The sequence below is a fragment of the Lolium rigidum genome, chromosome 7 (genome assembly GCF_022539505.1).
Source record: "Lolium rigidum isolate FL_2022 chromosome 7, APGP_CSIRO_Lrig_0.1, whole genome shotgun sequence".
NCBI lineage: Eukaryota > Viridiplantae > Streptophyta > Magnoliopsida > Poales > Poaceae > Lolium > Lolium rigidum.
In genome coordinates this window covers 305,769,358-305,840,656 of record NC_061514.1, presented here as the reverse complement: position 1 = coordinate 305,840,656, position 71,299 = coordinate 305,769,358, and the positions used below count along the sequence as shown (strand labels likewise).

The 71,299-nt window shown below is 45.3% G+C and overlaps 4 protein-coding genes across 4 annotated transcripts in view; 2 read left to right on the top strand and 2 right to left on the bottom strand.

Moving 5' to 3' along the window:
- Positions 1-2,849: 2,849 nt before the first annotated feature.
- LOC124678729 (putative cis-zeatin O-glucosyltransferase) lies at positions 2,850-4,256 on the bottom strand. The gene has a single exon (XM_047214593.1). It carries the CDS (start codon positions 4,254-4,256, stop codon positions 2,850-2,852), a length of 1,407 nt encoding a protein of 468 aa, XP_047070549.1.
- Positions 4,257-42,911: 38,655 nt separating this feature from the next.
- LOC124675475 (probable L-ascorbate peroxidase 3, peroxisomal) lies at positions 42,912-44,706 on the top strand. Its single transcript, XM_047211552.1, has 8 exons — positions 42,912-43,033; positions 43,106-43,230; positions 43,320-43,435; positions 43,537-43,585; positions 43,779-43,861; positions 43,959-44,038; positions 44,125-44,227; positions 44,320-44,706. Exons 1-8 carry the CDS (start codon positions 42,912-42,914, stop codon positions 44,524-44,526), a joined length of 885 nt encoding a protein of 294 aa, XP_047067508.1. The 3' UTR covers positions 44,527-44,706.
- A 4,094-nt stretch (positions 44,707-48,800) lies between these two features.
- On the top strand, positions 48,801-65,456 carry LOC124677962 (vacuolar protein-sorting-associated protein 33 homolog). Its single transcript, XM_047213895.1, has 23 exons — positions 48,801-48,843; positions 48,941-49,009; positions 49,091-49,130; positions 49,216-49,296; positions 49,406-49,600; positions 51,305-51,415; positions 51,488-51,553; positions 51,832-51,939; positions 52,020-52,064; positions 52,241-52,297; positions 53,566-53,660; positions 54,204-54,255; positions 54,406-54,465; positions 58,185-58,247; positions 58,317-58,423; positions 61,494-61,616; positions 61,931-62,012; positions 62,162-62,232; positions 62,939-63,019; positions 63,626-63,683; positions 63,772-63,839; positions 64,466-64,553; positions 65,100-65,456. The coding sequence occupies exons 2-23, from the start codon at positions 48,957-48,959 to the stop codon at positions 65,199-65,201; spliced, it is 1,806 nt and encodes a 601-aa protein (XP_047069851.1). The 5' UTR covers positions 48,801-48,843; positions 48,941-48,956; the 3' UTR covers positions 65,202-65,456.
- A 4,099-nt stretch (positions 65,457-69,555) lies between these two features.
- Positions 69,556-71,299, bottom strand: part of LOC124673113 — a 1,881-nt gene continuing 137 nt past the window's right edge. Inside the window, exons 1-2 of the mRNA XM_047209239.1 lie at positions 71,092-71,299; positions 69,556-70,971 (exon numbers count right to left, since the gene is read on the bottom strand). The exon at positions 71,092-71,299 is cut by the window's right edge and continues 137 nt beyond it. Coding sequence (XP_047065195.1) covers positions 69,556-70,971; positions 71,092-71,299 — 1,624 coding nt within the window. The remainder of the gene's footprint in view (positions 70,972-71,091) is intronic.

Below are 71,299 nucleotides of genomic sequence, written 5' to 3'. Positions count from 1 at the left end.
AATATGTGGGAGCCATTATGGATCTCCAGATCCCGCTATTGGTTATTGGTCGGAGAGAGTTCTCAACCATGTCCACATAGTTCGCGAACCGTAGGGTGACACACTTAAGGTTTGATGTTGAAATGGTAGAACTTGAATATGGAATGGAGTTCGAAGTATTGTTTGAAGTCTCGGATGGGATCCCGGACATCACGAGGAGTCCCGGAATGGTCCGGAGAATAAGATTCATATATAGGAAGTCATTTTATGAGTTTGAAAATGATCCGGTGCATTTATGGAAGGTGCTAGAAGGTTCTAGAATATTCCGGAAGAAAGTCACTTTGGAAGGCGGAGTCTCGAAGGGACTCCACCACCATGGCCGGCCAACCCTAGGGGGTGGAGTCCCAGGTGGACACCACCTATGGTGGCCGGCCACCCCCTCCCAAGGGAAGGTGGAAATCCCACCTCTAGTGGGAGTCCTAGCTTGGGTAGGTTTCATGTGATATGGAAGGTTTTGGTTTGGGGTCTTATTCGAAGACTTGTAGACCAACTCTTGGGTGTTCCACCTATATAATGAGGGCCAAGGGGAGGGGGCCGGCCACCCAAAACACCACAAGGTGGCCGCACCCCATAGTGGCCGGCGCCCCCCTCTCCCCAAACCCTAGCCGCCCCACTCCTCCTTCTTCCCCGCACGCTTAGCGAAGCTCCGCCGGGATTCTCCACCACCACCAACACCACGCCGTCGTGCTGCCGGATTCAAGAGGAGCTACTACTTCCGCTGCCCGCTGGAACGGGGAGGTGGACGTCGTCTTCATCAACAACCGAATGTGTGACCGAGTACGGAGGTGCTGCCCGTTCGTGGCGCCGTGATCAAGATCTTCTGCGCGCTTTTGCAAGCGGCAAGTGAACATCTACCGCAGCAACAAGAGCCTCATCTTGTAGGCTTTGGAACTCTTCAAGGGTGAGACTCGATCATCCCCTCGTTGCTCCCATCTTCTAGATTGCATCTTGGCTTGGATTGCGTTCTCGCGGTAGGAAAATTTTTGTTTTCTATGCTACGAATCCCTACAGATCTTGATCATGATAGACAGCTCACAAGATCTAAACATGATAGTACAAGAGGAGAAGACAACCATCTAGCTACTGCTATGGACCCATAGTCCAAGGATGAACTACTCACGCATCAGTACGGAGGCGGGCATGGTGATGTAGAGCCCTCCGGGTGATGATTCCCCTCTCCGGCAGGGTGCCGGAGGCGATCTCCTGAATCCCCCGAGATGGGATTGGCGGCGACGATGTCACAGTATGTTTTCTCGTATCGTGGCTCTCAGTAATAGGGTTTTCGCGACAGAGAGAATATATAGGCGAAGGGGCAGAGTCGGGGGAGTCCCAAGGGGCCCACCCCCTAGGGCGGCGCGCCCCCCTCCTTGGTCGCGCCGCCAGGTGGTGTGGGGCCCCCTCAGCTCCTCTTCATTTCCTCTTCGAACTTCTGGAAGGCTCCGTGGAAAATAAGACCCTGGGCTTTTGTTTCGTCCAATTCCGAGAATATTTCCTGTGTAGGATTTGTGAAACCAAAAACAGCAGAAAACATGAACTGACACTTCGGCATCTTGTTAATAGGTTAGTGCCGGAAAATGCATAATAATGATACATAGTGTATATAAAATATGTGAGTATTGTTATAAAACTAGCATGGAACATAAGAAATTATAGATACGTTTGAGACGTATCAGATACCCGACAGTTCTTCACCGTGGGTGTTCTGGAGTTGGTGGATGCGCTTCATCAGCGCCTCAGTAGCTGCTTTTTCTTCGGCAGAAGCTTCAGCATCCCAAGATCGGCGTCTGATGATTTTTGCGGCACCATCAAAAGGAGCAATGCCATACTACTGGTTGCCGACAGATTCATCTTTGATGTACAACCACCTCTTGCGCCATCCTTGGACGGAATCGGGGAACTTGACATCAAAGTTATCTACGTTGGGTTGGACGCAAATGCACATGCCTCCTACATTGTACACGAGGCTGCGAGAGTTGTTGCGCCGGAGATAGAAAATACGCTTCCACAGGCCCCAATGGGGATGGGTCCCGAGGAAGCATTCGCAGAGGGTGATAAAAATGGAGATATGGAGGATGGAATTTGGGGTCAGCTGGTGCAGCTGAATTCCATAAACAAACAGAAGTCCACGCAAAAATTCATGGATGGGGGTGGAAAGACCGCGGATAAGATGGTCAATGAATGTTACCCGATATCCGATTCGAGGCTTTGGAGGGCTCTCATCACCGGGGAAGATGAGGGAGTCCTCCTTCTTCAATAGGCCAAGCTTCTTGAGGCCCCTCTTGCCCTGGTTGGAGAGTTTGGATCTCTCCCATCCGGAGATCTCCACCTCCTCCATGGCAGCATCCTTCACCCGTTGGCACATCGCCATTTCATTCTCTCAAAGCATCGCTTTCTCGATCACCTCTTGGATGGCCTCCGCCAGCACGACCTAATCGTGCTTCTCCCATGGCCTCACGAGAATGGCTCTATATCACTTTTGGATAAGTTTAAAACTACATCAACAAAGGTATCCACACAATTAAAACTACATATTTGAGTATCAATATATAATTTACTTTTATTTCCCGTAGCATATAATTTACTTATATTACCCGTAGCAACGCACGAGTATTTTAGTAAAAGTAAAATACAAAAACAAAGAGCAAGAGAAAGAAAAGCCATCGGGTCCCTCTACACTGTCACCAGTGATGGGCTCAACATCATTGCCATCGGCAGACATGGTTTGTATCCAATTCAAATTCAACATCTGTTTGATTCACTTTTTATATGGGAGCGGTCCGGTATGTTTCCGGTAACTAAAACCTCCGCAATCACCTTGTGATGTAAGCAACGAATTCGTCCATATGTGTGCTGGATGAGCCGCCTTCCGCCATAGAGGCACGAACAGCCTCACCCAGCTCCTTCGCCCGCTGGCGCATCGCCATTCCATTCTCTGAAAGCATCGCTTTCTCGATCACCTCTTGGATGGCCTCCGCCGGCACGACCTGATCGTGCTTCTCCCATGGCCTCACGAGGAGGCCGGCCTTGAGGAACTTGCAGAGAAGCTCAGCGTCCCACAGCTGGTCGGAGTGCATTGGCCACGCGAGGATAGGCTTGCCGTGGCTCAGGCTCTCCAAGGTAGAGTTCCAGCCGCAGTGGCTCATGAACGCCGCAGTGGAGCCGTGCGCCAAGATCTCCAGTTGCGGCGCCCAACCGGTGATCACCAGCCCTGTCCCCTTGATATCTTTAGTAAACTCGGACATCAGCTTGGCCTGCTGCATCACGCCAGACTCGGTGAATATGTCGGCACGGTCGGCGTCGCGCAGCACCCAGATGAACCTCTGCTTGCTGCCCTTGAGCGCCGCTGCCATCTCCGCGATCTGCTCTCCCCGGAAGGAGGACGTCGTCCCGAAGGACACGTACAACACCGACGCCGGAGGCTGCGCGTCAAGCCAGTCCATGCACTTGTGCCGCGTCTTCCCCGGCGTGCGCGCGCTCGCGTCCAGCAGCGGGTTTAGTGGCCCGACCGCGAAGAGCTTCTTGTCCTTGTATATCGGGTGTTCAGCGGTGGCGTCGATGAACTCGCCCTCCAGCTCGCGGCACGTGTTCATGACCAGCCCTACTGCCGAGGCCGCGCCTGGGCCTCCGGCGACCTGCAATTCCGCCGTTCTCCGAAACATGTACTCCATGAACTCCTTGGAAGAGGACACTTCCATTGGGACGTACTGGCCGCCGTTCTTCCGCAGGAGCTGGTGCCCGGCGTCCAGCCACCCCAGGTGGCACGAGATGGCCACGCACATCAGCCCGTACGCCTCGCCGTTGCCCAGCCGCGCCGCCTCCACCGCTGCAAATGTGTTCATGATGTCGTACACGACCACCACGCGCCGGTGGGTGGCCGAGAGGCTGTCGAGAAGCGCGGCCAGAGGGGCGCGCGCGGCGGCATCGAAGGTCTCCCACATGGGCAGCAGGTGGTTGGGGAAGGGAGCGGTCGGATCGGGCGCCGGGGACTCGTAGGTGGAGACGTCGAGGTCGTGGAAGTGGATGGAGCTGAGGTCGTCGGGGTCCCAGCCGTGCAGGCGCGACCGTGCCTGCCGGACGTGCGCGGCGGGCGCCACGTAGTGCACCGACAGCCCCCGCGACGCCACCAGCAGCGACAGGTGCAGCAGCTGGTTCAGATGGCCCTGCGCAGGGAACGGCACCGCGACGAAGGCCACCGGTTCCGTCGAGTCAGCCACCATTGTTTCCCCACTGTGTTTGAAGAACAGAGAGATAGACCCTCTCCGCCGAGAGCTATATTATGTAATCTACGTGAGATCTCTCCACCAAGAGATGAGTAGTTGTACTCTACAAAAAGTCAATGGAGCTTTGTGCAACTAATTCAAGCCCCCATTCTACGGAAAGTACCATGAGCACAAGTGCTCCTTGGACTTTTGGATTTTTAAAAAATTTCAAAACCTTGGTCTTTTATGTTTTCAAAAAATATGGCATTAAATATGTAGATAGATTTAGACACGAGGAGTGTAGTCAAAAAAGTCCCATTAAAAAATACTTTGTATTTTGGAAAATACAAAAAAGACAATTTTCTGACTAAATTTGTCTTTTTGCATCTCCAAAAATATAACGTATTTTTTGACGAGACTTTTTTGATTCCAATCCGCGTATACACATCCATCTACATATTTAATGTCATAATTCTTGAAAGCAGAGAAATATGAGAATCTGAAATTTTCAAAAATCCAAAAGTGAAGGGAGCACTAGCTCCCATGTTCACAAAATCCTTGTCCCCCCATTGTATTGTATTGCTAACGTCGCAGCGCAGTACTAGCAAGATATCAGGATCCGGGATAGGGTAGAATAGAAATGTCAATCAATAATCAAGCCCACATGCTAGCCCATTCGAAAAAAATAAAAAGATCCGAATTTCCATTGGTGCAAGACGTCCCAGTGGTAGACTAGATCAGTTTATTTAGGGCATGTGCAATGGTTGATAATGGTACGTAATCTAGATATAATAATAAAATATAATGTACAATGTGTTATTTTTTAGTCTTATTTTTAGGAATGAGACATTCTAAATTTGTGGTGAAAGAGATTGTGCTAAGAGATTATTAAGAGATCATCTCTTAGCTTAGAGAAGACTAAGTTTTTTTCATCTTTCTCTTTCCTCCACATCAGTGTTTATCCTACCTGTCGTCGTGGCGAACGAGCAGATGCCATGGGATGGCTTAAGTTGGGGCCGAATGGATGCTAGAGGATTCGGGGAGGGTTTTTTGATTAGATTGGATAAACTTCCGGGTGCTTTCCTCAAGAACCAAGCCAAAGCGAAAGGTAGAAGAAGAAAGACACAAGGAAGAACTCTGCTCTAGATCTTTGTATTCATTGATCTTATGAGGATACAAGTTTCTGCATACAACGTAGGTCGTAACATAACATGCTCGCGATGGGGTGTACCCCCTCTCCTTATATAGGGGAGAGGGTGGCTTACAGGGGAAGAAACCCTAGGAAACCCTAATGGCATCTTTGACTAGACAAACTACTTTACAAAGTAACTTTAATCATAGGTGACGCCGGTATCTTCTTTAATCAGGGAGGCTGACGTCCTCCGATTGCTTTTGGCGTCACCTTCCTCTTTGGCGTCAGGGCTTCGTTTAAAGCTACTTTGCTTAGCTCATCTTTGTCCTCTAGCTCTGGAGAGAATCTTTGACCAGTCTTGCTGACGTGCTACAGTGCACTTCTTACCGGTCTTCCGGTGTCTTCTTAGCTTATACCGGTATGCCACTCTTTGGGGATACCGGTATGAGCTTACTTAGCCCAATGCTTAACTTCGAGCTCCGGAATAAACATTAAACCGGTATCTTGATGGCTCAAACCATCCGGTTTGGCATGCCTTTGGCATACCGGGGGTCATCCCCCCAACATTAGTCCCCGAAGCTGGTATAGTCCGGTAGATTTTATCCGACGGACCATGCCAGGTTCCTATATCTTAAGGTACCGGTTTAATCCTTTCCGGTGGTCAGTTTAGATCTTCCGGCGTCTTTGCCGGACTAACATTTTCTTTTCTTTTTGCAAAGTATTTCCGGTATCTGCCCTTCCGGTATCTATGTCATTAAACTCCTCCTCGATGAAGTCGAGAATTTCTCGGGTACAGTGCCTGTCAGAGACATGCGCACTGTATCTGACGCGCCAGTGCCAGGGATCACTTCCCTTCGGCTTCTGCGCCCGCATTTACAGCGCCACACTGGATCCTAGCGGCCGTTCCGGATCCGTGCGGCCTCCCTGTGGCATTTCACTTTTCGCGCGTGTATCATCGCGCCACGTGGCGGCCCACGAACCGAACCGCCGTGGCCCAACGGTTGCCAGCCCACTACTTCCTTCTTCTATATAAGGGGAGTGCGGTTCCACTTCATCTCTTTCCCCGCACTTGCCCACTCTCCAGCGCTTCGAGCTCTTCGCCCCCTACAACCTCGCTGCCGCCGGTCACCGCCAGAGCTCCGCTCCGACGAACCTGCGCCGCTCTTCTAGCTGCGCTGAAGATCTTCGCCGCGGAGAGATCCATTGGCGTTCCTTTGCCGCCGCTGCTTCGGGATTTCTTCAGCGAGTTTCGCCCTTCTCCGTCGCCAGCCTCCGTCGGCGCTCACGAGCTCGCCGCTGCTCCGGCGACCTTCTCCCTAAGCGCCTCCGCCGCCTCAGGTTAGGCCCGAAACACATTTGCTTCTTTCTTCGTTGCTCTTTAGATCTTGGGCCGCTAGGGTATTTATTTTTTCTTTTTTGTTGCTTTTCCTCTTACTCGTAGATTTTCGCGCAAGGGTAGATCTTGGGAAATCCGTTTTTCGGTAGAATCCGGTATCGTTCAGCCCTTATGTCTAGCAAAGGATATTCTTCCGAATCCTCCTCGAGTAGCCGCCAGAGCGAAGCCTCCGACAGTCTCTCCGCCGAACTCTCCCGGATGGAGTCTGACACCGGAAGAGGTCAAGAGACCGGCAGCTCCGGCCAGGGTTCCGGGGTGGATCTTTCCGGTATCACCCGCGGAGCCTGGAAAGGTTCTGACGTGACGCAGCACGAGATCGACTGGCTGTACCGCTCCCGGAGGATACCGGCAGGGGTTTCCTGCCGGCTTCCGCGCGACGAGATCGAACCGGTACTCGAACCCGATGAGTCCATCGTTTTCCTTGCTCACTTTGAGCGCGGCTTCGGCCTTCCTGCTTCTGATTTCTTTCGGGAGTTCTTGGATTTCTACCAATTCCAGCCTCACCACCTTCCCGGCAATGCCGTCTTCTACCTTTCTTGCTACGTTTCCTTTATGGAGGGCTACATTGGCCTCCGTCCTACTAAGGAAACTTTTGCTCGCTTCTTTAGCCTTCGGATCAATTCGGTCCAAGGCAAAGATATTCCTAAGCCCAAACCCCCCGTTCAATGTGGGTCTTGTATCATCGGCTCCCGCCAAGGGAGCCCCTTTTTTAAGTTCTCCGGTCTCGAGTCATGCCGGGCATGGCAAGAGACCTTTTTCTATGTGAAGAACACCGGCGACGCGGATCTCATCAATTTGCCGCCTTTCAACCCGGCGGTGCCCACGAAGGCCAACTGGAGCTTTAATCCGAAGACTAATCACATCGAGACCAACCGGATTATCCGCTTCATGGACAATCTGAAGAGGGAGACGAACATTAGTTCTGACGACATCATCCGCACCTTCATCTCACGCCGGGTGCTTCCCCTCCAGCGCCGGGCCTATAAGATAAGTGAAATGTATGGCCCTCGTGATCCCACCAAGATCACCGGCCTCCCTCTGAGCAAGGAGGACATAGTGCTTAAGGCCAGGCAGATCTGCCAGACAGATATGCTGATGGACTGGGAGTGGGGCTTCGTGCCTCTTAGCTCCACCAACCCTCCAACTAATGAAGTAAGAGATTATGCAATCCGGGTTGTTGTACCGGTAGCTTTTATGTCGTGGCTAACTGTGTTTCCATTCTTTTTCAGGCCAAGGAGCGCTTTCCTCGCATTGCTGCGGAGAAGCGAGACCCTAAACAGAAGCGGGATCTTGACGAGGTTGACCCCGATCCTTATATTCATTGGACCGACCTCAAGATGGGCCGCACCCACACCTCGCACCCCGGTAACTTTTCATCCGAGGCTTCCGGTTTCGATGATGAGGTCGTTATCCTTGAGGTAGTTTTCTCTTCTGGTTTCTCATGCTCTTTGTTATTTCCCTTCTGTAGATGCTCTCTCAGCTAGCACCCAACCACAGGTTCATGAGCACGTGGCTCCTCTGCAGGCCGAAGTTGGCCGCGAGTACATGGAGAAGCTCACCTCCGAGGGCAAGAAGAACAAGGCTCCAGCAACTGAAGCCGGTTCAAGCCAAGGCCCTCCCGCCAAACACTCCCGGACCGAAGTTGTCGGAGGGAAAGCAGTAGGCAAGAAGCGCTACCAAGGCAAACAGATGCCGGTCGCTTCCGGGTAAGTCTTCGTTTCTCTTCGTGCTTTGTTTTACAAACTTTTTCTTCCGGTTGCTTTTTTCCAACCCTTTCTCTTTTTCTTGCTCAGCCCTGCGCTCAAGCTCTCCAAGAGCGCCAGCGGCCCGAGGCCTGAGAGCTCTGAGGGAACCGCAAGGACCTCATCTCCTCTTCACTCAAGCCCGGCACCATCTGGTGCCGGCAACGCTTCTGCCTCCCCTCTGGGAGGCACTCCAAGTGCGGGGCGCGCGGCCCCTACACCTCCAGATCACCGCGCGGAGGAGGAGCACGTCTCCCCTCCTGAAACACAAGACATCGGCGCCAGCAACAACGGCGCCGACTCTGAAGCTGCCGGGAGGGCGGAACCTCTGGTTCCTCCCGTCCCAAAAAAGAAAGAAGAAGAAGACCACGGACTCTTCCCCCTCCAAGCCGGTGCCGGACTCTTCCGTGCCGGCAAGTTCCTCTCTAGGCCAGGACGCACCCGACGCCCGCTCGTCGCCTCCGCCAGAAGCTCCCACCATCGAGCCAACCGGGGCTACACCGACGCCGCCGCCAAGCCAAGGACCTACCGCGGACGAGCCTGCGCCAACATCAAGCCAAGGGCCCGCTGCGGCCAAGCCGCCGCCGCCAGAAGGCACTAAGCCCCTCAAGCCAGAAACTTCCAAGGCGAAGGTCATGGCCTCCAGCACTCCCTCATCTGGTTCGCAGCAGCTGGCGCGGCACGCCGGTCGCGCCGCTGTTGCAGCCGGAGAAACTGCCACTGGCCTGCTGGGCCAGATTACAGAGCTGAAGCGCGGAGGCCACGAGCTGGGCCATCTGCTCGAGTACGCTGAAAAGTGGAATCGAGCGGATGTGTCCGCGGCTACGCGCGGCTTGGGGAAGGACCGGCTCCCAGCGATAGACCCCGCTGGCCCCCGGTGCACTGAGCAGCACTTCATCCAGCTGCGGCGCGCGGTGAGGGAGCTCGACAATGCGTGGCACGATGCCACCAACAACGTGGTGGTAAATTTCATCAACTCCTTGCAATCTTTTCAGCTCAAGCCGGTTTCCCTTTTTCCGGATTAAGTATATCTCCTCAGTCCCCGAGTTTCGTGTTGAGAGCGTAGCTCTTAGCGTGAAACTTAGCCAAGAACATAAAGAAACCCGCTTCTTCTCATAATCATTTTCACTTGGACAGAGCACGGCGGACGCCCGGAAGCGCCTCTTTGAGGAGCTTCTGTGGGAGCACCGGGACCTTTCCGAGGCCCACAGCCACTGCCAAGGTAAGCTCTTTTATCTCCGGCTTCTTTTTACCGGTTGGTTTTCTCTTTTCGTTACTTACAAACTTTTGCATAACAGCTATCCCGAAAGCCTCCATTGAGGCCCTCAAGGCCCAGCTCAGGACCCTTCAAGGTATCGCTCCTTTTCCGGTTGATTTGCCTTCCTGCGTTTTACCGATTATACTTTTGTTAACACTTCCTTCCCGGATTCTAGGTGAAAAGGAGTAGCTTATCGAGGAGCATCGCAAGGCTCTGGACACCCAGAAGGGCATCTCCAGAGGGCTGAAGGATGAGCTCATCCAGTTCGGGCTCCGGCATGATCAGGAGCTGAAGGACGCCAAAGCTGCGGCTGAGGCGCAGCTAAAGGAGGCCCTGGAGGATTCTATCAACTCCACCGCGGTGCTGCGGGCGGAGCTTGAGGAGGGAGGCAAGGCGCAGAAAGCGGCCGAAGACCGGACCGCCCTCCTAGAGGCAGAGCAGAAGGAGTATGACCTATTGGTCATGCAAACCGACGCGCTCGCTCTCAGTAAGTTTTTCCTCTTTCTTTTCCGGCCTCTGCTTACAAGCTTACATCTTCCGGTAGCATGTCCTTATCTTTTTTCCTTTGTCTTGCAGGGCTCTTTCCGGATTCACAGGCGTACGCGCAGAAGAAGGTAGCAGAGCGCCGGATCCAGCAAGAGTTCAAGAATCTGGGTGCGCCCTGGGACCCTTATGACCATCTGGTCGCGCTTTCTGCCCGGGTCTCGCACATGCGTGCGGTGGACCGGAACCTTGCCGACATCCCCGAGGTGGTGATCCAGCTCTTCAAGGTGCTCTGGCCTGAGGAGGAGGTGCCGGCTAACTTGACGCTCACCTCCGACAGCCTGAAAGGTGCCGGCCGGAGGATCCGCGAGTGGCAATGGTCAGCGGCTCGTGCCGGAGCAGACGAGGCGCTACGCACCGCCTGTTCTTGGTATGAGGACTTGGACCTGGACGCCTTCGTCACTGTGCGCCAAGGTGCCCCCACCGACATGGATCCAGCCCTCACCGCCAAGCGGAAGGATCGCGCCTACCGGATAGCTGAGTATGCGGCAGTCCGCACCTTCATTCCTCCTCCTCCTGGCGTCACTGATTATCTTAGTGACTACGAAGAAGAGGGAGATGAGGATGAGGATGCCGAAGAAGATGCTCCTCCGGAAGGTCCTGATGCCGGTGACGCTCCTCCTGAAGCTCCCCTTGTCTGAATATGCTTATCCTGCTTTGTTGTGTCCTGTTTGACTTAAAACAATGTTTATTAAATTCCACCTCGGTATGCCGGGGGTTATGATGTAACATAAAACTTAGCCGTTCTTTTGGTTGTGCTACAATATTGCCTGCCGGTATGTTTTACCGGTAGGTTATTAAGTTATGTTTGTCTATTGACTTAGCATTTTGCTTATTATTTGCTTTGATCCTGTACTGCGAAGATTCCGGAATCGTTTTTGCATCCAATCCGATGCACACTTGGCTCTTTTACTTTGGCTCTGCCTACCTCTTTTGGGTGTTTTGGCGTATGAGGCACAAAGTTCTTTTGCCAAGCAAGAACTTTCTTGAACTTAGAAACAACTCGAAATTTTCACAAAAAACCGGTCTAACCGGTGTTAGTTGAATTTTTCCGGATTGTTCGTTCCCACTCTCTTTTCGTAGTTCACGTGCTTAATTCCTACCGGTTTATCTTGCTTGCCATGAAGCCGGGTTGCGGACAGCAGCAGAGTCGAAGACTCCGGCAGGTTTTAGCACGTTACTAAACCGAAAAGAAAAAATGTTCGACAAGCAACCGGTGAACTGAAAAAAAACATATTGCATGCAATTTCAGTAGGGGTAGTCCCCGAGATTCATTCGAGGTTCCGACATCTTTTATTCATAGTAAATAAGGTACAAAAAGGAACTTCTTACACCACAACTTCATGAGTAGAAAGGACGCAACAGAGCTACGTTCCACGGACGCTTGGTCTCATCTCCGGATCTGTCCGCCTTTCCTTCTTTCCATTCATGTGCGTCAATCGGGTAATAGGCATCATTGTGGAGAGCTTTGCTCACAATGAAAGGTCCTTCCCATGGGGGTGAGAGCTTATGCCGGCCTTCCGTGCGTTGCACTAGGCGCAACACCAGATCTCCTTCCCGGAATACCCTCGGGTTAACCTTCCGGCTATGATAGCGTCTGAGGTTTTGCTGGTAAATGGTTGTTCTTGCCAATGCCAATTCTCTTGCTTCTTCTAGCAAGTCCACATCGTTTTCTCGGGCCTCTTTTACCTCTTGTTCGGTATAGAGTTGCACCCTTGGTGAGTGATACGTCTCCGACGTATCGATAATTTCTTATGTTCCATGCCACATTATTGATGTTATCTACATGTTTTATGCACACTTTATGTCATATTCGTGCATTTTCTGGAACTAACCTATTAACAAGATGCCGAAGTGCCAGTTCTCGTTTTCTCGCTGTTTTTGGTTTCAGAAATCCTAGTAACGAAATATTCTCGGAATCGGACGAAATCAACGCCCAAGTTCCTATTTTCACCGGAAGCATCCAGAACACCGGGAAGGACCGGAGGGGGGCACTGGGCCCCCGGACCATAGGCCGGCGCGGCCCAGGCCCCGGCCGCGCCGCCCTATGGTGTCGTCGCCCTTCGACCCTCCTGCGCCGCCTCTTCGCCTATATAAAGCCTCCGTCGCGAAAACCCCGATACATTTTACGAAAACCACGAAACCTTCCGGAGCCGCCGCCATCGCGAGGCCAAGATCCGGGGACGGAGTCTCCGTTCCGGCACGCTGCCGGAGCGGGGAAGTGCCCCGGAAGGCTTCTCCATCGACACCGCTGCCATCTCCACCGCCATCTTCATCACCGCTGCTTGCTCCCATGAGGAGGGAGTAGTTCTCCATCGAGGCTCGGGGCTGTACCGGTAGCTATGTGGTTCACCTCTCTCCCATGTACCTCAATACAATAATCTCATGAGCTGCTTTACATGATTGAGATTCATATGAGTTTGTATCACAATTTATCTATGTGCTACTCTAGCAATGTTATTAAAGTAGTTCTATTCCTCCTGCACGTGTGTAAAGGTGACGAGTGTGTGCACCGTGTTAGTACTTGGTTTATGCTATGATCATGATCTCTTGTAGATTGCGAAGTTAACTATTGCTATGATAATATTGATGTGATCTATTCCTCCTACATATGCATGAAGGTGACAGTGTGCATGCTATGCTAGTACTTGGTTTAGTCTTTTGATCTATCTTACACTATAAGGTTACTTAAATATGAACAAATTGTGGAGCTTGTTAACTCCGGCATTGAGGGTTCGTGTAATCCTACGCAATGCGTTCATCATCCAACGAGAGTGTAGAGTATGCATTTATCCGTTACTGTTATGTGATCAATGTTGAGAGTGTCCACTAGTGAAAGTGTAATCCCTAGGCCTTGTTCCTAAATACTGCTGCGTTACTACTGCTTGTTTCTTGTTTCACCGTGTTACTACTGCTGCAATACCACCACCATCAACTACACACCCGCAAGCTATTTTATGGCACCGTTGCTACTGCTCATATATATTCATACCACCTGTATTTCACTATCTCTTCGCCGAACTAGTGCACCTATTTGGTGTGTTGGGGACACAAGAGACTTCTTGCTTTGTGGTTGCAGGGTTGCATGAGAGGGATATCTTTGACCTCTTCCTCCCCGAGTTCGATAAACCTTGGGTGATCCACTTAAGGGAAAACTTGCTGCTGTTCTACAAACCTCTGCTCTTGGAGGCCCAACACTGTCTATAGGAAAAGGAGGGGGAAGTAGACATCAAGCTATTTTCTGGCGCCGTTGCCGGGGACCAGAAAGCTACACCACAGGGATTTCCTCCCTCGTCAACCCCGCGCCAGTCCTGGACAGCATCAAGTATTTTCTGGCGCCGTTGCCGGGGAGGAAAGGTAAAAGGCACTCATACTCCGGTTCCAGGTAAAGTACTTTTCTGGCGCCATTGTGTTTGTGCTCGAAGCTATTTCCTTTAGATCCTGCAATTGCATCTTTTTGTTTCTTGTTTACACTAGTAAGGCATAATGGACAACATCTGTGAGCTTTTTATTCTATTTCCTGAGTCAAGACATGAATGGTTTAATGCGAAAATTAAAAAACCCATGGAATCTTATTTGCATGCTAGTAGCAATGATATTAGTATGAACGCTTTGAACACCATTGTTGCTAATGATATGGAAAATTCTAAGCTTGGGGAAGCTGGCTTTGATGAGCATGATATTTTTAGTCCCCCAAGCATTGAGGAGAAAATTTTCTTTGATGATACTTTGCCTCCTATTTATGATGATTATAATGATAGTGGTCTTTTGGTGCCACCTACTATGGAGAGTAAATTTTGTTGTGATTATACTATGCCTCCTACACTTGATGAGAATAATAATGATAGCTACTTTGTTGAATTTGCTCCCACTACAACTAATAAAATTGATTATGCCTATGTGGAGAGTAATAATTTTATGCATGAGACTCATGATAAGAATGCTTTATGTGATAGTTATATTGTTGAGTTTTCTAATGTTGCTACTGAAAGTTATTATGAGAGAGGAAAATATGGTTGTAGAAATTTTCATGTTACTAAAACACCTCTCTATGTGCTGAAATTTTTGAAGCTATACTTGTTTTATCTTCCTATGCTTGTTACTTTGCTCTTCATGAACTTGTTTATTTACAAGATTCCTTTGCATAGGAAGCATGTTAGACTTAAATGTGTTTTGAATTTGCCTCTTGATGCTCTCTTTTGCTTCAAATACTATTTCTTATGAGTGCATCATTAAAACTGCTGAGCCCATCTTAATGGCTATAAAGAAAGAACTTCTTGGGAGATAACCCATGTGTTATTTTGCTACAGTACTTTGTTTTATATTTGTGTCTTGGAAGTTGTTTACTACTGTAGCAACCTCTCCTTATCTTAGTTTTGTGTTTTGTTGTGCCAAGTAAAGTCTTTGATAGTAAAGTAAGTACTAGATTTGGATTACTGCGCAGTTCCAGATTTCTTTGCTGTCACGAATCTGGGTCTACCTCCCTGTAGGTAGCTCAGAAAATTAAGCCAATTTACGTGCATGATCCTCAGATATGTACGCAACTTTCATTCAATTTTAGCATTTTCATTTGAGCAAGTCTGGTGCCATTTTAAAATTCGTCAATACGAACTGTTCCGTTTTGACAGATTCTGCCTTTTATTTCGCATTGCCTCTTTTGCTATGTTGGATGAATTTCTTTGATCCACTAATGTCCAGTAGCATTATGCAATGTCCAGAAGTGTTAAGAATGATTGTGTCACCTCTGAATATGTTAATTTTTATTGTGCACTAACCCTCTAATAAGTTGTTTCGAGTTTGGTGTGAAGGAAGTTTTCAAGGGTCAAGAGAGGAGGATGATATACTATGATCAAGAAGAGTGAAAAGTCTAAGCTTGGGGATGCCCCGGTGGTTCACCCCTGCATATATCAAGAAGACTCAAGCGTCTAAGCTTGGGGATGCCCAAGGCATCCCCTTCTTCATCGAAAACATTATCAGGTTCCTCCCCTGAAACTATATTTTTATTCCGTCACATCTTATGTACTTTACTTGGAGCGTCTGTTTGTTTTTGTTTTTGTTTGTGTTTGAATAAATTGGATTACATCATGCTTGTGTGGGAGAGAGACACGCTCCGCTGTAGCATATGGACAAGTATGTCCTTGGTTTCTACTCATAGTATTCATGGCGAAGTTTCTCCTTCGTTAAATTGTTATATGGTTGGAATTGGAAAATGATACATGTAGTAATTGCTATAAATGTTTTGGGTAATGTGATACTTGGCAATTGTTGTGCTCATGATTAAGCTCTTGCATCATATGCTTTGCACCCATTAATGAAGAAATACATAGAGCATGCTAAAATTTGGTTTGCATATTTGGTTTCTCTAAGGTCTAGATAATTTCTAGTATTGAGTTTGAACAACAAGGAAGACAGTGTAGAGTCTTATAATGTTTTCAATATGTCTTTTATGTGAGTTTTGCTGCACCGGTTCATCCTTGTGTTTGTTTCAAATAAACCTTGCTAGCCTAAACCTTGTATCGAGAGGGAATACTTCTCATGCATCCAAAATACTTGAGCCAACCACTATGCCATTTGTGTCCACCATACCTACCTACTACATGGTATTTTCCGCCATTCCAAAGTATATTGCTTGAGTGCTACCTTTAAAATTCCATCATTCACCTTTGCAATATATAGCTCATGGGACAAATAGCTTAAAAACTATTGTGGTATTGAATATGTAATTATGCACTTTATCTCTTATTAAGTTGCTTGTTGTGCGATAACCATGTTCACTGGGGACGCCATCAACTATTCATTGTTGAATTTCATGTGAGTTGCTATGCATGTCCGTCTTGTCTGAAGTAAGAGAGATCTACCACCCTATGGTTAAGCATGCATATTGTTAGAGAAGAACATTGGGCCACTAACTAAAGCCATGATCCATGGTGGAAGTTTCAGTTTTGGACATATATCCTCAATCTCATATGAGAAAATTATTAATTGTTGTTACATGCTTATGCATGAAAGAGGAGTCCATTATCTGTTGTCTATGTTGTCCCGGTATGGATGTCTAAGTTGAGAATAATCAATAGCGAGAAATCCAATGCGAGCTTTCTCCTTAGACCTTTGTACGAGCGGCATAGAGGTACCCCTTTGTGACACTTGGTTAAAACATGTGCATTGTGATGATCCGGTAGTCCAAGCTAATTAGGACAAGGTGCGGGCACTATTAGTACACTATGCATGAGGCTTGCAACTTGTAAGATATAATTTACATGATACATATGCTTTATTACTACCGTTGACAAAATTGTTTCATGTTTTCAAAATCAAAGCTCTAGCACAAATATAGCAATCGATGCTTTTCCTCTATGGAGGACCATTCTTTTACTTTCATTGTTGAGTCAGTTCACCTATTTCTCTCCACCCCAAGAAGCAAACACTTGTGTGAACTGTGCATTGATTCCTACATACTTGCTTATTGCACTTATTATGTTACTCTATGTTGACAATATCCATGAGATATACATGTTACAAGTTGAAAGCAACCGCTGAAACTTAATCTTCTTTTGTGTTGCTTCAATGCCTTTACTTTGAATTTATTGCTTTATGAGTAACTCTTATGCAAGACTTATTGATGCTTGTCTTGAAATACTATTCATGAAAAGTCTTTGCTTTATGATTCAGTTGTTTACTCATGTCATAACCATTGTTTTGATCATTGCATTCATTACATGTGTTTACAATAGTATGATCAAGTTTATGATGGCATGTCACTCCAGAAATTATCTTTGTTTATCGTTTACCTGCTCGGGACGAGCGAAAACTAAGCTTGGGGATGCTGATACGTCTCCGACATATCGATAATTTCTTATGTTCCATGCCACATTATTGATGTTATCTACATGTTTTATGCACACTTTATGTCATATTCGTGCATTTTCACGGAACTAACCTATTAACAAGATGCCGAAGTGCCGGTTCCGTTTTACTGCTGTTTTTGGTTTCAGAAATCCTAGTAACGAAATATTCTCGGAATCGGACAAAATCAACGCCCAAGTTCCTATTTTCACCGGAAGCATCCGGAACACCCGGGAAGGACCAGAGGGGGGCACTGGGCCCCCAGACCATAGGCCGGCGCGGCCCAGGCCCTGGCCGCGCCGCCCTATGGTGTCGTCGCCCCTTCGACCCTCCTGCGCCGCCTCTTCGCCTATATAAAGCCTCCGTCGCGAAAACCCTGATACATTTTACGAAAACCACAGAAACCTTCCAGAGCCGCCGCCATCGCGAGGCCAAGATCTGGGGGACAGGAGTCTCTGTTCCGGCACGCTGCCGGAGCGGGGAAGTGCCCCCGGAAGGCTTCTCCATCGACACCGCTGCCATCTCCACCGCCATCTTCATCACCGCTGCTGCTCCCATGAGGAGGGAGTAGTTCTCCATCGAGGCTCGGGGCTGTACCGGTAGCTATGTGGTTCACCTCTCTCCCATGTACCTCAATACAATAATCTCATGAGCTGCTTTACATGATTGAGATTCATATGAGTTTGTATCACAATTTATCTATGTGCTACTCTAGCAATGTTATTAAAGTAGTTCTATTCCTCCCGCACGTGTGTAAAGGTGACGAGTGTGTGCACCGTGTTAGTACTTGGTTTATGCTATGATCATGATCTCTTGTAGATTGCGAAGTTAACTATTGCTATGATAATATTGATGTGATCTATTCCTCCTACATATGCATGAAGGTGACGAGTGTGCATGCTATGCTAGTACTTGGTTTAGTCTTTTGATCTATCTTACACTATAAGGTTACTTAAATATGAACAAATTGTGGAGCTTGTTAACTCCGGCATTGAGGGTTCGTGTAATCCTACGCAATGCGTTCATCATCCAACGAGAGTGTAGAGTATGCATTTATCTGTTCTGTTGTGTGATCAATGTTGAGAGTGTCCACTAGTGAAAGTGTAATCCCTAGGCCTTGTTCCTAAATACTGCTGCGTTACTACTGCTTGTTTACTGTTTCACTGTGTTACTACTGCTGCAATACCACCACCATCAACTACACGCCCGCAAGCTATTTTCTGGCACCGTTGCTACTGCTCATATATATTCATACCACCTGTATTTCACTATCTCTTCGCCGAACTAGTGCACCTATTTGGTGTGTTGGGGACACAAGAGACTTCTTGCTTTGTGGTTGCGGGGTTGCATGAGAGGGATATCTTTGACCTCTTCCTCCCTGAGTTCGATAAACCTTGGGTGATCCACTTAAGGGAAAACTTGCTGCTGTTCTACAAACCTCTGCTCTTGGAGGCCCAACACTGTCTATAGGAAAAGGAGGGGGAAGTAGACATCAAGCTATTTTCTGGCGCCGTTGCCGGGGACCAGAAAGCTACACCACAGGGATTTCCTCCCTCGTCAACCCCGCGCCAGTCCTGGACAGCATCAGTGAGTCATGGAGAATGTCGGTTGGTATGACCGCTTCTGCTCCGTAAACCATAAAGAATGGAGTGTATCCGGTAGACTGGTTTGGAGTCGTTCTTATGCTCCACAGCACTGATGGCAGCTCATCAAGCCAACACCCCGGTATCTTTTCGATTGACTCGATGAGCCTTGGTTTTATACCGGAAAGCACCATCGCATTTGTTCTTTCCACTTGGCCATTCCCTTGCGGGTGTGCTACTGAGCACAAATCCAACTGGATGTTGTTATCCTCACAGGATCGCTTGAACTCACCTTGGGCAAAGTTTGAGCCATTGTCAGTTATGATACTATGTGGGTACCCGTACCGCAGAATGACATCCTTTAAGAACTTCACCGCTGTGTGCCCATCGCATTTTGCAATAGGTTTTACTTCTAGCCATTTGGTGAATTTATCCACCATGACCAAGATGTGGGTCATGCTTCCCCTTGCGATTTTGAATGGGCCAACCATGTCAAGGCACCAAACAACAAATGGCCAAGTTAGCGGTATGGTTTTTAAACCGGATGCCGGGGTATGATTTTGCTTGGCGTACCTCTGGCATCCATTGCATTTTCGTACCAGATCCTCAGCATTTTCCAAAGCAGTGGGCCAATAGAACCCATGCCAGAATACTTTTGCTACCAACGCCCTTGACGAAGCGTGGTGCCCACATTCCCCTTGGTGAATCTCCACAAGCATTTCTTTTCCCTCTTCCGGTTCCACACATCTTTGGAGGACACCGGTTACACTTCTCTTGTACACCTCGCCATTGATGATGGTGTATGCTTTGGACCTTCTCTGTATTCTTCTGGATTCATTTTCGTCAACAGGCAATGTGCCGTTGATCAGGATTTCCTTAATAGGTTTAACCCGAAATGGTGCCTCTCGAACCAAAAACACCGGTACGTCTATCTCCATATTATCCACCAGCATTGCTTCTTCCGGTATGGACGCAGCAGTCCCGAGTTTACCGGACCAGTCCCCGAGTTTGCCGGAACAGTCCCCGGGTTTCCTTCATCAATATCCATTGGTACAACATGTGATTCCGGTACAAAAATTGATTCCGATTCCGGGCTAGGTTTGATCGATGGTACTCTTAAGTGTGCCAAGGCTATTCCGGGAGGAATTTCTTGCCTAGACGAGCCCAGTTTGGACAAAGCATCCGCGGCCTCATTTTCCGCTCGTGGCACATGGTGAAACTCACAACCCTCAAAGAAGCCGGCAATCTTTTGCACGTGAAACCGGTATGAAGCCATGTTGGCATCTTTTGCGTCCCAATCTCCGGAAAATTGTTGCACCACTAGATCTGAATCTCCGTAGCAAATGATCCGGTGTGCACCGATTTCTTTTGCGACCTTAAGTCCGTGAATCAAAGCCTCGTACTCAGCGACATTGTTGGATGCCCTGAAATGCACTTGCAAAACATACCGGAGGTGATCTCCTTTAGGTGAAGTGAGTACCACACCGGCACCTAGACCCTCTTTGAGTTTGGATCCGTCAAAGTGCATATTCCAGTATTCTATTTTTTGATCTGGCGGCTTGTATTGCATTTCCGCCCAATCAACTAGGAAATCAGCAAAAGCTTGCGATTTTATGGCATCCCTTCTTTCATATACCGGTACGTATGGCGATATCTGGATTGCTGATACGTCCAATTTGCATCACTATTTTATATCATAATTTGCTGTTATTCATTGATATATTTCATATTTGGAGATGATACTTATGTTATTTCATCTATTTTGCATGATTCGTGATTATTGGAGGATCGCGCACCGGAGTCGGGATTCTCGCTGGAAAAAGCGCCGTCGAATGCAATATTTCGGAAGATCAACAGTTGACGGAAATTATATGAAAAATCCTATTTTTCCAGATGACGAAGGGAGCCAGAAGGGGGAGCCGAGGGGACCCGAGGTGGGCCCACCCCATAGGCCGGCACGGCCCAAGGCCTGGCCGCGCCGCCCTGTGAGGAGGGGGCCCATAGCCCCCTCTCGCCTCCTTTTCTTCGCGAACATCTTCATCCCGAAAAACAAAGCTCCAGGGGATAGGTCGCGAAGAGTCACAGCCGCCTCTGCGGGGCGGAGAACACCAGAGAGAAAAGAGCTCTCCGGCAGGCTGAGATCCGCCGGGGAAATTCCCTCCCGGAGGGGGAAAACGACGCCATCGTCACCGCCATCGAGTTGGACATCATCTCCATCACCATCATCATCATCTCCATCATCATCACCGCCGTCTCCACCGCTGCACATTGTCACCGCTGTAACAATTTGGGTTTGATCTTGATTGTTTGATAGGGGAAACTCTCCCGGTGTTGATTTCTACTAGTTATTGATGCTATTGAGTGAAACCATTGAACCAAGGTTTATGTTCAGATTGTTATTCATCATCATATCACCTCTGATCATGTTCCATATGATGTCTCGTGAGTAGTTCGTTTAGTTCTTGAGGACATGGGTGAAGTCTAAATGTTAGTAGTGAAGTATGGTTGAGTAATATTCAATGTTATGATATTTAAGTTGTGGTGTTATTCTTCTAGTGGTGTCGTGTGAACGTCGACTACACGACACTTCACCTTTATGGTCCTAGGGGAATGCATCTTGTACTCGTTTGCCAATTGCGGGGTTGCCGGAATGACAGAAACCTAAACCCCCGTTGGTATATCGATGCAGGAGGGATAGCAGGATCTCAGAGTTTAAGGCTGTGGTTAGATTTATCTTAATTACTTTCTTGTAGTTGCGGATGCTTGCAAGGGGTATAATCACAAGTATGTATTAGTCCTAGGAAGGGCGGTACATTAGCATAGGTTCACCCACACAACACTTATCAAAACAATGAAGATTAATTAGCCGTATGTAGCGAAAGCACTAGACTAAAATCCCGTGTGTCCTCGAGAATGTTTGGTCATTATAAGTAAACAAACCGGCTTGTCCTTTGTGCTAAAAAGGATTGGGCCACTTGCTGCAATTGTTACTCTCGCACTTTACTTACTCGTACTTTATTCATCTGCTACATCAAAACCCCCGAATACTTGTCTCGTGAGCATTTACAGTGAATCCTTCATCGAAACCGCTTGTCAACACCTTCTCGCTCCTCGTTGGGATCGACATTCTTACTTATCGAAGATACTACGATACACCCCCTATACTTGTGGGTCATCAAGACTATTTTCTGGCGCCGTTGCCGGGGAGTGAAGCGCTATTGGTATTGCTATGGATGAAGTGAGGAAGAAACTATTCTCTATATCGCTGTCTGGTAAAGCGGCTCATTGGTATAAATTACTGGATAATGGGGATTCTCTTGAATGGAATGATATTGTGCCCCAGTTTTATTCTAAGTTCTATCCTCCAAGTGAAATTCATAAGGATCAGAACCGCATATATAATTTTTGGCCTCATGATGGAGAGAGTATTGCCCAAGCGTGGGGGAGATTGAAGTCTTTAATGCTCAAATGCCCCATTCATGAGCTTCCTGGTAATGTTATTATTGATAATTTCTATGCGAGACTTTCTTTTGAAGACAAGACCTTGCTGGATACTTCTTGTTCTGGATCATTTACGTGCAACAAAGAAGAGTTTAAAAGGGACCTTCTTAATCGGATCCAGGAAAATACTGAAGGATGGAAGAACGACAAAGATAGAGAATCGGGTATAAATTATGATTATAAATGCATTGAAGCTTTTATGGATACTGATAAATTTCGTAATATGAGTGCTACTTATGGTCTTGATTCTCAAGTTGCTGCAAATCTTTATAAAGCTTTTGCCTCTCATTATGAATTGCCTAAGAAGAACTTTGATAAGTATCATGAACCGTATAAAGATAAAATTGATTCATCTATAAATAAATGTGTTGTAGTTGAAACTGTTGATCATGTTATTCCCGAAGCTTATATTGAAAAAACTCCTTTCCCTGCTAAAATGAAGGAGTACTCTGTTATAAATAGTGCGGTTCATAAAAGTGAAAAGAAACCTATAGAACCCGAAGAACAAATAAAAGTTGAACTCCGTTGTTGCAATAGTTAAAGATCTTGTGATCGAAAATGTGGAGGATGGTCATATTATTTTCTCGTGAAGATGCTTCTAATATTGTTTCACATCCTAATAAGTCTAAGAAAGCTAGTGTTCCTATGTTATCTCGTTAGAATTGGAGATCATTGTTATTATGGTTTATGTGATATTGGTGCAAGTATTAGTGCTATTCCTTATGAGCTTTACACGGAGATTATGCACGAAATTGGTTCTTGTGAACTTGAAGATATTGATGTGGTTATTCGGCTGGCTAATAGAGAAACTATCTCTCCAATTGGTATTGTTCGAGATGTGGAAGTTCTATGCGGTAAGATTAAATATCCTGCCGACTTTTTGGTACTTGGTTCTGCTGCTAGTAAATATTGTCCTATCATTTTGGTAGACCTTTTCTAAATACTTGTGGAGCTATTATAGATTGCAAGAAAGAGAAAATTTTGACTAAATTTGCTGGTGAATCTTATGAGTTTAACTTCTCTAAATTTTCCAAAACTCCTTATAAAGCCGATTTGCCTAATAATGATTTTAGAGTTGAACAGTGTGCATCTATTGCTCTTGCTCCTAATAATCCTTTGCAGCAACATTTGGAGAATAGTGAGAGTGAAGTTTTTAGGGAAGAAAGAGATGAGCTTGATGAAATTTTCCTTCGTCAACCTATTCTTAAGCATGATTTACCTGGTAGAAGATCTGGGTACAACACCGCCACCAAAGGAAGATCCTGTCTTTGATTTAAAACCATTGCCTGATAATCTTAAATATGCTCATATTGATGATAACAAAATATATCCTGTTATTATTAGTTCTAAGCTTTCAGAGTTCGAAGAAGAAAGGTTATTGGAAATATTGAAGAAACACCGAGGTGCTATTGGCTACACTCTTGATGACTTGAAGGGGATTTCTCCCTCTATTTGCCAACATGCCATTAATATGGAAGATGATGCAAAACCTGTTGTTGAACCTCAGCATCGTCTAATTCCTAAGATGAAGGATGTGGTAAGAAATGAGGTATTAAGACTTCTTGAAGCTGGTATTATATATCCTATTGCTGATAGTAGATGGGTTAGTCATGTGCATTGTGTTCCTAAGAAAGGAGGAATGACTGTTGTGCCTAATGATAATGATGAGCTCATACCTCAAAGAGTAGTTGTAGGGTATAGAATGTGCATTGATTATCGTAAAGTTAATAAGGTTACTAAAAAAGATCATTACCCTTTGCCTTTTATTGATCAAATGTTAGAAAGGTTATCTAAAAATACTCATTTTTGCTTTCTTGATGGTTATTCGGGTTTTCACAAATTGCTTGTTAAAACTAAGGATCAAGAGAAAACCACTTTCACTTGTCCCTATGGAACTTATGCTTATAGACGTATGCCTTTTGGTTTATGTAATGCTCCTGCTACTTTTCAAAGATGCATGTCTGCTATTTTTCATGGCTTTTGCGAGAGTATTGTAGAGGTATTCATGGATGATTTTTCTCGTCTATGGGAATTCTTTTGATAATTGCTTGTGGAACCTTGATAAAGTTTTGCGAGAGATGTGAAGAAACTAACCTTGTTCTTAATTGGGAGAAATGCCACTTTATGGTTAATGAAGGAATTGTATTGGGACATAAAATTTCCGAGAGAGGTATTGAAGTTGATAGAGCTAAAGTTGAAGTAATTGAGAAGATGCCCTATCCTAGGGATGTTAAAGGTATTCGTAGTGTTCTTGGTCATGTCTGGGTTTTATAGGAGGTTTATTAAAGACTTCTCCAAGATTTCAAAGCCTCTTACTAATCTTCTTCAAAAAGATGTACCTTTTGTTTTTGATGATGATTGTAAGGAAGCTTTTGAAACTCTAAAGAAAGCCTTAACGATCGCTCCTATAGTTGAACCTCCCGATTGGAACTTACCATTTGAAATTATGTGTGATGCTAGTGATTTTGTCTGTAGGCGCTGTTCTTGGACAGCGAGTAAATAAAAAATTGAATGTTATTCATTATGCTAGTAAAACCCTTGATGCTGCTCAAAGAAATTATGCTACTACTGAAAAAGAATTGTTAGCTGTAGTCTTTGCTTGTGATAAGTTTAGGTCTTATATTGTTAATTCAAAAGTTACTATTCATACTGATCATGCTGCAATCAGATACCTTATGCAAAAGAAAGATGCTAAGCCAAGGCTTATTAGATGGGTACTTCTGTTGCAAGAATTTGATTTACATATTGTAGATAGGAAAGGTGCTGATAATCCTGTTGCTGATAACTTGTCTAGATTGGAAAATATTGCTTATGATCCTGTTCCTGTTAATGATAGTTTTCCAAATGAACAATTGGCTGTAATAAAGGTGAGCTCGTGAGACGGTCCTTGGTATGCTGATTATGCTAACTTTATTGTTTCCAAGTACTTGCCTCCAACCTTTTCAGCCCAGCAAAGGAGGAAATTCTTTTATGACTTGAGGCATTATTTCTGGGATGACCCACACTTATATAAAGAAGGAGTGGATGGTATTCTGCGAAGATGTGTTCCCGAATATGAACAACAAGAGATATTGAGTAAATGTCATGGTAGTGCTTATGGAGGACATCACGTCGGAGATAGAACCGCGCAAAAGGTTCTACAATCAGGTTTTTATTGGCCAACTCTCTTCAAAGATGCAAGGAAGTTTATTTTATCTTGTGATGAATGTCAGAGGGTTGGTAATATCTCCAGACACAATGAAATGCCTATGAATTATACTCTTGTTATTGAACCGTTTGATTGTTGGGGATTTGACTTCATGGGACTTTTCCCTCTTCAGAAGGTAACACTCATATACTTGTTGCTGTTGATTATGTTACTAAATGGGTGGAAGCCATACCCACAAAAAGTGCTGATGGTGAGACCTCTTTAAAGATGCTTTTAGATATTATTTTTCCTCGATTTGGAGTTCCTAGATACATTATGACAGATAGAGGTTCTCATTTTATTCATGGTGGTTTTAGAAAAACTCTTGCTAAATATGGTATTAATCATAGAATTGCTTCCGCTTATCATCCCCAAACTAGTGGGCAAGTAGAACTATCAAATAGAGAAATTAAATCTATCTTGCAAAAGACTGTTAATAAAACTAGAAAGAATTGGGCTAGTAAATTGAAGGAAGCACTATGGGCTTATAGAACTGCTTACAAAAATCCCATGGGAATGTCACCTTATAAAATGGTTTATGGAAAAGCTTGTCATTTACCTTTAGAACTAGAGCACAAAGCTTATTGGGCTGTTAGAGAATTAAATAAAGATCCTAAACTAGCCGGTAATAAGAGGTTGCTGCAATTGAGTTCTCTAGATGAATGGAGAAGTGAAGCTTATGAAAATGCTAAACTCTTTAAAGAGAAAGTTAAAAAATGGCATGATAGAAGGATTATTAAAAGAGAATTTAATATTGGGGATAAAGTCCTATTGTATCGGTCTCATCTCAGATTCTTTGCAGGGAAATTACTCTCAAAATGGGAAGGACCATATGTTGTTGAGGAGGTGTATCATTCATGAGCAATTAAAATTAGCTCTCTCCAAGGCAATGCAACACAAGTGGTGAATGGACAAAGACTCAAGCATTATATCTCAGGTGATTCTTATAATGTAGATGTTGATGTTATTCGAGTGGAAACACCGGAGGCTTTCATCAAAGGACAAATTGACAGTACGCCAGAACTCGACTTTGAATAGGTAACAGTACTGGTAATAAAAAGTTCGCAATTTACTTTCCGAACAATATTTTTGCTGTTTTTGGAAAATATGAAAAATTACGAGATCGAAACGGAGTGGAGGAGATGCACGAGGGCGTGCCCCCATAGGCCGGCGCGGGCCCCAGCTAGGCCGCGCCGCCCTATGAGCTAGCCGCCTCGTCGCCTCTTTCCGACTCTGGTTCGATCTGGTACTTTCCTTTTGTCGTGAAAATTCTTGCTATATAATCCCCCGGACCCCTGGAGGTCCGTATATCGTTTTCTCGACGTGTTTTGTTTCTAGCTGTTTCTGCCAGGATTTGCTTCGGATCTAGAGTCATCATGTCTTCGTCGGAAACTCCGATGGACAGCCCCTGCAAGGACGTTGACAACTTGTACATGGAGGAGCTGAGGATGCACCCCAAGGAGTTGCTGCTCGTTGATGGAGAGCTGCAGATCAAGGATGTCCAGGGTCCTAAAGGAGAAGGAAGCTTGGAAGACAGGATGGAGAAACTAGAACAAGAGGTTTTCAAATACAAGAAGATGGCTGAGCGTGAGGTGGACATCTTCCACAAGATTGTGTCTGAACTTATTGATGCACATGAGAAGGAGACTGCAAAGCTATGGGGCGACATCCTCTCACTTCACGACACCACCAACAAACTCCAAGCTCAACTCTATGACGTTCAGAATCAGAACTGTGAGTATGAAAACAGGTTTAAACACATGAGCTATGCTGCTAGTTTCAGGATTCCCGAGACCAAGATGTCGTTTGTTGATGGAGAGCCTCTTCCTTGGAAGTCTGATGATGGGAATTCATCACCACCATCGCCGAAGGAGTAATTCATCATCGGTATTGGCATCCCCTTGGTTTGTTCCAAGCTTGGGGAGTGCCGCGGTATCACATCATCACTACCTTTTACTTTTTACTGTCAAGTAGTGTCATATCATGAGTAGGGAAGTTATCATATAAGATGGGTTGCAGTGTGGAAGTATCTCTCCTTTAGTTGATTGTCTATGTATCCCTTGGTGTGAGTTATCGTTATGGAATATTAATGAGAAGTCTTATCATTTACATATTGCACATCTTATTTTAGTTTGCAATCCTTATTATATGATTGATCTTGTTATTAGTGTTGGTATCACCTTGGGAGCATTGAATAAATCTATTTGGTTTTGGCAAACTTAGCATTGGTCAATAGCAACAACACTTTGAGGTTTAAATAGAAAAGAGAAATACATGTAGTTGTTTCATTATCTTTCTTTCTTGTTAGCTCATAGCTTATTATTCGAAGTTAAAACTGTTTGTGCTTGCAAGGAAGATGCATGATTGTTTCTATCACATGTATATTTGCTTGTTTCCCTCGACTCTTATGCTTGCTAATTAACCTTGCTAGCCAAAGACCTGTACTGAGAGGGAATACTTCTCGTGCATCCAAACCTTAACCCAAACCTATGTCATCTGTGTCCACCATAACTACCTACTACATGGTATTTCCGGCCATTCCAAGTAAATACTTCGTGTGCTACCTTTAAACAATTCAAAATATATTATCTCTTATTTGTGTCAATGTTTTATAGCTCATGAGGAAGTATGTGGTGTTTTATCTTTCAATCTTGTTGGGCAACTTTCACCAGTGGACTAGTGGCTTCATCCACTTATCCAATAACTTTGCAAAAAGAGCTGGCAATGGGATTCCCAATCCCAAATTAATTAACCTAAATAGACACTCCTCCATGGTATGTGATTGATGGACGGCACCCGAAGGATTCGGTTAGCCATGGCTTGTGTAAGCAAAGGTTGGGGGGAGTGTCATCATAATAAAACTAAAATAAAAAGGTACTCCTTCATGGTATGAGATTGTTGGGAGGCACCCGAGGATTCGGTTAGCCATGGTTTGTGAAAGAAAGGTTGGAAGGAGTGCCACACGAAAATAAAAATAAAATGGGAGCCGCTCTTTGAAGGTTTGTCTGGCAAGGGGGTTAGAGTACCCGCTACCAGTCGTTGACAACAACAAACACCTCTCAAAATGTTACTTTCATTCTCCTTATATGATTTCAAAACTGAAAAAGCTCTAGCACGTGATTTAATCCCTCCTTCCCTCTGCGAAGGGCCTGTCTTTTACTTTATGTTGAGTCAGTAAACCTATTTCCCTCCATCTTAAGCAAGCATTTGAGTTGTTGTGATCAAACCATTATATTGTGATTTACCTCATCATGTCTTTTACTTTTCCTTGTTTAGTACAAGTTTTATCTGAATGAATATAGCTTTGAAAGTTATCAATGATCATGGGAGACTATTATGATTGAGTATGCAAGTTGTGCCATATAAACTTTAACATGAGAGCGCTGCTCAATAAGATAAGTATAACCTGTTAATTGTTCTCTGACCAAGAACGAAGTTTGCCATCACCAACTAAGATTTCTTATGCACCTCTATTTGTGATTACCTTATACTTGTTTCAAGTTGAATTATATGAGGAAGTTCTTTACTAGAATGTCTTGTGTGAATGAATATGATGCTTCTTGTCCGTATTTTATTTATCGACTCTTCACTCCATAAACATGTGGTCCTGTTTACCGAGTTCAGTTTCGCTTGGGGACAAGCGAAGTCTAAGCTTGGGGGGAGTTCATACGTCCAATTTGCATCGCTATTTTATATTATAATTTGCTGTTATTCATTGATATATTTCATATTTGGAGATGATACTTATGTTATTTCATCTATTTTGCATGATTCATGATTATTGGAGGATCGCGCACCGGAGTCGGGATTCCGCTGGAAAAAGCGCCGTCGGAATGCAATATTTCGGAAGATCAACGGTTGACGGAAATTATATGAAAAATCCTATTTTTCCGGATGACGAAGGGAGCCGGAAGGGGGAGCCGAGGGGACCCGAGGTGGGCCCACCCCATAGGCCGGCGCGGCCCAAGGCCTGGCCGCGCCGCCCGTGAGGAGGGGGCCCACAGCCCCCTCTCGCCTCCTTTTCTTCGCGAATGTCTTCGTCCCGAAAACCTAAGCTCCAGGGGATAGGTCGCGAAGAGTCACAGCCGCCTCTGCGGGGCGGAGAACACCAGAGAGAAAAGAGCTCTCCGGCAGGCTGAGATCCACCGGGGAAATTCCCTCCCGGAGGGGGAAAACGACGCCATCGTCACCGCCATCGAGTTGGACATCATCTCCATCACCATCATCATCATCTCCATCATCATCACCGCCGTCTCCACCGCTGCACATTGTCACCGCTGTAACAATTTGGGTTTGATCTTGATTGTTTGATAGGGGAAACTCTCCCGGTGTTGATTTCTACTAGTTATTGATGCTATTGAGTGAAACCATTGAACCAAGGTTTATGTTCAGATTGTTATTCATCATCATATCACCTCTGATCATGTTCCATATGATGTCTCGTGAGTAGTTCGTTTAGTTCTTGAGGACATGGGTGAAGTCTAAATGTTAGTAGTGAAGTATGGTTGAGTAATATTCAATGTTATGATATTTAAGTTGTGGTGTTATTCTTCTAGTGGTGTCGTGTGAACGTCGACTACACGACACTTCACCTTTATGGGCCTAGGGGAATGCATCTTGTACTCGTTTGCCAATTGCGGGGTTGCCGGAGTGACAGAAACCTAAACCCCCGTTGGTATATCGATGCAGGAGGGATAGCGAGGATCTCGAGTTTAAGGTCGTGGTTAAATTTATCTTAATTACTTTCTTGTAGTTGCGGATGCTTGCAAGGGGTATAATCACAAGTATGTATTAGTCCTAGGAGGGGCGGTACATTAGCATAGGTTCACCCACACAACACTTATCAAAACAATGAAGATTAATTAGCCGTATGTAGCGAAAGCACTAGACTAAAATCCCGTGTGTCCTCGAGAACGTTTGGTCATTATAAGTAAACAAACCGGCTTGTCCTTTGTGCTAAAAAGGATTGGGCCACTTGCTGCAATTGTTACTCTCGCACTTTACTTACTCGTACTTTATTCATACTGCTACATCAAAACCCCCTGAATACTTGTACGTGAGCATTTACAGTGAATCCTTCATCGAAACTGCTTGTCAACACCTTCTGCTCCTCGTTGGGATCGACATTCTTACTTATCGAAGATACTACGATACACCCCCTATACTTGTGGGTCATCAATTGCCCACTTTGCAATCCTACCGCTAGCATCTTTGTTGCACATGATATCGGAAATAGGTGCCTCACTCACCACTTTCATGGGGTGCTCCTCAAAGTAATGCTTAAGCTTTGTGGCGGCCATGAACACGCCATAAGTCATTTTCTGGAAATGCGGGTAGTTTTGCTTTGAGAGGGAGAGCACCTCGCTCAGGTAGTATACCGGCCTCTGCACGGTTTTTCCTTCCTCTTCTCTTTCAACTACAACCACCACACTCACAACCCGGTTTGTTGCTGCTATATACAACAGCATGGGCTCTCTTTCTAGAGGTGAAGCCAATATAGGCGCAGTAGCTAGCATTGTTTTTAGCTCTTTGAACGCTGCGTCTGCCTGTGGGGTCCAGACGAACGTATCGGATTTTTTCATCAGAGCGTAGAGCGGCAGAGCCTTTTCTCCCAACCTGCTTATGAACCGGCTTAGCGATGCCAAGCTTCCGGTAAACTTTTGCACGTCCTTGAGATCTCGCGGTATAGTCATTCTTTCGATTGCCCGGATTTTTACCGGATTAACCTCAATGCCCCGGCTTGATACGAGAAAACCAAGCAGTTTGCTGGTGGGAACACCGAAGGTGCATTTTGCCGGATTGAGTTTCATCCGGAATCTTCTCAAATTATCAAATGTTTGCCGGAGATCATCGATTAAGGTTTCTTTTATCTTAGTTTTTACTACGACATCGTCCACATAGACTTGCACATTTTTTCCAATTTGATCAAACAAGCATTTTTGCATACAATGCTGGTACGTTGCACCAGCGTTGCGCAAACCGAAAGGCATAGTGACATAGCAATAAGCCCGTGCGGGGTAATGAACGCAATTTTTATTTGATCTTCCTTTTTCAAGGGGATTTGGTGGAAACCGGAATAGGCATCCAGGAATGACAACAGTTCACACCCAGCAGTGGAATCAATCACTTGATCGATCCGGGGTAAAGGGAAAGGATCTTTCGGACACGCCTTGTTCAGGTTGGTGTAGTCGATGCACATGCGCCACACCTTTGGAGCTTTTGCTTCAAGGTTCTCTTCTTTCTTCTTTTCGACCAGCTCCGGATTGGCTAGCCACTTAGTATGCAGCACTTCCACGATGAAACCGGCAACCAACAACTTTGTCACCTCCTCTCCAATGATCTTTCTCCTGTCTTCAGCAAACCGGCGCAGCGGCTGCCTTACCGGCTTAGCATCCTTCCGGACATTTAAAGAGTGCTCAGCCAGCTCCCTCGGAACACCTACCAAGTCATCAGTAGACCAGGCAAAGATATTCCGATTCTCACGGAGGAAGCTGACGAGCGCGCTTTCCTATGCCTCATTCATGCCGGCACCGATACGAACGGTGCGCTCAGGGTAAGCCGGGTCCAGCACGATCTCCTTTGTTTCTTTTGTCGGCTTGAATGCCGGTGTGCCCATGTTTGCGCTCATTGCTGCTAAGCTCAGCTGTGAGGACTGAGCCAGCGCAACCGCAGTTTGCATCCTCCTCTTTTCCTCTGCAATCACCAGCGATTCTGCCAGGTTTGATCCGGCTGAAGCGGTTTCCAGTGAGACTTTGTAGTTTCCCACCACAGTTAAGGGTCCTCGAGGTGCCGGCATCTTCATCTTGAGATAGGCCGTGTGAGTTGAGGCCATGAAAGCTGTCAATGCCGGTCTCCCCAGCAATGCATGGCAGGGACTATCTAGGTCCACCACTTCGAACTCAAGGTTTTCAACCCGGCAATTGTCACGCCCTCCAAACGATACATCCACACGGACCTTTCCTACTGGCGCGCAGGACAAGCCCGGAACGATTCCGTGAAACGTTGTGCGAGTTGGTTGCAGCATGTTTTCTGTTATGTCCAGCATATTCATGGTGTGCCGGTACATGCTGTTTATGCTGCTTCCATTGTCTATCAGCACTTTGCTGAACTTGACTCGAGTCGATGGCCCCTGCATGATTGGGTCAACCACAAGAGCATAACCACCCGGATTAGGCATTATCTTGGGGTGATCCTTGAACGACCAGGAGATTTCTTGATCCGACCACAACATGTATTTTGGTACTGCCGGCATCACAGCGTTCACTTCCATGGAACGGCAACGCAGGCTTTGTTTGTCGGTTGGCTCAGTGACGAACACAACACAGCACATGTCCGGGTCGTGGTATACATTCCGGTCCAAAGGTGCCGGTGGCGGCGGTTGGCCATTGCCATCAGCTACCTGGTGAACTTGTTGGTGCTGCTGAGGCTGCACCGGTATAGCATTTGCTCCGGTAAGCGGTGGTGGTGGTGGTAACGGGTGTTGATGTAACATATCATGCGAGGGTGGCAGTATTGTGGAGCATCCTTGTGCTTGCGCATCCTTTGCCGCACCTCTCAGCATCAAGTGCTTAATCCAAGAACAATCTTTTGTCAAATGGTTCGCCGGTTTCGCCGGATTCGGAGTGTGGAACCGGCATGGTTGCTCCATCGCTGCTTCCATAGTGTATCTCATATGCTCTTGCCAATCTTTTTTCTGGCCCCAGGGCTCCTTTTTAACCCATTGTTTTTTAGGACCCGCCCATGGCTGCAATCCGATTTTTTTGCCTTTGGCTCCCGCTAGGGCCGGAGTTATCCTGTACCGCAGCTACATGCTGTGGACCATACCTTCGATCCGGAAAATCTTCCCTTCTCTTGTTGTGCCGGTTGTCCCGGTATTGATCTTGGCGCGGTTGGCTCGTCTGTGCCGGATCCGCTTGCACTGCCGGTTGCATGGGGTCTCCCAATGCGTAGCTATCTGCCACACGTATCATTTCTGCCAAAGTTGTCGGCATGTTCCGCTGCAGCTTTTGCCACAACGGCGAACCTCTTCTGCACCCATTGCAAAACCAGGCAATGGCTTGTGCCTCTATCACCCCTTCGCAGGAGTTTCTCGTGGAGTTCCACCGGGTCAGGTAATCCCGGTCTGTTTCATTTGGGCGCTGCACGCACAAGGCGAGCTGCTGCGGCCTGTTGGGCCTCCGGTACGTGCTGCTGAAGTTACTCACAAAAGCTTTCTCAAAGTCCAACCAACCATTTATGCTTCCTGCCGGCAAGTTATTCAGCCAGATTCGTGCCGGTCCCACCAGGAATGATGGTACAATTCTCACGGCCCAACGCCGGTTTCCTCCACCAGCTACGGTTCCTCCGCCACCAGCGACGTATACCGCGGTTACATAATCCGCAAGCCAGTCTTCCGGCTTAGTGGTGCCATCATATGTTTTTGTGTCGCGAGGCAACTGAAGTTGCGAACTGGTGGTTCCTCTTTCATGATCCTTGGACCAAAACATTTTGGGCCCGGAGGACCTTCTGCCTCGATCATTTCAGACAGGTACACTCTATCCAGACGGTGCCTCGCATCCCGTTCTGGCAAGTGTCTTTCTCCCACGCGTTCCCCCAACGGGTTCCGGTATGACGTGAGTCTTTCAGCTATCGAATCATCTTCATCGTAAGGTTCCGGTACCGTGGCCCTTGCCTGCCGGTATCTTGGGGGAAGCATTTCTTCCTCTTCATACGCTGCCCTTGCAGCTCGATAATTTTGCCCGGTTTCGAGTCTACCGGCACGATTGTTTCTGGCATAACCTCTTCTGGCGTAGCCTCGATCTGCCCCTTGGCTTTTTCTACAGGCATCGTGTTGCCCGGCTTGTTGTTTTCCGGCAAGGACCGGATCATACACAGTCATCTGCTGCGCATTCATTTCTTTTTCTTTTCTTCTGTCCGGATGGGGGGACGATGCCTGCCCCTGGGACTTGCTACCGGCATTCTTTGTTGAACGCGCGGATTTTGAAGCCGCAGCCTTGTTCAGCTTAGCAAGCTGCTCAGCATTCTTCTGCTCGATGGTATCAAGCAACTCTCTGACACGCTCTTGCTGTTTTGCCAGAGCGTCCCCGGAAAGCGATTCACACAGCTCTACTGCAGCCTTAGCAGCTTTGATGGTTTTATCCGGGCTACTGTACTTAGGTTTCTCTACGATGCTCACGGACGCAGAGGTACTCTTGCCGATAAGAATCTCCTTACGCAAATAGTGATCTAGATTGCGTGCCTTAAGCAGGTTTTCCGGTATCCTAACAGCCTGAACGCTAACAGAAGCAAAGCCATGGGCAGCGTTATACTCACGTAGGGTTAGGTTTAGCTCGCGCTGCGCCCGGACGATGTTGGCTCCGTTCGCGAGCAGCGTCTGGCGCTGCGCCTCCAGCTCCGCCTGAGCCGCTGCCGGGTCGATGTTCTGCGCGATGGGCGTGGCGAGGACGCTCATCGCCGCTTGAAGTGGTGTCTCCGGTGGTGCGGAAGATGTTCCCGCAGCGCCTGCCTCGCGCTCCAGCGGTGGCTTGGCTGCACGAGTCAATGCCGTACGCCCAGCTCCTTCATCCACAGTTTCCTTGCCAGCACCAACCGCGCCAGCCATCATCACCTCCACACTGCCGGCGGCGCGGCCAGCACATAGCCACCTTGGCGGATCCGGCGCCACCAGCACCGGCGGAAGGCGCTGGCGCACAGGGACAGTGCCGAAGTAGACACGGTGGCTGCCGAACTCGATGATGCGGCCGTTCTTGGGGAAGATGCCGACGTTGGCGAAGCAACCCGCGTTGTCGTTGATGAAGTCCATGGAGTAGATGCGCTGCACAAGCGCGGACACCGTACGCTGGCCGGCGACGTCAAGGAGGCCCGCCCGAATGTGAACTCCGTCAAGCGCCGCTTCTTGCCCCACGGTGGGCGCCAACTATCGTCGTGGCGAACGAGCAGATGCCATGGGATGGCTTAAATTGGGACCGAATGGGTGCTAGAGGATTCGGGGGAGGGTTTTTGGATTAGATTGGATGAACTTCCGGGTGCTTTCCTCAAGAACCAAGCCAAAGCGAAAGGTAGAAGAAGAAAGACACAAGGAAGAACTCTGCTCTAGATCTTTGTATTCATTGATCTTATGAGGATACAAGTTTCTGCATACAACGTAGGTCGTAACATAACATGCCCGCGATGGGGTGTACCCCCTCTCCTTATATAGGGGAGAGGGTGGCTTACAGGGGAAGAAACCATAGGAAACCCTCACTGGTGGAAAAAGGGCCTTTGGTCGCGGTTCGCAACTGCCATTAGTCGCGGTTGCGCAACCGCGACCAAATTAGCGCGACTAAAGGCCCCCCCTTTAGTCGCGGTTGCTTACGAACCGCGACTAAAGGCCCGTCCACGTGGGCGCCAGGCGACCGTCGGGGCGGAGGACCTTTAGTCGCGGTTCTTCTGGCCCACCGCGACTAAAGGCCGCCGCAGGTTTAGGGTTTTAGGCCCCCCCTAAACATATTTTCTGTTTAATTTGTATATTGTTTTATTTCTTTTGTGCTTTATTGTAATTTTGAAGGAGTTTCACATATTCTACGGTACTACATATATACATGCATATGAATGTACAATTTCAAACAAATTTGAAATTAGAACCAAAAAGAATTCAAGAGGAATATACAATATATATTCAATATCATCGGATGACCATATACAAGTTTGAACAAGTTTCCATACATAATTTAATGCATGTATAGTTCTACGTCCTCGCAATGGTGTTCTCCTTTAGGATCGAGGACTTCCCTCCTGAACCATCCAGCTAGTTCCTCTTGAAGTGGTCGGAAGCGAGCTTCTAGACTAAGCATCATCCGGAGGTTATTCCTCTGAGCATTGAGATAACTCGGAACGCGCTCAGAGGTGTATCTCCGGATCATCTCACAGACATAGTATCCACACAGATTGGTTCCCGGTGGCTGCATATCGCTACCATTTTTAGCCTTTGACCGCATGAAATTTAGCTCTTTTTTGAATTCACCGACCTTTGTATCTGCGAACCGTCTCCAAACCCTACGAGGCAAAGAAAATTAAATGAACAAGAGAGTTATTAGTTAATTACTTGAAGCTTAATTAGGAAATGAACGAAATAGGCCGATCGATATAGAGCGCAAATGAATGAAAACAATTACTTTTGAATCATTTGTCTCATGTCGGCCCACTCCGCCTTATCCATATTTAGAGAGTCGTGGACGATACATTCTGATTTGTCAACTTTAATTACTAGCGAGAATCCGAGTGGAACCTGCGGACACGATACATGCACGGTACGTCATGCATAACTCATCGATTAGCCGGCCACATACCATGCATGGAGTAAACAAAAGAGAATGTGCTCAAGACATAAACACTCACCCAAAATGGTAAGGAAATAGAATATCACTTTTGAGTTCCTGCTTTTCAAGAAACCGCCACGAGTCTTTCTCCACGTCGGCGGGGTGATGCTTTAACGTATATCCATTAACGATGTGTGGGTCAATGAACCCAACATCATGGATGCTCCTTACTTTGCATTCCTTAATCCTCAATCTGCATGTATAATAGCGGACACAACAATATAGTTAGGACATATATATATAGTGCAAGCAATATGAACGAGATGGGGTAGAAATAAATCACTTACAGAACGTAGCAACTGATGATAGATTTGTCGAGCTCGCGCAGATTGAAAAGCTGGAACAATTCACTCAAATGAATTTGTACAGAGTATTGTTTGAAGTGATGCTCATATCCAACTTCCGCATAAATATAATCTTTGGCGTTTTTATGTTTTATGTAACCCTTATACCAGTTCAGCAGACCTTTCATTTGTGGAGGTAGATCCTCTTCTCGCGCGAGGCTCGACGAGAGGCCCATTCTTCACATATGTAAGTACTACCTCCTTCATCGGCGCCTCATCAAGGCCTAACGAGTTCACGAAGAGTAATACCTAAGTTGGCCGCTTGTTCTCCGGCACTCGTTACGGTCAATCCCTGTGCTGCCGCAGCTTCTATGATTTCGGGGGCATCCGGACCGGCGGTCTGTCACTATAAGCGGGGCAATCGATTGTTTACTTTGTTCCCCGAGCTGGGCAACAACTCGTTTCCCGCTTTGTGCACTTTGTAATTCCGCTTTATTGGCCTCCTCTTTCTTCTCCTTGAACATGCGTGCCTGATTCTTTAGTTCACGTGCATAGTCGTCAGGCAGATTCTTCGCGGCTTGGGACGGTGTGTTTAAAAATGACTTAGCCCACTTCTTTTGCTCATCAGAAAATACTAGCTTGGGCTCGGGCTCTCCCTCTCCTCTCTCTCCCTCTCCTCTCTCTCACTGCATGCGAGCGGCGGCGCCGGCGATGACGATGGGGACGTACGCGCGCCTCGACACACACGGTGTGGGTGGGGCGGCGACGACGGGCCGACATACGGGACGGGCGCGACGAGAGGGCGGCGACGACGGAGAGAAGGCGCTGACGGCGAGGTCGAGTGCGGCGACGGCGAGTTAAATTTACACTTTAATTAGTTAAATTTTTAAGTCAAATTTTTTAACTTATTTAAAAACAATTTAATTAAGTTTTTAGTTTTGTTTTTTGAATTTGTAACTAATTAAGTTTGTTTAGTTTCTTCACATATACACGTACGTTTACAATTTAATTAAGTTACAAATTAGTTCTTCACATATATACACTGCACGTTTACAATTTATTTAAGTTACAATTTTAATTAAAAAAACTTAGTTACGATTTTTAAAAAAAACAAAAAAAAACCGGCCAGGCCGGGTGCCCCTGGCACTTTCTCTCCTCTCTCCCTCTGCTCATCTCTCTCGATCTCTGTACGTGCACCGATGGCGGGCGAGGGAGGCGGGCGGCGACGACGCGTCGGGCGGCGAGCGAGGGAGGCGGGCGGCGACGACGCGTCGGGCGGCGAGGGCGGCGGCGGCGGCCGGCGAGGGAGGCGGCGTCGCGCGCGACAGTAACCGGGCGGAGGAGAGGCGCGCGCGGCGCGGCGCGTCGATCGACTTACGGCGGGCGACGGCGAGCGCGGAGGGACGACAACCGCGGGCCGGCGTTGGCGGCGGGCGACGGCGGGCGTTGGCGGCGGGCGACGGCGGGCGTTGGCGGCGGGCGACGGCGGGCGTTGGCGGCGGGCGACGGTGGCGATCGAGCAGCCCGACGGCGCTCGTGTGTTCGAGGAAGAAGAGAGAATGAACCGCCTCGCTCCGGCGCGCGTTTATATAGGGACCGCCCTTTAGTCGCGGTTGGGGTCACCAACCGCGACTAAAGGTCCCTTTAGTCGCGGTTGGTGACCCCAACCGCGACTAAAGGGTATTTTCGCCGCGTTTTGGTTTCCCGCGGAAAAATGACCTTTAGTCGCGGTTGGTGAGGCCAACCGCGACTAAAGGGCATTTTTAAAATTTCTTTTCTTTTTCAGGACTAAATCAATAAAAATAAAACTAGTTCAATTCAAAATTTTAAAAATACAAATAATATGTCAAAAAATTCATAAAAATAAAACTAATTCATTCAAAATTTAAAAAATACAAATAATATATCAAAAAATTCATAAAAATAAAACTAGTTCAATTCAAAATCTTAAAAATACAAATAATATATCAAAAAATTCATAAAAATAAAAGTAATTCAATTCAAAATTTTAAAAATACAAATAATATATCAAAAAATTCATAAAAATAAAACTAATTGAATTCATAATTTAAAAAATACAAATAATATATCAAGAAATTCATAAAAGTAAAACTAATTCAATTCAAAATTTTAAAAATACAAATAATATATCAAAAAATTCATAAAAATAAAACTAATTGAATTCAAAATTTAAAAAATACAAATAATATATCAAGAAATTCATAAAAATAAAACTAGTTCAATTCAAAATTTAAAAAATACAAATAATATATCAAAAAATTCATAAAAATAAAACTAATTCAATTCAAAATTTCTTCCCGTCCGCCTCTGTTTTCTCGTTGGCCCCCTCTTCCCGCCTCTGTCTTTCCGCCGACCCCCTCTTCCCGCCTCGTCTTCCCGCCATTTCTTTCCTGTCTTCCCGCCTCTTTCTTCCCGCCAATATCTTCCCGCCAATTTCTTCCCGCCTCTTTCTTCCCGCCACTTTCTTCCCGCCTCCTGTCTTCCCGCTCCCATTTTCCCGCCATTTGTCACTGTAATGCTTGCCTTTCTTTCTCACTGGATGACCTTTCGGAAGAAATCGACGATGCCCAAGGTACACGTTCTTCTTACAATTTGGCAAATGTACACTTTCAGTCTCATGTAAGCAGTGCGTGCATGCATTGTATCCCTTATTTGACGAGTCCCGAAAGGTTACTAAGAGCAGGCCAATCGTTGATGGTTACGAAAAGCAACGCTCGTATGTCAAATTCCTCTTCTTTGTGCTCATCCCACACACGGACACCAGTGTCTGCCCCACAGCTGTAAAAGTTCATCAACTAATGGCCTTAGGTACACATCGATGTCGTTGCTCGGGTTGCTTCGGACCTTGGATGAGCACCGGCATCATAATGAACTTCCGTTTCATGCACAACCAAGGAGGAAGGTTGTAGATGCATAGAGTCACGGGCCAGGTGCTATGGCTGGAGCTCCGCTCGCTAAAAGGATTCATGCCATCCGTACTTAGACCAAATCTTATGTTCCTTGCGTCGGCTGCAAAATCTTTGAACTCTCCGTCGATCTTTCTCCATTGCGTTCCATCTGCGGGGTGTCTCAACTCCCCGTCCGACTTACGGTCCTCTTTGTGCCATCGCAACAACTTGGCATGCTCTTTGTTCCTGAACACACGTTTCAACCGTGGTATTATAGGAGCATACCACATCACCTTGGCGGGAACCCTCTTCCCGGGTTTCCGGCCCTCAACATCGTCACCGGGGTCATCGCCTCGATCTTATAACGCAATGCGGTGCATACCGGGCATCCATTCAAATTCTCGTATTCACCGCGGTAGAGGATGCGGTCGTTGATGCATGCATGTATCTTCGTAACCTCTAAACCTAGAGGGCGGACAACCTTCTTTGCTTCGTACGTATCGGCGGGCAACTCGTTATTCTTTGGAAACATATTCTTCAACATTTTCAGCAAGTTTTCAAATGCCGAGTCAGCTACACCTGCCTGTGCCTTCCATTTCAGCAAATTCAGTGTGCAGCCCAGCTTTTTCAGACCATCATCGCATCCGGGGTACAGCGCCTTCCTGTGATCCTCTAACATGCGATCCAAATTCTCCCTCTCCTTTTCAGTTTCGCGAGCGTCTCCGTGCATCAGCAATGGTCCGACCAAGATCATCAACGGGATCATCACGTGCCTCTTCTTCACCTTCCCCTTCACCTTCCCCTTCACCTTCAGCATCCTCCATGAAAGTATCACCGAAATGAGCAAGATAGCTTTCATCGATGAAATCATCCCCTTCTTCATCTTCTTCCATTATAACCCCTCTTTCTCCATGCTTGGTCCAACAATTATAGCTTGGCATGAAACCGTGCCGAAGCAGGTGCATGTGAACATCTCTTGAGGAAGAGTAACCCTTCTGATTCTTGCAGTTAACACATGGACAGATAACAAAACCCCCATGCTTGTTCGCATTAGCCACTACGAGAAAATCTTTCAAACCCGTAGTGAACTCGCCGGAGAGTCGGTTACCGTACATCCATTGCCGATTCATATGCATTATTATAATATAAAATATATAATTAACCATCATGCATTTGTTAAACTAACTAGCTACAAACAATATAAATTAAACAATGAACTACACACATGCATATTTTTATCAATGACACATGAAAGGTTCAAGTTGCTAACCGCGATCGAGGAGGAAAAAATAAATGAGAAAGCTCAAGTGTGGCTCCAACACTTCATATCATGTTTGTTTCATGCTCTTGGGGCATTTCATCAAACACCTTATGTGCATAAGAGGAACCAAAAGCAAACCTAACACCCACTTGTGAAGTTTGTGAAGAGAATGGCTCCAAATGGCTAAGTGTTGGCTCGCTGGATGGGTATATATAGGGGAGGGGCTTTAGTCGCGGTTGGCCCGGCAAACCGCGACTAAAGGCCTTCGGGCACCTTTAGTCGCGGTTGGCCCGGCCAACCGCGACTAAAGCCCCCACGTGCACCAGCTGGCCACCGAGCGCCCTGGGCCCAGGCCTTTGGTCGCGGTTCGCCTCCCGAACCGCGACTAAAGGTCCCATTAGTCGCGGTTCCTATAGCTTCGCGACTTATGGGGCTGGACGGAAGCCTATTTTTCTACCAGTGCCTAATGGCATCTTTGACTAGACAAACTACTTTACAAAGTAACTTTAATCATAGGTGACGCCGGTATCTTCTTTAATCAGGGAGGCTAACGTCCTCCGGTTGCTTTTGGCGTCACCTTCCTCTTTGGCGCCAGGGCTTCGTTTAAACCTTGGGACGCCGGTGTGGATGTCGTCAACGACGTCCGGGAGGGTGCGGCCGGGAACGCCCCAGAAACGGAGGCGCCCCTCCTTGTTCCACGTGTTCCTCCGGCCGATGAGGCCGTCGGTGTTGGCCATGTCAGCGTCGTACTACGCCTGGAAAAAGTCTGCCCACCAATCATTGTTGCCGGTGGGGGCCCAGGTGGGATCGGCGCGCTTCTCAGCGCTGAGGCGCGCACGCTAGGCTATGATCGCGTCCCTTGAACGATCCATGCCCGGCGGCGGCGAGACGCCGATCCCGTTGACGGTCATCCTCTAGTCGCCGCTGCTTAGCAGGTGCATGTCCGGCGGAACATGGTACCGCGCGTGGTACATCGCCCATGCCTCCGTCATCATGTGGCTGCCGCGCCCGACGCTGTTCGCGGCGAGGATATTGTTGCGGGAGGACGAATTGAAATGTGGCGTTAGGAAGGAAGGAGGCGACGGCTATCGAGAATGGCACGACGAGATTGGAATGTGAAAGCGATGAGAAGGAAGGAGGGCCGCTCTTTATTACAGCGGCGGCAGCGAAGGCGTTGGCCGTAATAAACGCCGGCACGAATGACCACACGGTCATGCGCGACGAGACGCGTCACTGCGTCGCCTGAAATAGCATGGAGGCTTTTAACATCGTTTGAGTAGGGGTAAGCGACGGGTTTTAGACTTTCGTGTCAATGAACCTTTAAAGCCGCACGACTGAAACCAAAAAAATGTCCAACGCGTGTCCGTGGAGATGCTCCTACGAGGGTCGCTGCAAAGCTTCCCTGCCGGTGGAGTTATTAACCCGGGCAAATATCACGTACGTAATCCATCCACAGATGTTGCTTTCATCTGGAGAAATCCCATGCTTTCTCCGCGCCTCCACTCCATTCCATTCCATTCCTCCCAGTTCCCTCCTACCTTCCTTTCGCCCCTCCACTTTTCATACCTCTGCTCGGCCGCTCCTACAAAGCCCCACCCCTGCTTCATTCCCCTGCCCAAACCAGAGTGCTGCTCTGCCCCAACGAACAGAGACAGAGAAAGACAGACTCGAGTAGCCATGTCGTCGGCTGCAAGCCCGGTGGCGGTCGCGGAGTACATCGCCGAGATCGAGAAGGCGCGGCGGGACCTCCGCGCGCTCATCGCCAGCAAGAGCTGCGCACCCATCATGCTCCGCCTCGCGTACGTGCCGCTCGTGTTCCTCCATTATGTTGGCGTTTTCTATCTCCCATAACGACGGTGACCATGGCGCAGATGGCACGATGCCGGCACCTACGACAAGGCCACCAACACCGGAGGCCCCAACGGCTCCATCAGGCTCCCGGAGGAGCTCCGCCACGCGGCCAATGCAGGGCTCAATATCGCCGTCGACCTTCTAGGTCAGCACTCCACTCGCTTCTTCTGTCAGACGATTTCACTTGTGATCCAGTTAAGCAAATATAACTGATGGTGAGTTCCTATGGTGCAGAACCAATCAAGCAGAAGCACCCCAAGATCACGTACGCCGACCTGTACCAGCTCGCCGGAGTTGTTGCCGTTGAGGTCACCGGTGGACCAACCATAGATTTCATTCCTGGCAGGAAGGTGAGTTAACAAGAACAGCAGCATCCACAGGTTCATTTCCAGACCCTGCTTAATTCTTGTCAAAGTACCTTAATACTAGTACTCTTTGGCATGTGAACCAGGATTCTTCAGTTTGCCCTGAGGAAGGACGCCTGCCAGATGCTAAGCAAGGTAACCAATTTGTACCACCACTCTTTAGATTCTACGAATCTTTCTTTGTGAATGAAATTCGAGATGCTAAAATGTCGTATTGCATTACCGAAAATTAGTTTCAGCTCATGCACTTTGAATTAGAGTTTCGCAAAATCATGTGCTTAAAGAGCTAAAGATCGCTAAAAAAATGCTTCTGTTATCATGTCTTCAGGTGCTTCACACCTGAGGGATGTGTTCTACCGGATGGGATTGACTGACAAGGACATAGTAGCACTCTCGGGTGGTCATACTCTGGTAATCTAACCACACATTTTTGGCGTGTTAACATAACAACTCATCAACCACATTTCTTTTGATAAAAAGTTTTTATTCTGCAATTGCAAATTTTCAGGGGAAAGCCCGGCGGGACAGGTCGGGATTCGAAGGTGCTTGGACAAAGGAACCTCTCAAGTTTGACAACTCCTATTTTATGTAAGCAGACCATGGCATGTTTCATCAGTTGCCGCTGCGCATCAAACATTGCCATCACCTCACTTCCTCTTCTGTGTATGCTGCAGTGAGCTTCTGAAAGGGGACTCCGATGGCCTCCTGAAGCTGCCAACAGACAAGGTTCTAGTGGACCATCCAGCTTTCCGTCCATACGTCGAGAAATATGCAAAGGTAAATCACAGTGGAATTCAGAATTTCTCCGGTCCTTGTGCTACAATTTTTTCCTAGTTTGTTGGATATATCTGGCAATTTTTTCTGCGCAGGATGAGGAGGCGTTCTTCAGGGACTACGCGGAGTCACACAAGAAGCTCTCCGAGCTCGGGTTCACGCCTTCCCGCGCTAACCTATTGGCGTGGAAGTCCAGAGACAAGGCGAAGAGGGTGGTGACGACAACTACGGCTGTCTTCGCAGTTGCTGTTGCTGTCATCGCCTGCGCTTACATCTGCGAAACCAAGAAGAAGCTTGGTTAATTTCCATCTTCACATTATTGCATAGTGAACAAACTTAATGGAACGTTCAGGATGTGGTGGAGTCGTACATGAGAACTGAGACTCGTCCGGAATTACTGTGTCAGTAAATGCGTATGTTGTGAAGTTGTACAGAGAACGAAATAAGGAACTTATGGTACTTGTCGAATGTGAAGTTTCTACTAGGGTTGCTGCCTTCTCAAGCAGTGGAAATAATCTATTGAATGAGTAGGCAACGGCGGTCAGTTAGACATCCTGCTCGGATTCCAAAGCTAACTACACAAAAAAAGGTCAAAAGCCAAATAAAAAAGCAAGAAAGTCTAAATCTTCATTTGTTTCTCAATGAATGGCATGTTTACCATTAGGTCTTCGTGATTTAACTAAACATTTACATATTGCTAATTGTATTTAGAAACATGAATTGGATTTTGTGGCTATTTTAAAAACAGGTAAGTTTTTAAAATTACCTATCAGGTGGTGTTGATTTCACTTGGATTTCTTGCTCACCTTGTGGACGATATGGGAGCTTATTACTTGGCGCAGAAAGAATACCATGAATGTGTTGGCTAGTTTGAATCAAGCTTATCATATAAAACTTCACATGCAAAATAAATCTGATAATTTCACATGGACTCTGATCGTTTTGTATGGAGCAGCTTAGGATGAATTTAAAGTTGCATTCCTTTGTGAATTAGCAACTTCGCAAAATATAACCCATACCCTATTTGGCGGGGACTTTAATTTGCTAAGATTTCCAAACGAGAAGAGTAGAGGCAGATTCGATAATCATTGACCTTTCTTATTTAACACTGGCATTGACACTTAAGATTTGAGAGAGATGTCGACTGGAAGGCAATTCACCTGTGCAAACAACCTTCCAGAACCGATATACTAAAAAGTAAATCGCGTACTTATGGACACAGATTGAGAACCTAAATTTCCATTTATCATTGTATAGGACCTAGCACGTATAGAGTAATTGTCGGATCATGCTGCTATTCTGTTAACCATGGGAACGCCTAGACCAAGAAGCAAATGTCAATTGAAATTTGAACTGCTTGGACGGTTGCATCGTGACGGTTTTTTCTCGATATGGGTAAAAACATATGGGAGCAACCTGTTGCGTGTCATAACCCTATCTAAAGGTGGAATAAAAAAAATAGATGCATTGCGTAAATACCTTAGAAGATGGCCAAGGCATACGCATCTAAAAGTTGAATAGTTCGGTTGCCATCAATTATAGATGATCTAGAGGCCATTGCAGAAGTACGATCTTTATCGTCGTAGGAGATTGAATTAAAAAGACAATCCAATGTGCATATAGCTCAACTTTTGCGAGAAGTGAAACTCAAATGGTACCAACATTCAAAAGTCCAATTTATTTTGGAAGGAGACTTAAATACAAGATACATTCATAGTTTCACAAATAACAGACACCGAAAGAAACTTATTCATTCTCTTCTTTAAGATGTGGGATTGATCAAATGACATAAGCAATTAAAGACATATATAGAAAATTATTACAAAATCTATTTAAGGAAGAGAGGAAGGAAACTTCTTGATGGATGAGTGAAAGGACGAGATGTCACCTAGAAGGGAGGGAGGAGTGAATAAGCGTTTCAAAAACAATTACGAATTTGTCTTGGAAGAATGCAGAACTAGGTCGATCCGTCCCGAAAACTCGTGGGAAGGAAAAAACGCTCTCGCGACCGCGTCGTCCCCCGCGGGCGACGGGGCCGCGCCGCCACTCCCCCTCGTCCAGCTCCCCCCTCCTCCCCTTCTCCTCCGCCGTCGTCGGCGTGCGTCGCCGGGCAAGGCCCGGCGGCGCGCGGCGGCGGCGGCCTCGACTTTCCCCTCTCGGCGCGGCGCTGCGCGCGGGGTAGGTGCGGCCGGGAGGTGCTCCTCGGCCGGCGGCGGTCCGGCGTGGCGGGGTGAGATCCCCACGTCGGGTGGGAGGAGGGGTGGCGGCGCGGCCGTTGGCGGCGGAGGCTGCACGGGCGGCGCCATGGCGGGGCCGCTCGGCCCGGATCCGGGCCCGGGCGGGGCCCGGAGGGGCACGGCGGTGGCTCGCTCTTGGCACGCCGGCGGCGCTCCCGGAGGAAGAGAAGACAGGGCGGCGGTGGGTGGGCGGCGGCGACACCTCGGCCGGCCGAGCTGCAGCGTAGCGGCGGGGCTTTACGGGCCCTTTGGGTCCGGCCGGGCCGGTCCGGGCCTGGTCTGCCTCGTAGCCGCGTCCGGTCGGCTACCGCGAAAGCGGTGGAGGCAGTTCCCTCCCGCGTGGCTGCGGTGCTGCTACCCCCGTCCCCGCTGCATCCCTTTTCTTCGTCTAGGCCTTGCTCCGGTGACCACAGTTAGGCGACGAGGATGGCTACAAGACCGTGGTGGCGTGTGCGGGTGGGCGGCATGTTAGGTGGAGCACGTCGGAGCGTCTGGGGTGGTCGGTTTGGTGGTCGGGAGAAATCCCTGTCGGCATGCTCGACACCGACGCGGTGACGCCTACGGGTGTCACCTTTCCTTCCTCGAAGGGCGTTGGGTGTACCTCCTCCCCAATCCCCTCCGCATACCGGGGAAACCCTAGGACTAGTCCGGGCAACAGCGGCGTCATCGTCGTCTCCTTGGTGAAGGTGTTGCTTGGTATGCGGTGCCTCGGCGTGCTAGGAGCGTGGTGGTACTTCTCCGGAGGGCGCAGCGGTTGCGGGTCTTCTTCGTTTTCGTCGATCTGCCGGTGTCGGCATTTTTTCTTCTTTCCTTTCTTTTTCTTTTCTTTTGGGCTTGGTTGTGCTGCGGCCCCAGCGCGTTCGTTGTATCGGGTCGTTTGCTATATTAATATAGCGGGGCGAAAGCCTATTTCGAGGAATGCAGAACTAAATAACATTTATTTTACAAGAAAAAACAAAAATAAGCAACGCACTAAGTGCACCAACCAACTATGCAAGATATATAGCATAAGATATGTATAACGCAAGTGGCAAGCAAGATATGAGCACTTCAAACTCGATGGCTATCACAAGGAAACTAAGTTTCGGTATAGAGATAACTGAGGCACACCGAGATGAAGATATGTTCCTGTGTTCCGACACACGAAGTGGGGTACGTCACGTTGATGAAATGCAGGTTACCACGAAAATCTCCCGAGCGCTACGATGGAACACCTTCTTCTCCAAGCCAATTCCGTGGAGGACAAAGGCCCTTTCTTTATGTTTAACTTTCCTCCACTCCAGATATGACAAACTCCACAACCACTTCACAAGCTCCACGAAGGAGAAGCCCGATCTTCTTTACAATCTTTCACAGAGAGATCATCGAAGCACCACCAATCTTTCACAACGAGATCACAGAAGCACCAACATCCAAGCCAACAAGGATATCATCTTCCAAGAGTAATAAGCTCACCATCTTTCACTCGAATAAATCGTAATGAAGAACTAAACACTATGCAAGGATGCAAAGCAAGAACACCAAAGGTGTTCAAAAATCATTCATGCCCAAATCCAGTAAAACAACAAGTGCTAGGGAGGAATTGAAGGAAGAACAACGGAAGAAATTAACAAATGACTCCAATTCTAGATCCCAAGAGTTCCCCTCACTTAGAGAAATAATCGATTAGTGAGATTGTAGATCTAGATCTACTCTTCCAAACCCTCAAGAAGATGAAAGAATCATAGGAGGGATGGAAGAGGAAGCAGTCTTTTGAGGTTCAACATTTATTGATTTTAAAAAAGTTTCTAACATAAAGTTTCAGCTAGCTTTGAAATGTATTTTATGGGGTTGAAAATATTGTTCTCATGAGTTCAAAAAATTAGGTTCACGAATCTAAAAAAAATACATGTATGCCATCGATTCAAAAAATGTTCACGAGGTCTCAGAAAAATACATTCATCGATTCGAAAAAAGATCACAGAGCTTCAGAAATATTCATGGTTTTTGAAATCCATTCGAAAAATATCACAGTCTAGCGTCTAGATATCGGTATCCGCTGAGGCGGCGAATAGGAGTACCACGCGCTAGGCGCTACCGAGCAATTCCCGATTTCTCATGTCCTCGTGTTAAGGAGCCCAATCAGAAAAAAAAAACGCCCCTAACACAACGGGATCTGACCACATACGACCACGTCGGGGCTCTCGCCGGAACGGAAACCTTGCCGCCGGCAGCCTTCCGCTCCACCCGCACCGCACCGCACCGCGCACGCTCAATCCTCTTCTTCTCTACCCCGCCCCCTTCCCCTCGCCGCCCTCGAAACCATCCTCGTCGCGACCGCCCCCGGCGTCCCGCCCCGCCGGACTCGCCGCGCCGCCCCTGTCCACGCCTCCTCCTCCCGAGGTAAGAAGCAATCTAGGATGCCATCCAATCACTGATTCCGCTAACCCACACACATACATGCTTCTTCCTGCTAAGATTTCCACGCGTTTGCCACAAGTTGTCGAGCGGGGCAAATGGCGCAGATCCCGAACCTCGACAACTCGCCGCTCAATCTCGCCGCCCTCAGGTCTCTCTTATATCCTGATCCCACGCACCTCCTCTCCGCCACTCTAAATTCTGACCCGTGTTCTTAATCCCTCGCTCGCAGGGAGCAGTCACAGAAGGACCTGCTCAACATAGTCAAGAGTGTACGTTTCTCCTCCCGCAACCCCCTCCGCAATCTACTCCACTCCTGTCGACACTCAAGCGTTCAACTTCCTTGTTCTGTATCAGATTAGGGGGAAGAAGTGCCTGGTCATCGATCCCAAGCTCGCCGGCACCCTCTCGCTGATCCTGCAGACCTCCGTGCTCAAGGTTCGGCGATACACCGTGCATCTGCTGTCAATGATGAAGCTGTAGCGTAGTTACTTCCTCCAACCCAACTTTTATTAGCTCAGACATGCTTTTTTCTTACATTGATCAGGAATATGGCGCGGAGCTGCGGATCCTGTCTGCTGGCCCGCTGCAGACGGAGTGCCCTAAAGTGGTGTATCTTGTTCGCTCGCAACCCAACTACATGAAATTTGTTGCGAATCAAATTAAGAGCGACGAACCCAAAGGGCTACAGAGGGAATATTTTCTATATTTTGTACCACGCCGTACAGTTGCTTGTGAGAAGGTATATCTTAGTTTTTGTACATTTAAGTTTTACTAACGTATCTTGCTTGTGAGAAGGTATATCTTAGTTTTTGTACATTTAAATTTTACTAACGTATCTATGCGTTCTATACTTCTATTGATTTATTGGACATGGAATTTCCAGTATGTTGAAGTAGTTTACGAGACTCACCGCAATTTGATTGTTCTAGATCCCACTGTAATAAGAATGATGACTCGGACAATCACCAAAGCCCTGTGTGGATCTGTACTAGGAATCTGTCGATCCTCGTAGTTTACTGTGAGGAGTGAACATTCACCTTGTATGGAGGAAGTCTGCGCATGAGGGTAAATACCACAAGTATTTAAGCTTTGTTTGACTAGGTTCCAGAACTTCGTTAATCTGGGATAATTCGTTCAGTTTATTCCCCTAGTTCGCCTGTTAGGTTACTGTTAGAGAGCAAAGTATGCCCGCGTACTGAAACGTTGACATGTCAGGCACCAAGCCTTGTTTAAAAAATATGTCTGGCGTCAAAAGTATCACTTGTACATGTGTTCTTTTCATTGCTGGTAATGCTTGTCAGGTCTGAAATGTTTTTTCCTGTCTGAACACCATAAATCTTTGTATGATTGGTTGTTTTGCTTCCCAAGTATCTATGGTAGGTTTAAGAACTAATGTACCTTCTTGAAGGGGAATGTGCATTTCATTACTGTAGGTTGGACTTTTTTTTTACTGATTAGTCATATGAATATTTTCATGTCACAGTTCGATTGAGGTTTTCTAAGATTTCAGCTTGCATGCCACTTCAATGTTCTTTAAAGATGGGGCCTTGGCTGTGTGAGGTTGCTAAGTACCATTACTTGTATAAGATAGATAAAGTTAAAATTATATTTTGTGAAATACCCAGAAACGGGGAGTGATGTTTTGACTCTTGGGTGCATATCCTCCCTTTATTTTGAAATGCATCTTTGGTACATTTTGAAATGCAAAAAAATTTCAAACGAAAAATTCACGTGTACATCTTCCCATGCTAAGTGTGCACAAAGTCTTTCCATGAAAAATCAACTTGTCGTTTGGCTGTGTAAAAAAGATAAATTTTGGTGCTAAAAATAATGGTTTTTGTGAGACATGTTTTGTCTTTTTTACATCGACCACAAAAAATCTGTTTTTCGCGAAACTGTATGAACACACATAAATTCTTGAGATATACATGCGGATTTTTTTGTTGGAATATTTTAACAATTAGAAATACTTCTTTTTGGGTGGAGGGAGCATATGCACTCTGGGAGCCGAATTGAATTTCCCTTATGTCATATATCTGCAATGCTACTTACCAAATATCTAACTTTGAACGACAAGAACAATCGTAAGTTACATCTTGAGGAGTAAATGTTTAGAAATTAGCAAATAAATCATTCATAGCCCATATGCAATTATTATGCCTTCTGATGCTTTTATTTGCCAAAATTAGTTGTGCTGTTTGAAGGTATATTCATAATAGTGCGGTGATAGATTATGTGTCAACTTCAGCTGGCTTATTGTGTTGGATAAGTTAGGCATCTTTTGTTATCATATTCTGGTGAGTTTTGCTTTACCTTTCTCGGGATGTCGAAACACACACTTAGTTATTGCACTCAGAATTTTGTAAGCTAGGACATATGCATCAACAAAATCCCTCAATAAGGCATCTTAAAAAATATTCATTGTTTGTTTTTGCTCCCACAGATTTTGGAGGAAGAGAAAGTTCACCAAAAGTTAACAATTGGAGAATATCCCTTGTATCTAGTTCCGTTGGATGAGGATGTCCTTTCTTTTGAGCTAGACTATTCCTTGCAGGTACTTGTGTAATTGTAGTGGCATTTTTTTAGATATTCTATTGGATCTCAATGGAGCATTTATGATTTTCAGGAATGCCTTATTGAAGGAGATACTAGTTCTGTCTGGCACGTTGCAAAAGCTATTCATAAGCTAGAGGTATGCTTGTCTTTCCATCCTGTATTTGTTAAGTTTTGTACTTGAAATGAGGGTTAATGCATTCAGGATGCATTTGTGTAAAGGCTGAAATATTGTTATGGACATACTAAGTTGTTATCTAAGTTTGCATGTATTACTTATCAACTTTACATCTGCAATCTCACAAGTTTCCTTGCATAATATTTCATTAACTAGAAGGTTTAACACTCGTATGTGGGATACTGACTTGCATAAAATTCTTGAAGTGACACTTACACTTATTACTCTTTCTTTTCCAGTTTGCCTTTGGAGTTATCCCCAATATTAGGGCCAAGGGCTTAGCATCATTCAAAGCTGCAGAGTTGCTGAACAATATGCAGCTTGAAGATCCTGTCAACATGGATAATGTAATGCCAACTGATCTCAAAATTTTGTTACTCAGATCTCTAAATTCAGCTGATCGCCTAAATTTTTCTGTTGCCTTTAGATGGGGATGCCAGAGATAGACACCCTCATTTTGCTAGACAGAGAGGTAATCTTGCTGTTGTATACTCTGTCATCATTCTTGCTTTTCTTGGCATGTATGAATTTTTTCACTTATGTTTGTTGTAAGTGATAAAATGTTAATTAAGTTATAGTGGTGTTAGATATTAGTGTGTGATACTTCTCTTCTGATGTGTGCTAATGTATCTTCTTTTACTCATTCAGGTGGATATGGTGACACCGATGTGTTCTCAGTTGACGTACGAAGGTCTATTGGACGAGGTAGGTCATGAAGTTCTGGACGCTGACATTGCTCAGAAGTCAGAAGTGTGTTTGATATTTTAGTTTCTTTGTTGAACCTTCATTGACAGCATGTGATTGTACAATTCTACAAGCTAGCATGCTTGTGGCATTTGAGTATTGCTTTCTCTAAATCTGGAGCCGATGCGAAACACCACATATTTCTCGTTCTCCTATCAGTTACCATGGTCAAAACAAGAAATGCTGCGTCCATCTTTATTGTGACTATTCTACCAGATTATACGTGCAGCAGGTGTAGGCTTGCAATGAGATCAGCAGTACGCAGTAAAATTTAGCAACCATAGAGCCATGGATAGGGACACACAGGAATGCAGGGTGCCACCAAACAGCACCCAAAACTTTGCTTGTGATATCAATGGTGGTGGCTCCTTCAGCCGTCATGTTTAATGCCTCAGTTCAAAAGAATATTTCATTTAGAATGCATGCACTCAAACTGCTGTGAATTTGACCGCACTGACGTGTTTAGATCAGCCTTACGATATAATTGTGTAGATTGATATATCAAAGTTTTTTTTGGAATATCGTGATTAAAGCTGTATATTGTAACTGTATGCCTGAATCATCTTCCCCGGAATGGACATGGTACAACACATTCTTCAGAGGTCTGCACAGATGCATAATGGAGTTGAGCTGTGTGGAATATCGCATGCTGCCTGAACTAACTGTGATATTATATAGCTGTTAAGTAGTGTCCAACGTGCTTTCGGTTGTTGTAATGCTTGTAGATACTTCCCCTATATATTCTCTTATCCTCCCTTGCTAGTTTATATGTGTTGTACGGATAGCAATGATCTTGTTAGATTTAATTGTATTACACCCTCTGATCCATAATAAGTGTCGGGGCATTAGTTCAATTTAGTCCAATTTTTTTAATTAAAGCTCAAACACTTGCTATTCTGGTGAATGATGAACCCGTTAACCTTAGGCCAACTTGAAGTGCATATGTAGCTGCATACTTACACATGTTCTGTGCAGCAGAGTGTTGTTGCTTAAGATTTTAGCTCTGTGGCTGGGTTGGTCTCCTTTTTTTCCCCTGTTTTATTCATTTGATTCTGGAGCATGATTCATTAGCACAGGTGTATCCACAATGCATGGATGACAGTGTTGCGATGTTCATTTCCTAAATCAATGCAATGCAAATGAACAGAATTTCCACCATTCTAACAATGTATTTCCAGTACGTACCTAGTACGTTCAATTAAATAACGCGGTTATGTTTTATTCGACAGATGTTGGAAATTCACAACGGAACCGTGGAAGTCGATTCGAGCATTATGGGGGCCCAACAAGATGGGAAAAAGGTCAAGGTTCCACTCAATTCAAGGTAACTATCTCTAGTATGTGCTATCTGGGAAAGAAGAAATAAATCTGCACTCATATTTTATATATTTCTACTAATATGTTTTGTTCCTGTGAATACGCCGTTATATTGATGGGCAAGCAGAAATAATATGCAAGAATGTTGCTTTGCTATTTTACAACTTCCTGATATACATTTGTGTATTAGTATTGTCAATCCTACAAGTATTGGTTTTCTTTTCCTTAGTGCATCTCCGATGACTCAGATTTTGCATATCTGCACTGGAAAGTTGATATACATTTTCCTTTCTTAATAGCCCCTCCGATCCATAATACGCGTCATTGATTTAGTACAAAGTTGTACTAAAGTTATACATTGACACTTATTATGGATCAGAGGGAGTACATTTTTCACACTTAAGAATGAAGCTTCTCTAATCTACATCGAACCTTATTAGATTGCAAGTTATATGTGTGCAACACTCCTCTGTACATAAGCATGCATTTTTTGTGAAATATGTGCCGGATATAGAGCTGCAAATTTATGTGGCTGCTCTTCTCCTTTCAGTGATAAGTTGTACAAGGAGATTCGAGACCTCAACTTGCATGTTGTAGTTCAGGTTTACTCCACTGGCCTTGCCTCTTTTTTTTTTTTTTTTTAAATGAATGAGCTTTGCACTAATGTTGTTGTTTTCTTGCTATCTACAAGCTGCCATAATATATATATCGATATATCGTGTTTTGGTTATCACAAACTGTTTCGTCTTCAGGTTGTGCGCCAAAAGGCAACATCTATTCAGCAAGATTATGCAGAAGTAAAATCCACCAATGTAAGTGTAAGAATTAGGATTTGCACTATGTTATGTATTCCTTGGAATTTATTGTCCTGTAGTGCATGTAATGATGTACATATGCCAACTAGGCCCATCGATTAGTAGGTTGCTCCCATTCTGTCCATGAATCTTGTATAAACTAGATGATTCCCCGCGCGTTGCTGCGGGTATTCTTACAATATATATTAGTAAACATTAAGAAATAAATAAAACAATGAATTAGTTGTTTCCATGTATTGTAGTTATTTCAATTTACAGAATGTACCATAATATGCCAATGCATGCAAAATTGCAGACCATGTATTCAGATGCATGCTAAGATTTACGTCCAAGAGTGCAATAGTTAAAATGTTTATATATGTTCGAACAGAACATATAACCCTTGTCAAACAATTCAAGAAAATTAAGATTATAACAATATATATATAGCAGAAGAAAATAACAAACGGATTGCTACTGGGTGAATTACTTTTCCAATTATAGGAGATACAAAGTGTGGGAGTTCAGATCTATAGCAAGGAATAAGATCGAGGCAGCAGAGTTGTCAGATCATTGGTGCCTACAATGGAATTTATGATTTTCCAAAGTATCATCTAGAAAATTAGAATCTTTAAAATTCCTCTGCAGTCATTATAACTGCACGGAGTGTTACTTTCGATTCTCTGAACATCACTGCAAGAATGAATGGTATCAATGAACCACAACCTCTCATTATAATGATGCACATATCATAGCTGCACATTCATGCATTTTTAAAATTGCCTTCATAGTCCGGGCTGCAGATCATCCAGTGTGGTCCTGAGAAACCCATCAATACAGACAAAATATAACCTTGATCCATATATTTCCGGAAATAAGGGAAAATTCTTAACATGAAGTGTTTGAATTAATCACCGTGATGGAAACATCTTAAGAGTTAAATATTCAACTTAGATCAACCATGAAGTAAAAGTGCTGGACGTTAGAGTTAGGACCTCACCTGCATAAACATTTCAGGTCAACTGTGGATACATATATACCACTCTGCAGCTGCAAAGAAGCAATTCAGTTTTCAACAAATTCTTTATTAATTTGAAAAAATGGTTAAAAGTAAAATTACACATATGGGAGGGGCCTAGGAATACACGTGAACATAAATATTGTTAGGCTAACAACTGAAGCTTTCCCTTTAGCAAAAAAAAACTGAAGCTTTCCTCCATTGTTATGTCCTTTTCTATTTACCATGAACATAGAAATACCAGCCCATATGAGTTCATCACTTACAGTAAGAATCTTCGATAAGTTATTCGGAACAGAATTGGGGATCAGCAAACTGAAACAGTTACTCTGAATTTTTGTTTTTATCTTGGTACAAAGCAGATGTAAATTCTGCAATAATAATTTAGGTTTGCACAGCGAGCCAGTAGCCAACCTTGACGTTGAGATACCCCTGCCACTCACGGAGGGAACTTTGTAGCCAAATATACAATATATGCTGTTAACAACTTGCCTGATCTAGTTGGGGCACCTGTGTCTATTTTATGCTCTGGATCAATGGCATGAATTCTGAGAAGTTCTTCCGTTGGACTGCAACAACCAGCAAACACTACAAGAATGGTAAAGCAGGAGTGCAGAATTGATAGTCCGATGTCAAACCCAAACTGAGACTCTTAATTATACAACAACAAAGATATCCAGGTCAATTTGCAACGCTGCATCTCAAATTGAAGTATAATCATACCTGGTTAATGGATCTCATCCTGAAATAACAGAAGCATGTAACACAATAGCTCGATGGAAGTTTCTATTACCAATTGCTAGTCTGCACTTTGAGTAAACTCTGGCTTCACTAAAAAAAAAAGTAAAGCTAATTGTACCTGGAAGGGTTCATATTTGCATGGCAGACGAATATAAGTTGGAGAGGGGTAAAACAGTAGAACATAAAATTCATTCTGTTTTCCTCTGAAATTATTAGAGGGGATCATCCAATCAAGAGCTCAACGTGTAGGCTTGTGCTCCTTCTCTGGTCATAGCTAGCTAGAGCGGACATGAGAGGGCTCTGATTCATGGACAGAGGAAAGATAGATGAAAGCACTGAACAAATGGGCAGAACCGCAGAACTGTTGGAGATCATGGTAGAGCCTCCACACGAATGGATACCGCACGTCTTGCAGTTGGAGCAAGGTCTTTATTGTCACGTAATGTCCCTTGGTCTACCTCCACACGAGGACTCTTCATATGGCTCCATTGGTTTTATCTCAGAGACAGTGAAGGAGAGGAGGAGGCATAATAACGGCAGTGTTTTTTATAGGGCTCGTTCCATCAGGTGGGCATCAAAGAAGATGGACCAACGGGTGCATATGGGCCAAATAAATGGGCTTCACGGAATAACTGAACCAAAAGGAAACCGACGAACATGCATCAAGGGGATGACCCTAAAAAAAATGCATCAAGGGGATGATGGCAGAACATAAATCGAATGCACAAACAGACCACGGGTTGCATGAAAATTGTTGAGGTGGCTTATTTGCTGAGGTGGATAGGCTGCATGTTGAGAGAAATAGGTTAGTGGGGATGATCTTCTTAGTTTTTTCGCGAAAACGCAAAAGCATTGCGTTTCGATGCATTGATAGAAAAGAAGGTTATATGTACAAGTCCCCTAGAGGACACACCCCGCCATACAACTCAACCCAAGAAAAACTAGTCTAAGGGAGGAGCTGACGAACACCCCGGGCTCCCGCGTCCACCCATTGCCGCGCAACCTAATGTCATTGAATAGGGACGCCATCGAAGGCCGCGCACTGTCAAAGAACGCCGCATTCCGGTGTTTCCAAATCCACCACGCCGTAAGCATGATAATCGACGTAGTTCCTTTGCGCAGTTGGCGGGGGGCGGTCCGCACAGCCTGCGACCACCACTCCGCGAAGTCACCCTCCACCGTGGGAGGATCTGAGGTGGATCCGATCCACGAGAGGACCTCAAACCACACCATCCTGGAGAAAGAGCACCCAGTGAGCAGGTGCGCCATGGTCTCCACAGCCTGGTCGCACAGCAGGCATGTAGGCGCATGCGGTAAGCCCCGCCTCGCCAGCCTCTCACCCGTCCAACATCTGTCCATGCAGGCCAGCCATATGAAGAACTTCACCCTTGGCGGCGCCCAAGATTTCCAATTCAGCCTCCAAGACCCTGACGTGATAGCCCCCTGGAAGAGGGTGTCATAGCAGGATCGAGCACTGTATCGGCCATCCATCGTCCAACACCATACCATCCTATCATGTTCCGCCGAAAGTTGCACACCGCGAAGCCTACCCCATAGCTGCACGTATAGGATATATAGGATATAACTACGTTGATAGAATACAATGCATATAGCTTTGAGAACTTTTATTTCCAAAGAGCTAAAGTGTATAAGCTCAGAGGACATGTCTGACGTATACTTGACTTATTTTTTGGGTCTCGAAATTGAATTGTTGGATGTACAGATGCTGGTGGTGTTTGATCTTACATTATCTTTTTGGGTAAAGTAGTGATGAACAGAACTGTTAGGATTAAATTTATTTCCTTTTTGAGAACTACATACAGTGCTTTGGATCACTCACCAGGAAATTTTCTGTTTAGCATTTGAAGTAGCTGCATGTGTGTCCCAGATTTCATAATTTTATGTGATGTTCATGTTACCCGAAATTATTTTACCTTTTTGATTGCATGTAAGTTAATTACATATTTTTCATAAACAGACACAGTCGGTTTCTGAGCTGAAGGATTTTGTGAAGAGGTTACACTCGCTACCGGAGATAGCCGTGAGTTATTTAAATACCTTCTTTTGTTTGCCTCCGCTTCCACTAACTATGACACATTCAATTATTCAGAGGCATGTTAATTTGGCACAACATTTGCAATCATTTGCGGCAAAACCCTCATTTCATGCCCGAGTAGAGATTGAACAAATAATATTGGAGGTGGAGAACTATGAAACGTGAGTTTGTTGTAGATACTTCTCATTAGTTTTCTTTTATTTACTTTTCCATTCATTTATTATGGTTTATTACTCACTCTCAATTCAATGTTCCTTAAGTTGTCTCATATCTGTAAAACAATACTTTCTGTATGCTTGCTTCTATTGGATGGTTCATTTTACACCCTGAAGGCCTGAACTTTTATGCTGCAGTCACTTTATAATCCCCTTAGGTACCTAAGGGTGTGTTTGTTTGGGCTTTTTTTGGCTTTCCAATGAAATAAGCCTCCAAAACGAACCAAACGGGGTAGCTTCTCTGTTGGCTTCCCGTGGCTTCTCTTTAGATAGGAAAACATTTTCTTAGTTAGGACATTTCGTTTGACGTTATTTACGGGTAGACTGCCACCCTGGGCTGAATCCTATGCATGCCGCCTCGAAACAGTATTCTCGTATTGGTATCCCCACTTGTTCGACCGAGCGTGACTGTGTGGGTCTCGTACAAGTTTTGTTTTGTTTTGTTTTGCATGCAAAGTTTCTTCCGCGAAGATTTTCTCATCAGCTGGATGGTTCTGACATCATTAGTACGTGTATAGTAACAGTACGAGTACGTGACAATACGTTTCAGCCATGCACGCGCAAACTGATCGTTCAACCAACATCTAGCGTACATGCACGTGAAGAATCCATCTCATAGACAAGTACAAATTCATCCATTGGCCACGTACGGTAGTCCGTATGCACATATGTAGTCCATCTGTTGCCTCCCAGGACCAGGACCAGCTCATACATATGGAGTACGGGAACTTTGCATATCAGTCTACCTCATACTTGATTCTTATATTCATAGATACAGTTATACACTTATATCAGCGCAAAATACATATTATCGATACTCTAGGGAATTCCAGAGAATTCATCTGTTCACAGCTAGACAACCAGTGGAGTTGCCAAACAGTGAAACTTGGAACAGCAGCTTTTCCTGCACAGCCAGCCACAGCCCAAACAAACAGCCCCGAAACATGTATTCTACCATCTAAGTTCTCGATACCAGATCAAATACCTCTGCATTATCAGAATTTAAGTCAATTTTGTCATGGGGCCTGACATGGAGGATTTCTAGCAAGTTGTATGATTAAAAAAGGGTGATCCCTTGCCATCAACAAGGGATCAGTGGTACACAAAGGCTTTCCTGTTAAGAAAATCGCATCTCCCTTTTCTATCAGTATGAGGATGTACCCTGTCCTTGGCAAGCTGGCCATGCTTCATCACCTCAAAACACATTCTATATGTAGTGTAATTGGTTGACTGGCAGATTCAACAAGAAATCATGCTAAGGAATGAACCAGTTACGTAATCTGCAGGCGAGGCAGTGGCAAACACTTCAAAGAAGAAAGGCCTTCTGCAGTTGGATCTAGCTGTACCAATCATCTGAGGGAGATCAAGATTGTCTTCAAGTGCGATTGATGGAATGCCAAAATTGCGTACCGAAATTACAGTTCCAGAAAAGATGATCCCTGGTTTCCAATAAATCATCATCACATCATCACATAGGCGGCTCATGCCGTTATCATTGAGTGTGTTTTTCCTTGTGAGCATATTCTTCATGTTTAGGCGACATAAAGAAGAGGTGAGAGGTGGTCGATTTGTCTAAGCCCCCTACAGCAGTGGAAAGTTTTCCCTAGAACGCCATTAAGGAGGACTGAAGATGTGCCAGAAGTAAGGATATAGTTGATCCATCCTAGGAAGCGGTCATAAAAGCATAGTGTTTCAACATGGATAGGATCGCCTCATGTTCGATCATGTCAAAGGTTTTAGCATAGTCAAGTTTGAGAATAATTATCTCCCTTTTGGATTGGTGACATTGGTGTAGAAATACAAAACTCCAAGCAAGACAATCCTGAATTGTCCCGCTTTTGAGGATCGCCTTTTGAAGGCGGTCAGCGAGTAGTTTATTGAGTAGCTTAAGACAGGAGTTGAGAAGCTAGATGGGCCTATAGTCACCCAGATTTTCAGGGTTGGGAACCTTTGGGATCAGCGTGATATGGGAATTATTGATGCTTTGGAGGTTGACGGCGCCGTTGAGCCAGCACAGCTTCTTTGGGTTGGGAGGAGTTACTCCTCCAGCACCACTCCCTAACATCGACTAGTCCATGTATTTTTGCTTTTGCCTCATCTCCGTACTCGTCCCTGTGCAAGTCTGTCCAGTCTTCCTTGAGTCCCCCACACTGGGAACCTGTGGTGTCTGTGCTCAAGTTTCTGACTGCCAGATAAAATGGCCCTGCCTGTGAGAAGCTGCTTCTTGATGGTACATGACGCTATTGGTACTTTGTATATCTAGCTTTTAGGAGTAGCACAAATTTTATTCGTATGGTAGGGGACACTGTTGGTTCTCTGTATATCTAGTCTGTACTAGTAGAATAAAGTTATCCCTATGGCATATTGGATAATTTTATGCTCTCTTTTGTTTAAAAATATAAATAACTCATCCTTCTCGTTATTCTGCTGAGTAGTGGTATGTCTGGGCTTTAGATGTTCTATATGGTGGGCTGGGCTGCATACAGAGTCATAGGTGTAAACCAGTTCAGCAATGTGGTGGTGGAGAGTGAAATGGAGGTGGGAGCCTGTGCGGAAGCGTGAACATTACCTTGCCTACTAAAGGGTGGAAGTTCTTCGTTGCTTTTGTACACGGGTTTCGCATGCTTTCTTGGCCTCAACCTTAGCTTGATTGCTTTGCTGTAGTTCCATGTATTTTGTTGGTATAGTTACATAGACGATTGTATGTTGTCATCTTCTGATTTGCTGACATGTGAAGGGATAAAATGAAAAAAATGCTAATGGCAACTATTTTAACCTCTCAATAGTTATACTGTCGCATGGAGCAGTATAGTGTTTCATGCCTAATACAAAATAATATATATGTTCCAATGGCAGTCTAATATGCCATAGTGGTATAATAAAAGTTCCCTACAATATTTACTGAAGTTCATTCTAAGTCTTTGTTATTATCTTGTAGTATCAATTATGAATCTAGCTGTCAAATAGTTCCCTCTCATTTGTGTCGAAATATTAACTAAGCTAACCACATCCCCAGGTGTTTCGAGTACATTGAAGATATAATACAGAAGCAAGAACCTATTGAAACTGTTCTTCGCCTTCTAGTGTTATTCTCCCTTACAAATGCTGGGTTACCAAAGAAGAATTTTGACTACTTGAGGTATTTCTATATATTGTCATAAATCACTGTATTTCTTGGATTGCCATTGTTGCTTTTGTGTTAAACACTTTATTCATTTTCAAGTTTACAGATTTGCAACAGGCAAGATATGTATAGCTATATAAGTAATGCTGATAGGATCATGGTCTTACTTGCAAGGAGTGATCATTTTAATATATTCTCCTTAATTTTGGATGTGCTTTAGGAGTTTGTGTTGTGCATTTCGTCAAATGTGTTTTGCCACTTCCAGCATGTAGTTGATTTTTCACCTAACCTCTATCCTCATTGTCTATCCGTTTTCTGCTATTTGCTAGGAGGGAAATACTGCATAGTTATGGCTTTGAGCATATGTCCTTGCTATACAATCTGGAAAAAGCTGGCCTGGTTAAGAGGCAGGTTAGTCAAAGTAGCTTCTCAATGAACATGTTTTTTTTTTTTTGTTTTTGTTTCAGAACCTTCAGCTGCTCCTCACTGGTGTTTTATCCTGTTATTTGTTGCAGTTCTTTTCACATCAATTTCCCATAATATTATATCACTTTGTGCAGGAATCGAGGAGTAATTGGGTTGGTATTAGCAGAGCTCTGCAGCTTATAGTTGATATAAAGGATCCTGAAAAGTAATTATTATTGCTAAGACTCCATATTTACTTTGATTTGTATTTTCACGTTTTATTTACTTACAAAATAAAATTTTCATCTTTCTGAAGTGCAAGTTTAGTGATGTAATTATGGTTTAATCTCTGTTCATTTTTCTTACTAGTTAATTTCTGTTCTTAAAAAAAAATACTTGTATTGATCTTCAAGTGAATTTGACTTTTTGATATATGCCCAAATAGTTTCCTGGAGTTCTTAAGTTGTTGAGATGCAAAATAATTTCTCATTTTTAGTCACCTAAGTGACTTAAGCAAATTGGTACTCCCTCCGTCCAATGAAAGTTCATTGAAACTCGTTGATATATTTTTTGTGTGTTTGCATATGTTGAAAACGTTGTTTCTTCCCCTCATCATGTTATGCATAATATTTATAGTACTACTGCGAGCAGTGGTGGATCTAGCATAAAATGTTAGGGTGGTCCTCAATAATTTTTTTATTAATTATATATTTTTTTAATTTTTTTCTATGGTATATAGGCTAAATAGAAATTCCAGGGTGGTCCATGCACCACCCTGGCTATCCTATAGATCCGCCCCTGACTGCGAGCATTCATGCTTCTCATTATTGTACTTGTACATTTTTCACCAAGTTTCTATGATTACTTGTGGTCCCGAGTTGTCTTGGTCATGATAACAACTGTGACTTACATGTTCCTATTTTTATTCTCAGGCCTGATGATATATCATACATCTTTTCTGGATATGCCCCTCTTAGCATTCGCCTCGTTCAGCATGCAGTGAGGTCTGGATGGTAAGTGTACCCATCAGCTTATTTTCAAGGCTTTGTTTATGTTCATTAGAATGTAGTTTGCATGGAAAGATATGTTTAATTTCCCTAGGGAAGTTAGAATGTAGTTAGCATTAGAATTGTTTTCCATAAACTAAGATAAACATCGAACAGAGAACCGTGGAAAAAAAAATCTAGCTTGGTACCGATTTACAGAATGTAGATGTTAGTTGCATATGATTTTGTTAAATTTTGAACTCTTCTTCACTTATGGTGGTAACGAAATCAGTGGATGGTAGGAAGGAACAATGTCCCTTTTTTCGCTACACTTGTGTCATTCTTGAATGATATTCCTCGCAATACGGAAGTGACTTCCAGTTCCCTTTCTTACTATTACTCTTATTATTTCCATATAGAATGTAGTTTGGGGGAACTCGTTAATTATTCTTCACTAATATTTGACAAAAAGTTTATCTGTGTACCACTTCTCACAACAAGTTGTTTTTTATTTTTTTATCGATGATGTTATATTCAGCAAATGGTTTGCTTGAATGACCTTAATTAAAGGGTTAGAAGGTGGACACATGTTCAGAGTTTTTTCCGGATATTAACTTGTGCACCACTATCCAGGCGAACTATGGAAGATCTGTTAAAATTATTGCCAGGTCCACATCTGGATTTGAAAAGAGTTAGTGGATTTTGTCTATGTCGAAGTTCAATTTTTGGGGGAGCAGGATGTTTTTTTCGTAAGATATTGATCTAGTCTACTTATGTAGGGTGTTTCGTCCATTAGTTCTTCATCGGAAGTACTCCCAGGTTCTGTGGGACAACAGAGTACCGACCGGTAAATTGCCTTTATGTTAATTCTTGTTGCCACATTTTAGGACTGCTAGAGAAATGGAGAAGGATCCGGTTAACCCAATGATGTTTGCTTCATAGATTGGCTCGAATAATGGTGGCGCTGTTGTTGATTTGAATATCCCATTTCCCATGTTATTTCATGATCTTGTATTTATGGCAAGCAATTTTTTGTCGTGTGCGGAAAGGTAGACTGGCAAAATTGTGGTGTCTCCACATGGTTTGACCCCAAGCTATATGATGTCTGAAATGCATGAACTTAGTTCAACTTTTTGAACTAGTAGACCTTGTGATTGTGAGGATTGAAGGCAAGTGTAAGTAGCAGATCTTAGAGATGAGATAATATGTAGAGTACAGGGAAGAACGTCAGGAGTAAAACTAGTGAGATAGAAAACTAAGGGGAATAAGGCAAAGAAGATTAGTAGTAATAGTATCATTTGAGATTGCCGCCTATGATTAGTGTCACATGAGAAGCCAATGGTTATTGTAATGTAGTCAATTTTTGCCAGAACAGGATGACTGTTTTACCTTAATGTTTTTTCCGTTTCTGCTTACACAGTTTAGTTTTTTCTTCACCTGCATTTTTGTTATAAAAATGCCTGTTTGTTCTAGGGTTGGTCATCGCTCCCTGGTTCTGGTTGTATTTATTGGTGGTGTAACATCTGCTGAGATTGCTGCACTTCGATTTCTTAGTGCGCAGGTAAATATCAGCAAAATCATTTCCATTTTCTTTCAGATCTTTATAGAAAATGGACTCCAAGGTGTTATAAATTTGGTATATTTTGTACTATGAAAGTTCGAAAATAAAAGGAAAAACTTCATTATTGACTGATTTCTGCCCCATTTGTGTGGCCTCTAGGTTTAATACTTCAAATTAAGGTTTATCCACGTTACAATTAACTTACCTGATAATCTGGAGCTCCCTTTGCAGAAAACATACTCCCTCCGAAATATATTAGTTGTTGCTGGTTTAGTACAAAGTTGTACTAAATCAGTGACAACTAATATGGATCGGAAGGAGTAATTTTTTGAGGGCGAGCACTACCCACTTTATCCTTCTCGTATTGTTTTCATATTTTCCATGGCTATTTCTCTTTCGTGCTTATTTCTAAGTGATTGTTGGGTGTCTGACTGGAGATCAGTTTCTGCAGCCTGACATTATAATATCACACTCTAGCTTAGGTCACGAAAATCCTATCCGAATGCCTAGGTTTTGCTTACATATTCTGTGGCTTGTCTACTGCAGGAAGGGATGGGCTATGATTTCCTGGTTGCAACTACGAAGGTTATCACTGGCAACACGTTGCTGAGACCAATTATAGCCAGCAGCAAAGAGGGAATGATTTGATCGTATTTGTTGTGCATATCCGTTTTTTGATTGTACAAAGCAGCTCACACTCTGAGCCCCAGAGGGATTTCCATCTTTAGTTCTGACGCTGTTATTCTGAGTGGAAACTTTGAGGCCCGCGGTCTTCTGTCCATCAGATGAGCCTCGTTTTTCTGTGAGGTACTGCAGACAGTGTATATATTTATATCTCCTGTACAAATTGGGCTGAATTAATGAACGCATTAGTGCTAGATGGAGATGCCGCGTTCTCATTTTCCTGTATATTCCCGAAATACAGATCTTCATTTTTTCATCTTCTGTTTTCACCCTTTATATAATTTCTGTGTCAGGTATGCTCAGTTCTTTTTCTGTGTGTCAATAACAACGCTGGGTTGCAACAGCTGTAGTGCTGCTTTGGTTTGTGAGATTTTCTTAGTGCGCAGGTAAATAAAGCTATGAGTTTGAATAGGTGGAGTGATATGTTTATTTTATTATAATACTTGTCGCGTCAGGGAGCTCCGAGAAAAATAAAGTTGTTCCAATAATCATGCTGTTTCAACCTTGAAAAAATTGTACAGTTTTCTAGTAGGAGATTATTCACATTGGCAACATAAGCGTACAGAATCACCACGGAAAGACGTTTGCAGTGCCACACTGGAAATGGACATGGACATGGGTCTGGCTGTTCCCAGTTTTGCAGAAACCCCTTGACTTAATTTTGCATCGCACCAAACGACCCACAATGTGACTTGAGAGGGAATACCCCTAATTCCCAAATCGGGCCCCATCGACCAAATCTCTAGCTCGATACCGAGTGGCGGCGTGCTGAGTGGCACTGGGTGATGAGTGGTGGCGGCGTCAGGACTAGCGGCCGGAGTATGGTGATGAGTGGTGGCGGCGGGAGGGGCAGCAGGTTCAACAACACCTACGACAATGAGATATGGGAGGAGACTGCAGTGGTCTGCTGGGACGGTGGCTCCGGCAGCACAGTCTCCGGCGAGGTGAGCTTTCCCTCATTCCTGCACATGCTACATAATTTAGTGTCTTAATTTACTGAATTGGTGCACTTGTGCTTTAAATTTATGTAGAATGCTCATGAGATGAAGCAATCCAGAGAAGGGTTGCAAAATTGTCTAGTTGACAACAAGAGGAAGAAGCAAGAAGCAATGTTAGGGTGTGGTTGTAGGAGCTCAAATATTTTGAGAGTTACTGCAGAAAAGAATTTAAAGATAAGGAATAAAGTTGGAGAGTTGAAGGATGTGATTTTAAGGATGAAGATAGTGAAGAAATTGCACAAGACCGAGATGAAACAGGGACAGAAAAGATGTAGCTTTCGTATTTGTGTTGTGTGCTTGCATTTTGTATGCACTGGTAGGTACTTGTGTTAAGGGATAGAGGATGTTTGATTAGGTAATTTGGAATGATTAGTGTATGCACTATCTATTGTTTTGTGATGGAGACTAAATATAAGATTGACATAAAGCTTTGGAAATGTGTGTTTTCGAAATGAGAGCTTTGGTGCAGTAGTTGATGCTTTTGTCTTGTACACTGCACTATTATCATGTAATCTTGTGACGTATTCATCTTTAGTTGCCACTATAAGATAATCACGACATCACCTCTTGCAAGCTCATCAGTGACCAAACTAGTTATCTTGATGTTTCCTCGTTTTCTGTGATGGATTGGTTTCAATGGAGAGAGAAGAAAAGAAGGAGTGCTTCTAGGAGGAGCACACGTCCACGGTGAGCACTAGTGCATGCAAGGTATTCTTCTCCCGAGAAAGAATTGAAAGTGCCGTATTCCCCTGGCGGCGAGGAATTGCACTTCACTTGAGGAGTAAGTCTACAACGGAACCTCACTTGAGGAAATCAACAACTCCAACTGGTTCATGTGTTGAAACGAGGTACACCAAGGGGGTATACTGTCTCCACGGTCTTGGGAAGGTGGCGTGGTATTATCCTTTCGGAACCACGGAGACAAAGACGCAACTAAGAAAACTAAATTATCTAGTACTTTGTATATCTCTTCTATAGCTACCAATGACTACATGTTAGAATGCATGTATATGTGGTGGATGAACTGTGCAATCAAATATAGTTGATATCGTAGTTATATGTGTTGCTGGTACAGCTGGGTATAGATCTGCTTGTATCATGTTCTTTTTTTGAGGGATGCTTGTATCATGGTTTTACAGATAAAAATATATGCAATATAATCAATCAACATAGGCTATCATGATAGTTAGGTAATCCATGCATGTGTGCCAGACTATTTCAACCGTACGCGAAAACCAATTTTATCCTAGTGGTAGAAAACGAATGATGTACTTGTTTAAAGGATAGAGATTTGGTGCACATGGGCACAAGTGATCTCGTTTAAAAAAAATTTAAAATAATAGTTTTTAGTTAAAAAATTCTGGAAAAAAATCCACACATAGTCAATGATGTATCCCACAAACGGGCAAAAAATCAATTTCAAATAGTTAATATTTTGAGCTACACAAAAATGAAAAAATTGTAGATCTGAGTAGTCATTTTCAAATCTCCAAAACATATCAGAATTTGTCATTTTTGTCCAGGTCAGAATAAAAAGAATTTAGGATTGGGATTTTCCATGATTGTGGGATGTATCAATGGTAATCTACAGAATTATTTTCATGATTTTTTATAACTTGTAAACATATTTTTAATTTTTTTTAACTGAGCGAGAGCACTCGAGCTCGTGAGCTAAAAGAACTTTTCGTTGTTTAAAGCAAAAACTACATTAAAAAACGAATCAGGCAAGTTAGAGAGATCTAAATAGTACCTGACGTCAGGCGCATCTAGTGGTGTTCACCACAGTTAGTCATATTGTTCTTAACTCACAGAAACTTAGTCGCACATTTGGGATTTCAGCGTGGAGTAGAGTTATGGTCGTACAAAACCCAAGATTTAACACGAGGAAAAGTAGATTGCAAACAGGTAAAGGAGAAACATAAGGCGATCACAAACATTAGAAGTGTGTTACTACCATTTTGTACAAGCATTCTAAAATAGATTGCTACAGCACCTTGCCAGTGTTTTTTTCTCCACAAAAAATGTGTTCGTGTAATTTACTCATAGTTTTGACAATACTACGAGTAACATATTACTTTTTTCTACAAGTATTCAAATGAAATAACGGGGAAATTGTGTGTGACATATTATGTAGAAAAGCACGCTTGACAATATGTCCGAAGTCTACTACACCGCAAATGCCAGTAAGTGTCCTTTCTTTTCCTTTTTATGGTCGGGGGGGGGGGGAGCAAAGTCCCCACCTGTTTTTTTTTTTTTTTTGTATAAATTGGCAGATCCCAAACCGCCCAAACATGAGTTTTCTTTACAAGGGCAGAGAGGGTAGAGAGGAGAGAGAGGAGAGAGGGGGGCAGGCAAAGGACATCAAAGTGTGCCCTCAGCAATGTAGCGCAACTAGGCCGCCTCAACAAGATCTTGGTCTCCAGGAAGCCTCACACGCCAGAGGCGAGCGTCCTCGCGACATGCATGTAGCAGGAGCGGCAGGCATGCCTGCGGCTCCCGCAGAGCTGCACTTTGGGGTCGGAGGGAAAATCAAAGCCAACCGTGTCCCAGAAGCGACACGCAAATGGACAACCGAAGAAGATGTGGTTGACCGTCTCGAGGGGAACTCGGCAGGTGGGTCAAAGCGCCTCCGTCGCTCTGGAGTGTACACGGGCTTTGGTCAGCAGACAAGCAACGAACTGCACCTTCGAGGGAGATGAGTTCTTCCAGATGAAGTCGTGAGAGGGAGCGTCCACGCCCCCAAGTGCGCAACTTGTATATAGCAGAGGCATCTAGCCCGCCAGAATTCTCGCGACATTTAGTGTAATTTGCTTCGCATGTCTCCTTCTCTGACGTTCATCTCCCGAACCTCATCCTTCGTCAACAACGGCGATATCATTGTGGCACGCTTCAAATTTCAGCGTGGAGTAGTGTCATAGTTGTAAAAACCTAAAGATATAACATGAGAAAAAGTAGATTGCAAAAGGTAAAAGGGAAAAGTAAGAGGAAGAACCAGTAGAAGTGTGTTTCTACCATTTTCTACAAGCACTTAAAAATAGATTGCTACAAAACCTGGATAGTGTTTTTTTTACTCTAGCCCTGCAGAAGTGTGTTTGTGTAATTTACTAGTATTAGTTACTAAACTACCCCCTTGGTGGCAGTAAAATGTTTTGGCAAACTGTTTTAGTTTGCCAAAACGTCTTAGGTTTATGTAACTGAATAATACCATATTCTACAAGCATTCAGATAAAGTAATGCGGAAAATCTTTGTGCGAGAGATCAGGTAGAAAAAAACACACGCAAGAATATGTGGGAAATCTAGCACCGCAAATGCCACCTAGCTAGTGTCCTTCCATTTGGATTAATTTGCTTCGCACGTCCTCTTCCCTGACGTTCATCTCCCGAAGCTCATCCTCGGTGAACGGCGGCGGCAGCGTGCACGGCTCTTGGGCAGATACGTACTTCTCTCTGGACTCCATCATGAACTCCCTCTCGCGGTCGGTCCTAGGGCACGCCATGGACTCGGGGCAGATCTCCACGGCCCCCTTTGGCACATAGGGCTTATACCGGAGCAGCGCAGCATACTCCGTTAACACGTGCAACATGTACTCGTACACGTGGTCCATGTCCATCTCCGTCTTGGCGAAGCCGCTGCCTTCCCGTCCCATGCGCTGTGCCTCCTCCGGGTGGGCGTTGCCCCAGTCGACGGCGGACTTGATGGCAGGGCACTTTCTGGCATTGTCGATGGGCCAGTAGTGCTTGCCTGCGACGAGCCCCCGCGAGAAGAAGTCCTGGTAGTTGGTCTGGAGTGTCAACATGGGCGAGTTGCACGCGAGGATGTACTTCTCACTCACCGACCAGGCCCGCCCTGCCACATAGATCTTGTACCTGTACCGGCACTGGTCCAGGATGCTCGTCTCCTTCTTCTCCTTCTCGGTAACGCCCTTCACACTGCTCCAGTGATGCTTGAATAGCCGCGCGTTCCACTCCTTCCCGGTGGCCGAGTCGTTGTTGCACTTGTACAGGTCTTGGCGCACCGGAAGCCCCACGGTGTTGCCCTTCCAGAACGCGTAGGGCTCCCTGTCCGCCCACGGCAGGCGCTCGTTCTCCCGGACGAAGCCCTCCATGAGCGGCGCCCATGGACGGACATTGATCTCTGGCCATCCCCAGAAGGACCAATCCGGCCAGAGGATGGCCACCTCCTGCGTCACGTCCTTGCAGTAGCGGAACAGCGGCGGCGCGGAGGCGGGATTGTTCTGGTAGTTGGCGGCGCGCACCTCGATCACGTCGCCCGTGGCGAACATCATATCGACATCCGGGACGCGGCCGGGGTAGCGCGCGAGCAGCTGCAAGATGCCCCACTCGGTGAAGATGTCTCGCGTCTGGTACGACGGGCGGCGGTACTTATGTACGTAGGCGCGCCCGGACACCACCACCAGTCGGAACATCGCCCAGCGCCGGGAGCGCAGCACCAGTTGCTGCTCGATTCCTGTTTTGCGCCACGGCTCGAGGTCCGTGTGGATGTGCCGAAAGTAGTCCGGGCACAACGGCGGCGGCTGTGATGAGGATGATGACGACGGTGACGGTGCTGGAGCTGATGGTGCGCTGCGGCGGCACAGATCCGGGCCTGCAGTCTCATTGTTACCACAGCTGAATGGTATGGGTATAAGGGGCGCAGTGGATGAGCGGGTGCGCGAAGGAGCGCGTCCATGCCGACTGACCCTGCCGCCGCCGGTTCCCAGGAGAGACGAATAGTACTGTTGAATTTGTAACGAGTTAAGGCACGTATTAAGTTTTAGGATTTGCTAGTTCTCAGACTAAGAACGAAGATTGAAAAATAGTCACTCCCTTAAATTTTCACTAGTATGCATACTTACATCAATGTCTAGCTGGTTCCATTCGGTTCGGACGAGCAAAACAAGGAGCAAAAGGGTGCCGACGACCACTCCGACACCGCCGCTCGTGGTTGCCTTCCAGCAAACTGGCTTTCCCGGATGTGACGACGACGACCGCTCGGCCGGATCGTCGACGATCTTGTCCCCTGCTGGAGGAGGCGGCTGCACCATCTCCGCCATCTCTTCCTCG

Coding starts and splice junctions, on each gene's coding strand:
- LOC124675475 (XM_047211552.1), top strand. CDS start 42,912: ATGTCGTCGGCTGCAAGCCCGGTGGCGGTCGCGGAGTACATCGCCGAG. Junction 43,436..43,536: donor ATTTCATTCCTGGCAGGAAG/GTGAGTTAACAA, acceptor CATGTGAACCAG/GATTCTTCAGTTTGCCCTGA. Junction 44,228..44,319: donor ACGTCGAGAAATATGCAAAG/GTAAATCACAGT, acceptor TTTTCTGCGCAG/GATGAGGAGGCGTTCTTCAG.
- LOC124677962 (XM_047213895.1), top strand. CDS start 48,957: ATGGCGCAGATCCCGAACCTCGACAACTCGCCGCTCAATCTCGCCGCC. Junction 53,661..54,203: donor AAGGTTCCACTCAATTCAAG/GTAACTATCTCT, acceptor TTCTCCTTTCAG/TGATAAGTTGTACAAGGAGA. Junction 61,617..61,930: donor AAGAATTTTGACTACTTGAG/GTATTTCTATAT, acceptor GCTATTTGCTAG/GAGGGAAATACTGCATAGTT.
- LOC124678729 (XM_047214593.1), bottom strand. CDS start 4,256: ATGGTGGCTGACTCGACGGAACCGGTGGCCTTCGTCGCGGTGCCGTTC.